Source organism: Salvelinus namaycush, chromosome 3, assembly GCF_016432855.1.
Source record: "Salvelinus namaycush isolate Seneca chromosome 3, SaNama_1.0, whole genome shotgun sequence".
Classification (NCBI taxonomy): domain Eukaryota; kingdom Metazoa; phylum Chordata; class Actinopteri; order Salmoniformes; family Salmonidae; genus Salvelinus; species Salvelinus namaycush.
Window position 1 is genome coordinate 58037992 of NC_052309.1, and position 72089 is coordinate 58110080.

General features: G+C 42.3%; 1 protein-coding gene across 3 annotated transcripts; it reads left to right on the forward strand.

Moving 5' to 3' along the window:
* The first annotated feature begins 28519 nt into the window (after positions 1-28519).
* LOC120033444 (NLR family CARD domain-containing protein 3-like) lies at positions 28520-46989 on the forward strand. 3 transcript variants are annotated; one of them, XM_038979823.1, is made up of 11 exons: positions 28520-28616; positions 28871-29060; positions 29436-29555; positions 32807-33024; positions 34393-36184; positions 36310-36483; positions 36578-36739; positions 37137-37310; positions 38872-39045; positions 41806-41852; positions 46584-46989. In XM_038979823.1, the coding sequence occupies exons 2-11, from the start codon at positions 28906-28908 to the stop codon at positions 46616-46618; spliced, it is 3051 nt and encodes a 1016-aa protein (XP_038835751.1). In that variant the 5' UTR covers positions 28520-28616; positions 28871-28905; the 3' UTR covers positions 46619-46989. The 3 variants fall into 3 exon arrangements, with proteins under 3 accessions (XP_038835751.1, XP_038835735.1, XP_038835742.1); XM_038979807.1 differs by lacking the exon at positions 46584-46989 and adding an exon at positions 41946-42619; XM_038979814.1 differs by lacking the exon at positions 46584-46989 and adding an exon at positions 41946-42619 and having other exon boundaries at positions 32879-33024.
* Positions 46990-72089: the final 25100 nt, after the last annotated feature.

Consider the following 72089-nt stretch of genomic DNA (forward strand, 5'->3'; position numbering starts at 1 on the left):
AGTTTGCTTTTTACCACACTCATCTGGTTGAATACTCTCTCGACTTCAGCATTCGAGTGTGGCAAGGACAACACAGACACAGCAGCCATGGCAAGTTTTTGAAACGGGTGTATATCAGCTGCATCAATTAACTTCCAAATCTCACTCCAGAAGCCCAGTGTGTTTTTTGTCTCATTCCATTTACTAAGATGGATGGCACGCCATTGCTGGACAATCTTGTCTATCTCTGCAGGGGAGTAGCCAATGAGCTTGGCTATTTTTTCTATTTCTCCAGGGCTCTTATTGTGCTTTAGAGTTTCCTCCACATTGAAAACTAACATGTACTGCAATGCTTCGATGTTGTCCGGCAGTCTCACCCTCAACTCATTAGTGAGGGAGATGGTGAAGGCTACACACCGCTTTCGGACATTGTTTTCATCCTCAGGCGCAAAGGTGGAGCTCAGCTGCCTGCCTACGGTTTGGGACTGATGTATCCATCTATTGGCCCTTTGAGTACATCAACATTTGCCAGTGGATTCAGCACCCTGCTGCTCACAGACTTGATCAGGCTAACCAAGCTGTCAAGTAGCTTAAGAGGATCTACTTGCTCTCCCTCAAAAGCCTTTAATGGCCAACTGTACCTCACCCAGCACTGACTTCAAAAAAGTCAGATACAATATGTTTTGAGGATCACTGTACATGGAGTATAAAACCTCAGCCATGTAGCAGTGTTCACTGGACTTGGTGACTGCGAAATGCAGCATTTGCTCTTCCCACTGGTCCAAAATGCGTGAAACCGCGGGTTCAATGGAGAGCCAACGTGTGGCACACATCTTGGTTATCTGTAAAGGTTTCTCCTCACAGTTGATGGTCTCATATATGGCCTTGTAGGCCTCCCTGCGCTTTAGAGACACTGAAAACCAGTTATAAGTCTCTCGTACCAAGTACTCCACACCACAGGGGATGGTGTCATTGGAAGCATGACTTACAGCAAGCTTCAGAGAGTGGCACACACAGTGAATAAGAACCAGATATTCGAGGCCATACTCCTCCTTCAGCACTTCATGGAACCCATTGTTAATCCCCGTCATAACAGAGGCATTGTCAGTCCCTATCCCCAGGATTTTCTCTTTTTTAAGACAACACTTCTCGAGGAAAGCCACAACAGCACGGGCTATAGGTTTGGCATCTCATCCCTCCAACTCAACAAGCCCCAGAAATGTTGATACAATTGTCTGCTTGGTGTCACTAAAGTACCTTATCACAACCCCCAGGTACTTAGAAACACTTACACCGGTGGACTCATCGAGGAGGAGGCTGAAACGCTGGTCTCCCACATCTGTGACCAACTTTTTCAGAAAGTATGGTGCTAGAACACCATTAATAATTTCTGTGCACTTTGTCCTGTGCATTTTGAAGTGGGTTGCAGCAGTGGAGTCTGAGAAAGCAGCTCTACATTCAGCATTGAAGGTCTCCAAGAACACAGTGGCCTCCATCATTCTTAAATTGAAGAAGTTTAGAACCACAAACTCTTCCTTAGAGCTGGCCGCCTGGACAAATTGAGCAATGGGGGGAGAAGGGCCTTGGTCAGGGAGGTGACCAAGAACCCAATGGTCACCCTGACAGAGCTTAAGAGTTCCTTTGTGGAGATGGGAGAACATTCCAGAAGGACAACCATCTCTGCAGCACTCCACTAATCAGGCCTTTATGGTAGAGTGGCCAGACGGAAGCCACTCCTCAGTAAAAGCACACGACAGCCCGCTTGGAGTTTGACAAAAGGCACCTAAAGGACTCAGACCATGAGAAACAAGATTCAAGTTTGAACTCTTTGGCCTGAATGCCAAGTGTCATGTCTGGAGGAAACCTGGCACCATCCCTATGGTGAAGCATGGTGGTGGCAGCATCATGCTGTGGGGATGTTTTTCAGATGCAGGGACTGGGAGACTAGACAAGTCTCTGAATGTCCTTGAGTTGCCCAGTCAGAGCCCGGACATGAACCCGATCGAACATCTCTGCAGACCTGAAAATAGCTGTGCAGTGACGCCAAATATAGGTGTGCCAAGCTTATAGCGTCATACCCAAGAAGACTCAAGGCTGTAATTGCTGCCAAAGGTGCTTCAACAAAGTACTTTGTAACGAGTTCGAATACTTATGTAAATGTGATAGTTCAGTTTTTTCCCCATTATGGGGTATTGTGTGTAGATTGACAAGGGGGAAAAAACAATTGAATCCATTTTAGAATAAGGCTGTAACGTAACAAAATGCAAAAAAGTCAAGGGGTCTGAATACTTCCCGAATGCACTGTATTTGTCATTTAGGCTATTCTTAGGCTATTCTTATTTTTTTGCGTTGTCGCAATTACATGGCTACTGTTTAATAGAGAGGAATCCCAGCTTTCCAACTGTGCAGATTTACACTGAACAAAAATATATACTCCATATGCAACAATTAATGGTTTTACTGAGTTACAGTTCATAAAAGGTAATCAGTCAATTGAAATAAATTCATTAGGCCCTAATCTATGGATTTCACATGACTGGGCAGGGATGCAGCCATGGGTGGGCCTGGGAGGGCATAGGCCCACCCACTTGGGAGCCAGGCCCAGCCAATCAGAATGAGTTTTTCCCCTCAAAAGGGCTTTATTACAGAGAGAAATACTCGTCAGTTTCATCTCCCGTCCGGATGGCTGGTCTCAGAAGATTCCGCAGGTGAAGAAGCCGGATGTGGAGGTCTTGGGCTGGCGTGGTTACAGATGGTCTACGGTTGTGAGGCCAGTTGGACGTAATGCCAAGTTCTCAAAATGACGTTGGAGACGGCTTATGGTAGAGAAATTGACATTCAGTTCTCTGGCAACAGTTCTGGTGATTTTAATAATTTTGACTATTTTTACTTCACTACATTCCTATTGACAATAATGACAATTTTTGCTCCATACATTTTTCCTGACACCCAAAAGTACTCATTACATTTTGAATGCTTAGCAGGACAGGAAAATGTTCAAATTCACGCACTTATCAAAAGAACATCCCTGGTCATCCCTACTGCCTTTGATCTGGTGGACTCACAAAACAAATGCTTCATTTGTAAATTAAGTCTGCTTGTTGGAGTGTGCCCCTGGCTATCTGTAAATAACAAAACCGAAATGTCTGGTTTGCTTAATATAAGCAATTTGAAATTATTTTTACTTTTACTTATGATACTTAAGTATATTTAAAAACAAATACTTTCAGGCTTTTAATTAAGTAGTATTTTACTGGGTGACTTTTACTTTAGTAATTTTATATTAAGGAATTTTTACTTTTACTCAAGTATGACAATTTGGTACTTATTCCACCACTGGTCAGCGGTTGAGAAGTTGATGTACCTCAAGATGATCCATTAGACCTGGAGCAAGGACTAACCGGTCAGCCCAGATACATTGATCCTTAGAGCCAGCTCCAGGAAATGCTAGCCCTGTCTTTGCCAGTAGAAAGCATTGCACAAGTCCTTGGTCTGTCAGAACGCAGTGTTGTCAGACGTATGAAAGAGAATGACCTATCTGTCCGGGGATAATACTCTACAATGTCCGATGAGGAGCTAGACAATGTACTGTAGGGTCGGCTATGAAATCCAGCATGCCCCATGCAGGCTACAGAGCTGTGAAGGGAGCCTTGCTCACCCAGGGCCACCATGTAGAGTGGGCAAGGGTAAAGGCATCAATGCATCGAATCGACACAGCTGGGGTTATCCTTCGGGTTACCCAGATGGGTTGTGTTGTCCGATGGAAAATATTCGGTGGCTGCGCCCCAGACAGTTATGCATATAAACACCAAACACCAACTGATTAGGCAAGTTTTAGAAACAAATCTAACACATTAATGTGGGTCTTTGTTTTAAGTTAACTAAATGTCTAAGTCCTTCATTTAAAGATTCAGAGTTTTTTATTTTATTTATATTTTGAGATCAATTAAAACCAAAAATCCCCATAACAGCATCTACATGGTAAGGTTCAGAGTGTGCAACATTCCCTCTTTAATTTGGCTTAATTTCTCTCTTAAAAATATTTTATGCTGCAAAAATAATGACTAGTGATTAGTATTCAGCCTATTTTGCTTTAAAAAAAATGGTACAATATCATCATATTTGGAGGCATAGATGGATTTTCGAGGAAGGTATTGGTTTCCCTTATTGATTAGTACCGGAATAATGTTTGATATTTGGTTAAATATAGTGCATTTCCTGGCAGATAAGGTGCTCTTATACCATGGTCCTACCAGACTTGGCCAGGGACTGATTAACTGATTGAAGTCATTTTTTTCTTAGATTTTTTTTCAGGACTAAATGCATATCAATATTTATGCTTACACCCCAAAATCACTCTCACATTAAATAATATTATATTAATATTTCATGTTTCCCAGGTAATGTACCTTGGGACTGCCAACAACAACAGAGCAAGGACAAACCCTTGCCTTCTTGGATTCCCATCAAGGTAGGTTCTTAAACTTTTTAATTAAAATGTTTTTGCTTATCAATGTCATCAGATTAAAAATCATACTACATGTTAGTTAAAGATGATAATTAAATTAGATGTTAATTAAAGTCTTATTTCAATTGTTAGGGTCAGGGGCGATCATGGCATTCAAAATGTGGATGTAGCCAGGTTGATGTTCACGGTGCGTGGGACTGACAGCAGGGGCGAAAATCTGATATCAACTTTGGAGGGGACAATTACATGAAGTTTTCTCAAGAGCAATTCCTGAGGGGGACACCAAAAGTAGTTCTGTAACACATAGCCTACGTTGTAATATGTTAAATGTAAAATGTAAATATAGTTAACTGAAGGGTTGTCCCAACTTGTTCAAATGTTTAAATCATTATAATACTACTACTAATAATAGTTATAGCAGTGTTCCTTATCAGTCCAGTATGTATGCAGGTATTTGTACTTACAACCAGCAATACCAAGAAAGGCCAGTAGGTGACAATGGTACTGTACACTGTATGGGTGCAGTTTTCGTAAATACAATGAACATGGTGTGATCTCATCTAAAATAATCTCCATTGAGAACCATCACAAAGTTGGTCTCCGTATTGAATTGACCTTTTAATTTGACTTTTTATGATACATTAATATAGTCATTAAATATGTGCCACTGGCCTGAGTCTACTACAATAGCTTTACAAGAACAAAAAGATACAAATAAGTACAGTTCTAAAAGCAAAATAACTACTTCAATGAATAACCCAAATAAATCAACCAAAATATCCTTCAGTCAGTGTCTCAACTCTTCAAACAGCAGCTACGGACAAGTATGTCACACAAAGTATGCAATTTTAAATAAAATAACATTAAATAAATAATTAGTAAGTGTACTGTCATGTATTAAAAACTGAAAACTACTAAACAAAAGAACTCTCAAACAGGGGTCCATGGACCCCTAGGGGTCCCTGGTGTAATTGCAAGGGGTCCGTGAAATAAGAAAGTGTAATGAACGTTTTCAGTAACACAAGGTTTCCAGTAACTTTACATATAATATAGAGTGGGTGGAGGTCCCTAGGGACCGCTCAAAACCTTGCCTGCCTTGCCTCAAAATATGCAGGGGTTCCAGTACCCCAAAAAAGGTTGAGAACAACTGCTATACACACTACTGAACAAAAGAACCGAACATATGTTTGCGGGTTTCAATGGATCCAACAAATTGATGGCAGATATTTTCCCTCTTGAGACTGTCCAGCCTGTCTTTATGTACATTACAGACAACTACGCCGTTCAGTCTCTCTTGGCCCATGCTAGCCCGTAGCCAAGTCTTTAACCTGTGGAGTGCACTGAAACTCCTCTCAGCCTCACATGAAGACACTGGCACCACAAACAAAATTCTGATCAGCACCTCAACTTGGTCAAACAACCCCCGCACCTCCACTGGAAGCCTCCTGAGGACCTCTGCTGCCTCTCCACTGCTGCTACAGGGGTATTTGTTGTGAAAGAGAGGGATCTGCACTGAAAGAGAATCTATGTTCACCTCTGGGTACTGATCAAGAGACTCATCCTACTCCCCCAAGAGAAACGCTCTTTCCAACTTTTGCAGGACGTTTAGACTGTCCTGGTCAAAACGGTCGCCAAACTGAACCTCCACATCATCCAACACTTTAAAAAAATTCTGCCCTATAGTGATCCACTGCTTTGCCAGCAAATCCTTTTATTGATGGATTATAATGTAGCCAGGGGAAATCGCGAAACCATCTCTCTTGAAACGTCAACACTCTGTTGGCAAGAGTTTGCAGTTTAAGTCACCAGTTTAAGTTGAGAGTGGGGGTATCCATGGCATTTTCCAATTATGTCCCTATTTTACAACTAAAAAAATTGAGAACCTTTCATAATGTTGCCAAACAAAGACTCAACAAACTTACCTGAGACTCTCTGTCTCTGCCAGTCTGTCCCCGCATATCTGTCCCCAACTCTGCTGTCTGTGTGCCATCTGTTGCCTGCTCTGCCTAATGACATCATTGTGAAACATTTCCATTAGCATTTCACTTCTTTCTAATGAACATTTTATCAACTAGTCTTTGAGATATTAGGCTACTTGGGTTCTTACTTTGCGTTTTGGTGTACTGAAAAATACTCTGATGTCCGTCTTTTTTATTTTTTCTGCCATTTTTCTACCTGGCTGGCTGGCTACACACACACATAGTGTAGGTTATTTACAGTAGGATATGGGCTTCTATCATCTTATCTTCTATCATTCTATATGGGCTTCGATCTAAAAGGTAGCTAGCAAATGTGAAACTGATTGCAGTGACAAGAGTTGACAGCTGTATGAGTTCACCATTTACACAACATATGCTGCAACCTTTCGTAATTTTAATATACACTGCTCAAAAAAATAAAGGGAACACTAAAATAACACATCCTAGATCTGAATGAATGAAATATTCTTATTAAATACTTTTTTCTTTACATAGTTGAATGTGCTGACAACAAAATCACACAAAAATTATCAATGGAAATCAAATTTATCAACCCATGGAGGTCTGGATTTGGAGTCACACTCAAAATTAAAGTGGAAAACCACACTACAGGCTGATCCAACTTTGATGTAATGTCCTTAAAACAAGTCAAAATGAGGCTCAGTAGTGTGTGTGGCCTCCACGTGCCTGTATGACCTCCCTACAACGTCTGGGCATGCTCCTGATGAGGTGGCGGATGGTCTCCTGAGGCATCTCCTCCCAGACCTGGACTAAAGCATCCGCCAACTCCTGGACGGTCTGTGGTGCAACGTGGCGTTGGTGGATGGAGCGAGACATGATGTCCCAGATGTGCTCAATTGGATTCAGGTCTGGGGAACGGGCGGGCCAGTCCATAGCATCAATGTCTAGCATTGTCTTGCATTAGGAGGAACCCAGGGCCAACCGCACCAGCATATGGTCTCACAAGGGGTCTGAGGATCTCATCTCGGTACCTAATGGCAGTCAGGCTACCTCTGGCGAGCACATGGAGGGCTGTGCGGCCCCCCAAAGAAATGCCACCCCACACCATGACTGACCCACCGCCAAACCGGTCATGCTGGAGGATGTTGCAGGCAGCAGAACGTTCTCCACGGCGTCTCCAGACTCTGTCACGTCTGTCACGTGCTCAGTGTGAACCTGCTTTCATCTGTGAAGAGCACAGGGCGCCAGTGGCAAATTTGCCAATCTTGGTGTTCTCTGGCAAATGCCAAACGTCCTGCACGGTGTTGGGCTGTAAGCACAACCCCCACCTGTGGACGTCGGGCCCTCATACCACCCTCATGGAGTCTGTTTCTGACCGTTTGAGCAGACACATGCACATTTGTGGCCTGCTGGAGGTCATTTTACAGGGCTCTGGCAGTGCTCCTCCTGCTCAAAGGCGGAGGTAGCGGTCCTGCTGCTGGGTTGTTGCCCTCCTACGGCCTCCTCCACGTCTCCTGATGTACTGGCCTGTCTCCTGGTAGCGCCTCCATGCTCTGGACACTACGCTGACAGACACAGCAAACCTTCTTGCCACAGCTCGCATTGATGTGCCATCCTGGATGAGCTGCACTACCTGAGCCACTTGTGTGGGTTGTAGACTCCGTCTCATGCTACCACTAGTGTGAAAGCACCGCCAGCATTCAAAAGTGACCAAAACATCAGCCAGGAAGCATAGGAACTGAGAAGTGGTCTGTGGTCACCACCTGCAGAACCACTCCTTTATTGGGGGTGTCTTGCTAATTGCCTATAATTTCCACCTGTTGTCTATTTCATTTGCATAACAGCATGTGAAATTTATTGTCAATCAGTGTTGCTTCCTAAGTGGACAGTTTGATTTCACAGAAGTGTGATTGACTTGGAGTTACATTGTGTTGTTTAAGTGTTCCCTTTATTTTTTTGAGCAGTGTAGTTTGTTTCATATTGGCTGGCTTCCAACAATAGCTGAATTTGCAAAGCTAGCGAGCACCAATTCCGTTTCTGTGGTGTTTGATATAATCTTTGCTACCTGGTTAAATAAAGGTGAAATAAAATTAAAATAAAAAAGTTCACTAGTGACAATTTAGCTTTTGCAACGAGACCATTAAATATATTTAAGACAATGGTAGAAGAGAGTGTAGTTCTGTTCAGTTTGGACTTCAGTTTAACGCTAACCTTATCACAGGGACTTTGAAACACTACAGCTGCATGCTGATCTTGGAATAAACTGACGATAGTAAAGATTCCATCTTTGACGACGCCACATAAATGGAATAGGTACTAGCTAGCTTGATGGTTAATGTTTGCTTTAGTTTGCGTGCTAGCTCTGCAAATTCAGCTAGTGTGTGTGTGTGAACCCTGCCAACATAAAAAAAAAACATTGCTATGGCCGATTGACTAGATAAACCTCACGTCAGTTACGTGCATTGAGTGCCTTTCACACAGTAGATACGAACCCTCTTTTACCTTGCCAGCTAAGGAACTGGCAGTGGATCAAACCATTGTGAAGAAAAGGGCGGGGGTCGCAATCTTTTGAAACTTAAAAACGCGCTATTAATTGTCTATAATCAGCATAAGTGCTTTCATTGCGTAGTATTACTATTATTGAAATTACATAGTTATGTTTACAGTGATATATTGGGGGGGGACAAATCATATTTTTCCCAGGATGGGGGGGTCGTGTCCCCCCCGTCCCCCCTGGGATTTCCGCCTATGACACAGAAGGAGCTTCATAGCCGGAAAAAGCATCCACAATCAACGGCATGTCACAAGTCATTGTAGTAATTCATGTGTCAGAGGGGCTAGGTTTTATTAAATAGAAAATGCATTCAGGAATATGATAAAGTAGAAAAAACAGTCTTCGATCTAATGCAAATCGTCTTTTGAAATTTGCTTTGCCCCCTGTTTTCAGTTCCTAAAGTATAGTGATAGCTTGGGAGAAGAGAGGGAGAAGACCAAATAATCTTTATCTTGTCTTGACAGTGTGGAGTGCCTGTTGCATGATGTTTTGTCATCTGTTTCCTGCACCTTCTATGACGTCCTGCACACACTTGAGGAAGATGGCCTACTACGCATCTCCAGCCATGTACACCTCTTCGGTGCACACTGCGTGTTTCTTCCAAGACTGCAAGAGGCCCTGACTGCTTTCTCTGGTGCATGGTGGGACATTCACCTTCTACGTACTGAAGGCAACCTCACTTCCAACCAGATGTGGCTCTTGGGACAAAGACAACATCCCATTCCTGAACCCAATGTAAGAGTGAAATCCATCCATGCCAACCTTGCTTGATGCCAAGAAATATCTTACTTAGCTAACATGTATTATGAGATCCTTTAAAATGTAATTCCTCCATACAGCAGCTGGATGTCCCATAAACTGATTGAGAGAATACAGGAATGTCTATCAAGCCCAATGTCAGAGTTGAAGTTCCAGAGCTGGAGTCTCCCTTGGATGAAGATGAAATGGCAATGTTGAGAGACTCTTTCAACCCCATTAGCCCCTCAGCCTCATTCGGGAGAAATTTTACATTGTTGTTGTCCAGTTTGTTAAAAGCATTATTGCATCAAGGTAGTGGCCCTTCAGTATGGACTTTGTCCTTACTATTAGATATTAATTTGTCAAGAAAAGGACAGCTGTGATTTACAGAACTTTTTTAGTATGTTGAAAGAAATATTGTATCAATGTACTGGTCTTTTTCTTTTGTGTGGACCCGATCCAATGTAGACTTAAAGGATTGTCATTACTATTGGAGATTCATTTGGCAAGAAAGACATGTCATCAATAGACAAAAGTTTAAGGATATCTTGTATTTAACATACACACTTCGGAGGCTTAATATGCAGTGCACTGAATTCTAGCATGCTTAGTCAACAGTCAATTTACTAATACAGTACATAGCAGTCGAGACTTGTATGACTTGTCCAGTTTGAACATATTATTGCATCAAGATAATAGACTTTTTCTTTAGTGTAGACCCGATCCAATGTAGACTTTTAGTACTGTCATTACTACTGGAGATTCATTTGGCAAGAAAAATACAAGTCACCAGTAGATAAGTGTAATATCTTGTACTTAACATATGAAATTCTGAGGCTGAATATGCAGTACACTTAATTATTTCATGCTTTGTTGTTTAACATTTGAAATTAGTCAAGTCAATGTACTGTACTTATACATAGCAGCTGATATTTACATATCTGCCCAGTTTGTGTGAGAGAGAAATTACAAGATTATGTTATAATACTCTTTATGCATCGAATAGCTTTGATGAGTGCTCTCTCATCAGTGTCTATAGGACTGACTTGGGCCTCTGGGGCTTGAGCTGACAGATGACTTGGTGATAAAACTTAAAGACTGCATTCCATAGACAAGATGTGGTGGGTGTAAACGAGGTGGAGATAGCCTGGAGGAGTAGAACAAAACCCTCATTTTCCCTAATCATCCTGGCATTTGGGAAACTAAGCCTGTTTGGGGGTTAAAACAACACCAGGTTTTAGATAACCACAAGATGAACCCGAGGTGGCCTATGATGCCCCCCAATCTGCATGGGAGGGGTGAAACCAGCTATGACTAAGCACTTTTTGATCTACTATATAAGAACTCTGCATTGTCTGTAAGGTTAAGCTCTCGGCAACACACTCAAGAGTGTGGGGACAACATCTTAAAAATTAGTTTGCTAAATTTAACACAACATTTTCATGCCTCAAAACATTTTACTGTATCCTACTGGACTCAATTTACCATTTTAAACATTGTGAAACCCCTGCCCACCATAGCAAATTGCCTGTGTGAAGACATGCTTAAACTCTGCATAGGTTCTCATGTGTAACGTGACAGTTTTCGAGCAAGCACTTACTGTAGGAAAACACAAACTCTGACTAGGGTTGTGCACAAGACAGTTATGATCAAAGAGGACATTGGTGATCAAATCTATTATTTTGTCTTGGTAGTAAGGGCACGTGGGCTTGGCCGCTCAACCACTGCATGACAGATGGGATGGTTACTCGCTCATATTGTTGTTTGCCTTCCATTGGTCCTGAAAGACAAGATTAAATCATTTCTGGCTCATATGCAGGGGTGCAACCTTGGATTTAGAAGTTATAAGGGGCCATAATTTATTTACATAAACGCTCCAAACAGCCTACTCGACCGCTCGGAGGCGTCTGCATGGTCCTAAAGCACTGTGCTTGTTTTGTATCACTTTCCAATGATAAAACTGGGGGGGAACAAAAATGCAATCCACCCCCCGTCCCCAGTGACAGTTGCACCCCTGCTCATACGCAAAGTGTTTACTGTGGTGGGTTGGGCCTGAACGGCAAATATGATCAATTAGATTTCCATTGTAAAATTAATAATTCTCTCAAACAATAATATCACTTGCCAAACGAAGATGTCAGTAAGTACTGTAATGTAGTTGGTCACACCTGTACATTGTTTTCCTGCATCTCATCCTCTGGCTGCATCCCAACAGTTTGACCAAAAAGACAAAATCTTGACATTATTCATTCATATATCTATTGGTAAAGTGACTGCGTCACAGGTCGGATTCTCAGACTGGAGACAAACATCCACGAAAACGCATGGAAAAAACCATGCTTTAAGTAAATATGCCATTTTTTGGACCATGCTTATAAGATCAGTTTTTTTCAATTGAATGTAGGAGAATATAACACAATAGATCTGGTAGAAGAAAATACAAAGAAAAAAAACACGTTTTTTAAATTTGTTTTCTACCACCATCTTTGAAATGCAACAGATAGGTCCTAATTCCAGGCATTACTCTGGTTGTAATTTCAATGGTGTCCACAAGAGGGCAGCAGTGTATGTGCAAAGTTTCAGACTGATAACTTGAAGTATGAGCGAGCTACATGACATGTCATGTGGTCACCCAGATGTCCTTCACGATTTGCCCAAATGTACATTTACATTACATTTATCTGCAAGAATATCGTCAAATCTGTATACTTTGACAGGTTTCCCCTGTAAAGCCCAGCTCATTGGCTATCTAGCTAGCTTTGTTTGACCCCGATTGGTGCTTATTTGACAAAGTTACAGTCAATCAAGTAAAGACCGCCTGTGTCATCGGCGCACCATGACGGCGGCGCTCTCTGACCAAATTTGGTGTCCTATAGGATATACTACACTCCTAATGATATAGTGAAGTCTGGTTACGTTCTAGGATCTCTGAGGAATAAATATGAATGGAATTTGACTGAGTTTAACCTTTTGTCAATAGGGGGGCGCCATTTCGACTTTGTAAAAATTCGTTCCCAAATTAAACTGCCTCTTACTCAATTCTTGCTCGTACAATATGCATATTATTATTACTATTGGATAGAAAACACTCTCTAGTTTCTAAAACCGTTTGAATTATTTCTCTGAGTGAAACAGAACTCATTCTGCAGCACATTTCCTGTCAGGAAGTGAGATTTCTGAAATCGAGGTCCCTGTTCTAGGGTCAGTTTATAAGTCCCCATGTAAGCTATGGGGCTACATGCACTGCATACGCCTTCCTCTAGATGTCAGTAAGCGGTGAGAATTTGAATGGAGTGGATTGCACCATCTGGGGCACTATAAAAGCTCATGGAACGGAAGTACCGTTCTTTTCAACGGGGCGCCTGGCGCAAGAGGGACACCACAATGGCGTCCTGAAAAGCTTTCGTTTTAGCAGTTCTATATCTCCGGTCATGTTTTTATTCGTTATAGGTGTTAAAGACATCATAAGGTAGTTAATTTAAACCGACTTATAACAGTTTATATCAGTTTATTGCGATTTTCTGGGATTTCTTTGTGACGCGCTATCACGAGTTGGACACCTCTCCAGTGGATGGCTAGCGTTAGCTGCTATTTCTACAGGAGAAGAGGACATCTTTCAACCAAAAGACGATTGTTCTGGAGAAAGGACACCTTGCCCAAGATTCTGATGGAAGTTCAGCAAATAGTAAGCAGTCTTTATGCTGTTAATTCGTATTTATGTTGACAAATGTCAAATAATAATTCCGCCATGAATTTCGGTGCGGTCTCGCTTTAGCGCACGCTGTATTGCGCAGTAACGTTAATTTTAAAAATCTAACACAGCGGTTGCATTAAGAACTAATGTATCTTTCATTTGCTGTCCAACCTGTATTTTTTTAGTCAAGTTTATGATTACTTATCGATTAGAATAGGTGCCTCTCCAAGATGGCGCCGGACAGATTGCTTGAAGTTTTGGCCACTAATCACATTGTATAACCACGATTTGTGCCGCTAAATATGCACATTTTCGAACAAACCCTATATGCATTGTGTAATATGATGTTACAGGACTGTCATCTGATGAAGAATATCAAGGTTAGTCAAAAATGATATATCTTTTGCCTGTTTGTTACGATCGCTAACCTTTGCTGCTGGTAAATGGTGTTGTGTTTCTGGCTATTGTGGTAAGTTAATATAATGCTATATTGTGTTTTCGCTGTAAAACACTTAGAAAATCTGAAATATTGGCTGGATTCACAAGATCTGTGTCTTTCATTTGCTGTACGCTGTGTATTTTTAAGAAATGTTTTATGATGAGTAATTAGGTAATACACGATGGTCTCTGTAGTTATTCTAGTTGCTTTGGTGAGAGTTGTGATGGTGGCTGCAATGGTAAACTATGATTTATACCTGAAATATGCACATTTTTCTAACAAAACATATGCTATACAATAAATATGTTATCAGACTGTCATCTGATGAAGTTGTTTCTTGGTTAGTGGCTATTTATATCTTTATTTGGTCGAATTTGTGATAGCTACTGATGCAGTAAAAAAATGGTGGAGTAAAAAAAGTGGTGTCTTTTGCTAACGCGGTTAGCTAATAGATTTATATATTGTGTCTTCCCTGTAAAACATTTTAAAAATCAGAAATGATGGCTGGATTCACAAGATGTGTATCTTTCATCTGGTGTCTTGGACTTGAGATTTAATGATATTTAGATGCTAGTATTTACTTGTGACGCTATGCTAGGCTATGCTAGTCAGCTTTTTTACTGATGGGGGTGCTCCCGGATCCGGGTTTGGGAGGAACTAGAAGTTAAGCAAGATTGAACTCTTTGGCCTGGATGCCAAGTGTCACGTCTGGAGGAAACCTGGCACAATCCCTACGGTGAAGCATGGTGATGGCAGCATCATGCTGTGGGGATGTTTTTCAGTGGCAGGGACTGGGAGACTAGTCAGGATCGAGGGAAAGATGAATGGAGCAAAGTACAGAGAGATCCTTGATGAAAACCTGCTCCAGAGTGCTCAGGACCTCAGATTGGGACGAAGGTTCACTTTCCAACAGGACAACGACCCTAAGCACACAATATAATTTAAAAAAATGTAACCTTTATTTAACTAGGCAAGTCAGTTAAGAACAAATTCTTATTTACAATGACGGCCTAGGAACAGTGGGTTAACTGCCTTGTTCAGGGGCAGAACAACAGATTTTTACCTTGTCAGCTCGGGGTTTTGATCTAGCAACCTTTCGACTACTGGCCCAATGCTTGAACCACTAGGCTACCTGCCGCCCGGTAATACTGTATATTACCCCTCACAAAAACTGTCATGAGCCTCAAAGTTAGCGACGAGATACATTTCCAGACAGATGGGACACGATGTCTGTACCTGTTGGGTAGAGGTCAGAGTGAAATACCCAGCTTTACTTAGCCTGGTAAACCAGACTGACCACTCCACTCACATTTGACTGTGCATAATTTGTCAGTCTGGCCCCTGTGCTTGAAACCATGTTGAGTCTAGGAGCGTTACCAAATGAAATTACAGATGATAGGGCCAGCGTTCATTAAGAACAATGACTCATGAAGTGCACGAGAGCACCCCTGGTCAGCCAGCAGTTAGTCAATCATGCCTAACCCCATAGCATATCAGAGCAGGCTGCTGCTCTGCTGCATACACAGCAGAGCTTATTCCAAACAATTGTGAATAGGTGAGAGGCTAGACGGATCAATTTTTCAACAATGTGAGCTCGCAAGATAAGATTGGTCTACCGGGCTAAGCATTACTCTTGGAAGGAGTTAATAAAGTGACAGCCATGTATTTAAGATACCCCTCTACAATCCATTACATAAGATTCCATCTCTGCAACTCCAGCTATGCTGAGATCCTTGCCTGGCTTCTGTAAGGATCAAATCAATTCAAATTGTATTGGTCACACACACATACTTAGCCAATGTTATTGCGGGTGTAGTGAAATGCTTGTGTTCCTAGCTCCAACAGTGCAGTAGTATCTGACAATTCACAACAATACACATACATCTAAAAGTAAAAGGATGGAATTAAGAAATATATATATATATATTAGGAGGAGCAATGTCGGCGTGTCATTGGCTAAAATACAGTAGAATACAGTATATAGTACATATGAAATTAGTAAAACAGTATGTAAACATTATTAAAGTGACTAGTGTTCCATTTTTAAAGTGACCAGTGATTCCATGTCTGTGTACATAGGGAAACAGCCTCTAAGGTGCAGGGTTGAGTAACCTAGTGGTAGCCAGCTAGTGATGGCTATTTACCAGTCTGATAGCCTTGAGATAGAAACAGTTTTTCAGTCTCTCGGCCCCAGCTTTGTTGCACCTGTACTGGCCTCGCCTTCAGGATGAGAGTGGGGTGAACAGGCCGTGGCTCAGGTGGTTGATTATCTTTTTGGCCTTCCTGTGACATCGGGCGCTGAAGGTGTCTTGAAAGGCAGGCAGTGTACCCCCGGTGATGAATTGGGCAGACCGCACTACCCTCTGGAGAGCCATGCGGTTGCGGGCGGTGCAGTTGCCGTACCAGGCGGTGATACAGCCCGACAGGATGCTCTCAGTTGTGCATCTGTAAAAGTTTCTGAGAGTCTTAGGGGCCAAGACAAATTTCTTCAGATTCCTGAGGTGGAAGAGGCGCTGTTCACCATCCTCCTGGCTCCCGTCGGACCCTGGCCTTTGTACGACAACATTTTTGGTGACCCACCATGGTTCCTGACGTCTCCGCGTCACCGCCTGCACTGTGTTTGCTCAGAATAAGACTCTGTGGCAAGTTCTGGCTGGCCTCCTTCAACCACTGCCTGTTATCATATATCCATGGACTTCGTCACTGGTCTCCCTCCATCAGATGGCAACACCACTATCCTTACGGTGGTGGATAGGTTTTCCAAAGCCGCCCATTTCATTCCCCTTCCCAAGTTACCCTCAGCCCAGCTCATGGTGCAGCACGTCTTCCAGATCCATGGACTTCCGGTGAACATGGTCTCCGATCACGGTCCTCAGTTCTCGTCCCGGTTCTGGAAGGCGTTCTGCAACTTCATTGAGTCGTCGGCCAGCCTGTCTTGCGGTTTTCACCCCCAGTCTAACGGCCAGTCGGAGCGAGCCAATCAGAACCTGGAGACGGCTCTTCATTGCCTCGTCTCTGCCAACCCCACACCCTGGAACCAGCAACTTTTGTGGGTGGAATACGCCCACAACACCCTTCCCTGCTCAGCCACTGGTCTCTCGCCTTTCGAGTGTTCCATGGGATATCGGCCCCTGCTACTTGCTATCGTCTGGGGTAGAGGGTATGGCTGTCCACTCAAGATCTGCCCCTACGGGTGGAGTCCAGTAAACTTTCCCCCCGTTTAATCGGCCCTTTTCCCATCTCTAAGATTCTTAGCCCCTGTGCTGTTCGTCTTCTGTTGCCCCGCACCCTGCGTATACATCCCACCTTTCATGTGTCTAGGATTAAACCTCTGTCTCACAGCCCTTTGTCTCCTGTAGCTGCCTGACTCTGATTTAGATTACGACTCTTTGCCTGCCTTGACCTACCGATTGCCTGCCGTCCTGTACCTGCCTGACTCTGATTTGGATTACGACCATTTGCCGGCCTTGACTTACCTTTTGCCTGCCTCTTGTACTATAATAAACTCTGAGACTCATACTATCCGCCTCCTGTGTCTGCATCTGGGTCATATCACTGACACGGCCTGCTACCAAAACCTGCGGGCTCTCCTTCACTGTAGCCAATGTGAGTAAAACGTTTAAACGTGTTAACCCTCGCAAGGCTGCAGGCCAAGAAGGCATCCCCGGCCGCGGCCTCAGAGCATGCGCAGACCAGCTGGCTGGTGTGTTTACAGACATATTCAATAAATCCTTATCCCAGTCTGCTGTTGCCACATGCTTCAAAAGGGCCACCATTGTTCCTGTTCCCAAGAAAGCTAAGGTAACTGAGCTAAATGACTACCGCCCTGTAGCACTCACTTCCGTCATCATGAAGTGCTTTGAGAGACTAGTCAAGGACCATATCACCTCCACCCTACCTGACACTCGAGACCCACTCCAATTTGCTTACCGCCCCAATAGGTCCACAGACGACGCAATTGCCATCACACTGCCCTAACCCATCTGGACAAGAGGAATACCTATGTAAGAATGCTGTTCATCGATTACAGCTCAGCATTTAACACCATAGTACCCTCCAAACTCGTCATTAAGCTCGAGACCCTGGGTCTCGACCCCGCCCTGTGCAACTGGGTCCTGGACTTCCTGACGGGCCGCCGCCTAGGTGGTGAGTGTAACAACATCTCCACCCTGCTGATCCTCAACACTGGGTCCCCACAAGGGTGCGTTCTCAGCCCTGTTCACCCACGACTGCGTGGCCATGCACGCCTCCTGCTCAATCATCAAGTTTGCAGACGACACTACAGTGGTAGGCTTGATTACCAACAACGACGAGACGGCCTACATGGAGGAGGTGAGGGCCCTTGGAGTGTGGTGTCAGGAAAATAACCTCACACTCAATGTCAACAAAACAAAGGAGATTTTTATTTTTTATTTCACCTTTATTTAACCAGGTAGGCAAGTTGAGAACAAGTTCTCATTTACAATTGCGACCTGGCCAAGATAAAGCAAAGCAGTTCGACACATACAACAACACAGAGTTACACATGGAGTAAAACAAACATAATGAGGCAAATGAGGTGACATAAGGGAGGTAAAGACAAAAAAAAGGCCATGGTGACGAAGTAAATACAATATAGCAAGTAAAACACTGGAATGGTAGATTTGCAGTGGAAGAATGTGCAAAGTAGAGATAGAAATAATGGGGTGCAAAGGAGCAAAATAAATAAATACAGTAGGGGGAGAGGTAGTTGTTTGGGCTAAATTATAGATGGGCTATGTACAGGTGCAGTAATCTGTGAGCTGTTCTGACAGCTGGTGCTTAAAGCTAGTGAGGGAGATAAGTGTTTCCAGTTTCAGAAATATTTGTAGTTCGTTCCAGTCATTGGCAGCAGAGAACTGGAAGGAGAGGCGGCCAAAGGAAGAATTGGTTTTGGGGGTGACCAGAGAGATATACCTGCTGGAGCGCGTGCTACAGGTGGGTGCTGCTATGGTGACCAGCGAGCTGAGATAAGGGGGGACTTTACCTAGCAGGGTCTTGTAGATGACCTGGAGCCAGTGGGTTTGGCGACGAGTATGAAGCGAGGGCCAGCCAACGAGAGCGTACAGGTCACAGTGGTGGGTAGTATATGGGGCTTTGGTGACAAAACGGATGGCATTGTGATAGACTGCATCCAATTTGTTGAGTAGGTTATTGGAGGCTATTTTGTAAATGACATCGCCGAAGTAGAGGATCGGTAGGATGATCAGTTTTACAAGGGTATGTTCGGCAGCATGAGTGGCGGATGCTTTGTTGCGAAATAGGAAGCCAATTCTAGATTTAACTTTGGATTGGAGATGTTTGATGTGAGTCTGGAAGGAGAGTTTACAGTCTAACCAGACACCTAGGTATTTGTAGTTGTCCACATATTCTAAGTCAGAACTGTCCAGAGTAGTGATGTTGGATGGGCGGGCAGGTGCAGGCAGCGATCGGTTGAAGAGCATGCATTTAGTTTTACTTGTATTTGAGAGCAATTGGAGGCCACGGAAGGAGAGTTGTATGGCATTGAAGCTCTTCTGGAGGGTTGTTAACACAGTGTCCAAAGAAGAGCCAGAAGTATACAGGATGGTGTCGTCTGCGTAGAGGTGGATCAGACACTCACCAGCAGCAAGAGCAACATCATTGATGTATACAGAGAAGAGAGTCGGTCCAAGAATTGAACCTTGTGGCACCCCCATAGAGACTGCCAGAGGCCCGGACAACAGGCCCTCCGATTTGACACACTGAACTCTATCAGAGAAGTAGTTGGTGAACCAGGCGAGGCAATCATTTGAGAAACCAAGGCTATCGAGTCTGCCGATGAGGATGTGGTTATTGACAGAGTCGAAAGCCTTGGCCAGGTCAATGAATACGGCTGCACAGTATTGTTTCCTATCGATGGCGGTTAGGATATCGTTTAGGACCTTGAGCGTGGCTGAGGTGCACCCATGAACAGCTCTGAAACCAAATTGCATAGCGGAGAAGGTATGGTGGGATTCGAAATGGTCGGTAATCTGTTTGTTGACTTGGCTTTCGAAGACCTTAGAAAGGCAGGGTAGGATAGATATAGGTCTGTAGCAGTTTTGGTCAAGTGTCCCCCCATTTGAAGAGGTGATCGTGGACTTCAGGAAACAGCAGAGGGAGCAGCCCCCTATCTACATTGACGGGACAGTAGTGGAGAGGGTGGAAAGTTTTAAGTTCCTCTGCGTACACATCACGGACTAACTGTAATGGTCCACCCACACAGATAGCGTGGTGAAGAAGGCGCAGCAGCGCCTCTTCAACCTCAGGAGGCTGAAGAAATTTGGCTTGTCACAAAAAACACTCACAAACTTTTACAGATGCACAATCGAGAGCATCCTGTCGGGCTGTATCACCGCCTGGTACGGCAACTGCTCCGCCCATAACCGTAAAGCTCTCCAGAGGGTAGTGAGGTCTGCACAACGCATCACCGGGTGGAAACTACCTGCACTCCAGGCCACCTACACCCCCCGATGTCACAGGAAGTCCAAAAAGATAATCAAGGACATCAACCACCCGAGCCACTGCCTGTTCACCCCGCTATCATCCAGAAGGCGAGGTCAGTATAGGTGCATCAAAGCGGGGACCGAGAGACTGAAAAACAGCTTCTATCTCAAGGCCATCAGACTGTTAAACAGCCACCACTAACATTGAGTGGTTGCTGCCAACATACTGACTCAACTCCTGCCACTTTAATAATGGAAAAATTGATGTAATCAATTTATCACTAGCCACTTTATACACTGCTCAAAAAAATAAAGGGAACACTTAAACAACACAATGTAACTCCAAGTCAATCACACTTCTGTGAAATCAAACTGTCCACTTAGGAAGCAACACTGATTGACAATAAATTTCACATGCTGTTGTGCAAATGGAATAGACAAAAGGTGGAAATTATAGGCAATTAGCAAGACACCCCCAATAAAGGAGTGGTTCTGCAGGTGGTGACCACAGACCACTTCTCAGTTCCTATGCTTCCTGGCTGATGTTTTGGTCACTTTTGAATGCTGGCGGTGCTTTCACTCTAGTGGTAACATGAGACGGAGTCTACAACCCACACAAGTGGCTCAGGTAGTGCAGCTCATCCAGGATGGCACATCAATGCGAGCTGTGGCAAGAAGGTTTGCTGTGTCTGTCAGCGTAGTGTCCAGAGCATGGAGGCAATACCAGGAGACAGGCCAGTACATCAGGAGACGTGCAGGAGGCCGTAGGAGGGCAACAACCCAGCAGCAGTACCGCTACCTCCGCCTTTGTGCAAGGAGGAGCACTGCCAGAGCCCTGCAAAATGACCTCCAGCAGGCCACAAATGTGCATGTATCAGCATATGGTCTCAAAAGGGGTCTGAGGATCTCATCTCGGTACCTAATGGCAGTCAGGCTACCTCTGGCGAGCACATGGAGGGCTGTGCGGCCCCACAAAGAAATGCCACCCCACACCATGACTGACCCACCGCCAAACCGGTCATGCTGGAGGATGTTGCATGCAGCAGAACGTTCTCCACGGCGTCTCCAGACTCTGTCACGTCTGTCACATGTGCTCATGTGCTCAGTGTGAACCTGCTTTCATCTGTGAAGAGCACAGGGCGCCAGTGGCGAATTTGCCAATCTTGGTGTTCTCTGGCAAATGCCAAACGTCCTGCACGGTGTTCCTCCACAAAGTCCAGGTCAGGTCATCACCCTTGCTCCTGTTGAGCTGATCTCTCGTGATGTCAGCTGCCTTTGTTCAACAAAGAAGGACCTAAACTGTACATGCTTTAACACACAGCACTTCAGTTTCAGGCAGAAGGTCCTGGCTGCTCCAGAAAAGCCAGCCAATGAGGAAATTCCACAACCTGTGGACGAAATCCAGTGGGGAAATCCAGGTCTTCTTGGGCAGTGGTGTGTAGTGGAATATGATGATGACCTTTATCCAGGAATCATCCACGGCACAGATAAAAATGAGTGTACAAGTGAAATGTATGCATCGTGTAGGACCAAACAGATTTTTCTGGCCTTCTTGAGACGACATCCACTGGTATCAGTTTGACGAAGTCCTTGAGATGATTCCACAGCGTGTGACATCCCGCCAAATAGAGGTTGAGAGAGATGTGTGGGCCAGACTCTCAGGAAGAAAACCATAAATTAATGAATATGGTACTCCTGAGAAGAAGGATAGTCATGCTGACACTAGTGCTGTAGTTACAGCTGTTCTACCATTCTAAATGCCCTTGGAAAATTTGCCTAAAGTTTGATGACAGATTGAGCTTTTTTGATGAAAACTGTGGAATGTTATTAAATTACCCTAATCCCTGATGTGTTATTATTTGTTTCGATATTTACTGCAGTTTGGTTAATAAAACCCAGATTATTCTAAATATATCTAATGTCCTTATTACATGGTTGAATACAATGAAATGCAATGTTTTGGGGTAAATCTTGGATGGATTTTGATAGTAAACTAAACTAGTTTTACATGGAAACCGATGTGTCTCTTCAACCCTGTTACAGTATTCAACCCTGCCACCCTAGTCTCAATCATATTCAGACAACTTCCATATTGTCTGTGACTGTCACGTTCCTGACCTGTTTTCTGTTGTTTGGTATGTGTTTATTGGTCAGGGCGTGAGTTTTGGGTGGGCAGTCTATGTTTTCTGTTTCTATGTTGGTTTTGGGGTTGCCTGGTATGGCTCTCAATTAGAGGCAGGTGTTTGACGTTTCCTCTGATTGAGAGTCATATTAAGGTAGGTTGTTCTCACTGTTTGTTTGTGGGTGATTGTCGTCCGTGTCAGTGTTTGTCGCGCCACACGGGACTGTCTCGGTTTATGTAGTCTGTTCCTGTTCGTGAGTTCTGCGTGTATTTTATGTAAGTTCCATGTCCAGGTCTGTCTACTCCGTTTTGTTATTTTGTAAAATCCTTCCAAGTGTTTGTTTTCGTGTTTCATCGTTTGATTTAATAAATCATTATGTATTCACAACCCGCTGCACTTTGGTCAAATCACTACTCCTCCTCTTCGTATGAAGAGGAGGAGGAATGCCGTTACAGTGACGGTGTTGAAGACAACTTCCATATTGTCTGTGACGGGGTTGAAGATAAATGGTGTCCATATCAGACAAATATGGACAATAATAAAAGGGCTTTAATGCCTGAGGTGGGAAAATATATTTTCTTTAAGGTTTAATATGTACTTAACGTTGTGGGGTGTTCAGAAAATGCATTTATTCTATTACAAAAAATAAGTTCATTTTTTAAAAATATTACTGCAGCCCAAGAATTACCCAGCTAATGTTAACCGTTAGCTAGAGTTAGCTAGCTTGCTAACGTTAGCTAGTGTCACGCTCGTCGATAAGGACGGACCAAGGCGCAGCGTGAGTTGAGTTCCACATATTTTAATACAAAGTGAAACTACAAAAATAACAAACAACGAACGTGAAAGCCGTGGTGTAACATGCACACACAAAACAATATCCCACAAAGCAGGTGGGAAAAAATTACAACTTAAGTATGATCCCCAATTAGAGACAGCGATAATCAGCTGCCTCTAATTGGGAACCATACACAAAAACAAACATAGAAATACAAATACTAGAAAACCCCCCTAGTCACGCCCTGACCTAAAACACCATAGAGAACCCCGAGGGCTCTCTGTGGTCAGGGCGTGACAGCTAGCTAGTTAAGAGCTAGCTAACGTTAGAGTTTACAGACTCACTAGTCCAAATCAAGCACAAATAATCTACAGAGTAACAGACTGCCCAAAATGTTTTGTTAAATTGGTGGTTAGCTAATAATACCCTACTCAACTCACCGGAGCCCTCACATTCACACTCCAAGTTGCTGTGCCTTTGTCCATGGCTTGCAGTAACAGGTGTGTTCTCATGCAACACAATATACATTTGAAATGCTTGTATAATGTAACTAATTGGCAACTAAACATTGAAGGCTAAATAAGTAAGTAACACTTAAATAGTTAATCACAAATGTTCTAACCAAAACATTATTGGTAATATTGGCATTATGTATTGAAAGGTTTGTCTTCCAGTTCCTACCACAATGATTTTAATATTTATTTTTGCATTCAGTGTCTTTCTTCAGTCTTTCGGTTATGTCACCCGTTTCTTTACATTCAGTCTTTTCAGTCCTTTTATGTATAATACTGTACAGTATATCATGAACCCACATCACCATATTAACTACATCAATTCCCTCACACAACAAAACTTAATTGGCATGACCTTGGTGTCCTGCTGGATAAAAGCCCCAGTTACCAATAGGTATCGGTATAAAGGATATTCTGATTGTCCCTCTCTGTTTCCACATAGATTATCACTGGCATTCAGTCTGTTCCTTCAGCTCATGGGCATGCAAGCAGCAACTTTACTTTTACTTTTATTTAAACAAATTTACTTTACCTCTTGATCAAGTGGGATATATGCAGAAAGATCAGGATCACTGCAGTCGCCTCGCAAGTATGGGTGTGCTTTAAGCGTGACAATCTCAATCTTATGAGCCATACACCTTGCTGGTGAAATAAGTGAGGTAGCAGTAAACTGTGTGTCGAAGCCTCTCCTGGGAGAGGGGACACAATGCTGCTTGTGCAGCAGTTCAGTTGAATACAAGTAGACATCTTCACCTCTACCCTGAAATCTCATCACCCTCTAGGGTTCTCCATGGCACATCTTGGTTTTACATGTTAAACTAGCTGCTCAACAAGACACTGTGGCAGCTCACCTCCAGATGAGGCCTGCTCACAGTGAAGAGGAGTGATTAGGCATCTGAATCGAGATCACCGTAAAGTTTGTGTGGCCTTTGATGGGTCAGATCCCTGTTTTTTTTATAGGACTCCCAATAAAAAGAGACCCTAGTTCACAGGCCTCTAAATATAGCCTCTAAATAAATTGTAAACAAAATATTTATGCACGTGCAGTGGCTGATAGGGAAAACAGATCTGGCAATAAGAATAGGCTACATATGGGCTTGACCATTTGGGACCCCTTGGCTATTTCGCTCAGGACAGGTTATAGCCAAGACTTCAATATTTTGATTTGTCTCGTTTATTGATATGGATATAGCCTCTGATGGGATTGTGCAACGCAAATGGCTATAACAAGCCTCCATACAGAGTGGAATTCACTAATACAACAGTCAAAATGCCTAATATAAGGCCTACAGTCTGTGCTCCCAAACACTGGAAAAAGTGTGATTCATTACGTTACATGATCACCACAGTAGCCCCACGCGGCTATAAAAATAAAATAAGCAATTATATGGCCATTAAATAGCACACAACAGCATGGCATGTTTAGATAGCACAATAGGCCTGAATCATATTCACTTTCTATTTTGCAGCTCAGGCAGTTATTTTAAAAGGCTCTTGTGTCTTTATCATTCTCACACAAGTCATTTGCCTATAGCCTATACTACGCCATCTACTGGTATAACGTTGTCATCAAAGGCAGTTCTAAAACAAGTTCTAGACTTCTATTTTGGAAATGAAACCGGAAGCTGCAAAGCAATTCTTACGTCTGGGCTAGAGTTGTTTAATTGACTAGCTAACTTCGACTAGGTACATTCAGTTCATGTCCTTTGCAGATGCCACATTATTGACAAAAGTTTGTACGTATAAAAAAGATCTGTAACCAAGGGAGACGTAAAGTAAATATTGAACGTGTAAATGTTCATTCATAGTTGTAAAATAGTGTTTGTACGTTTACAGATCTAATTTAACGTTTACGTTTCATGTTTCATGCATGGCTTTTCTTATGATCCTAACAGTTAACGTATGGATTTTCTTACGATCCTAATGATACGTTTGTTCAAGCTTTGGCAGCTATTTTGCTCCATATTTTTTGCCTAGGTTTGTGAATCTGGACCCATGTCACATTTTCCTCGGTGTGTGAATCTGGGCCGGGAATAGGCTACTTTGTCACAGTTTCTAAAACCAGAGGTGCAATCAATCAATCAAATGTGTTTATAAAGCCCTTCTTACATCAGCTGATGTCACAAAGTGCTGTACAGAAACCCAGCCTAAAACCCCAAAGCAAGCAATGCAGGTGTAGAACCATGGTGGCTAGGAAAAACTCCCTAGAAAGGCCAGAATCTAGGAAAAAAAAAAAAAAAAAAAACAGGCTATGAGGGATGGCCAGTCCTCTTCTGGCTGTGCCGGGTGGGGGTGCAACATCGGGAGACTTCCCGGAACGTGAGAAGTGAAAAATTCTTCCTTAGTTGTTAATTTTCTCGAAATCTAAAGGCACAACCTAGATTCGAGCGATTGTCTTAAGTAGTTCAACATGTTATTACTCCAACCTCTTTGAAGTGACAAACTGACACATTTTAATTATTGTGAAAAACTACTTTATATCGAAGGAGTGCCTTTGATTTGACGGTCACATGCGCAGTTCGGTGCGAGACCAACATTAGGCCCAATGACGTGATTCTACGCATGATATTTGTCAGCCAACGTCGCCATGACAATCGCATACAAGTGTGATCGAGGATTTCTATTGGAGAGGCAGTTTCTGCCTATCTTCATACTTGTAACAGCATTCAGATGAAGAAGGTGAGGACCAAGTGATACGTGTTCATATTATTTATTCCAAACTGAACACTAAATACAAAATAACAAAAGGAATAACCGAAACAGTTCTGACAGGTGATACAAACACTAAACAGAAAATAACCACTCACAACTAACAGTGGGAAAACAGGCTACCTAAGTATGGTTCTCAATCAGAGACAACGATAGACAGCTGCCTCTGATTGGGAACCATACCAGGCCAAAACATAGAAATACAAAACCTAGACATACAAACATAGAATGCCCACCCACATCACACCCTGACCCAACAAAAAATAGAAACATACAAAGCAATCTACGGTCAGGGCGTGACAATACTGTACTTTCTTTGACTTTGTTTTTATAGAGGAGCCAGTACCCAATTCCCCAAAATGTGAAGTGCTTGTATAGCGCTCTAGACAGCTCTGGCTCAAGTCAAGCACTGGTTTCAGAATATGTTGTGTCCAATAGAAATGATTTTGGAGTCACTTTTGTAAAGAAGAATAGACTGTTTCTGAACACTTCTACATAAATGTTGAAGCTACCATGATTACGGATAATCATGAATGAATCATGAGCAATGATGAGTGAGAAAGTTACAGATGTATAAATACCCCCCCCCCAACATGTTTTTCTTTTTACCTCCCCTGTTATTGGTAATGGTGAGCATGTTTTGTGGGTATGATCTTTTTGCCTCTGTGGATATAAGGACTTACTAGTTTATTCTTCATTGTCCTCTTTATATTGTTTTTTATCCGGCATAGCAAATATAGGTGAAAATCACTCCCTAGGCTGTACCTAGAAACATCTACATTAAATGTATGAATAAGTGAAAAGTGAAGTAACATTCTGATGTGAATAATGATGATTTATAATATACTATGTACTGGTCTCCCCAATTAGATGCCTGTGAGCTCACACTGGACTCAAACACAGCACCCAGGCCTCTCTCTGAGGCGAACAGAAAGGTGACACTTAGGAGAGAGGAGCAGCCGTATCCTCATCACACAAAGAGAGATTTGAGGTTATGTACAGGTTCTGTGTAGAGAGGGTGTGTCTGGGCATTGTTACTGGGAGGCAGAACTGAGTGGGTGAGGGATTGATAGGAGTGGGATATAAAGGAATCAGCACGAGAGGAGGGCTTAATATCTGTGAACTTGGACACAATGACAAGTCTTGAAGTGTCTGTACTGTGAGGATGACAGTTACTCTGCCTGGCACAGAAATAAGAGAACTGACATACAGTACCTGTCCTCTCCTCCGGCTGCCACAAAGTAGGAGTGCATCTGGATTAGCCGGCCAGCACTCTGTCCTTCTACAGTGTGTTCCCGACTTGCACACATTCCACACCACATTCACTCAATAGATCTATCCAGGTTTTAGGTTTTGGGATTGCTCCTCCTCAGTTTCCCTGTGATAGGTGGTTCTTGTGTCAAATCAACATTATGTTTCACTATAATTCTAGTCATGTTCAGCAGTGTACACCGTAGCAAGAATCAATACTCACTATTTAGTCATGAGTAAACACATGATTATTATCTACATTTTCATGATATTTACCTTATCTAGCCCCGTCCACGTGTGTCAATGTGCTGGAAGTTGCACCTTTTTTTTCAGGCTGCATAACGTGGATACACTACTGAAGTTGACAGACCTTGTAAACTAGTTATTCATTACTAGAATGAATCACCACACTCTGTTCTAAAAACATTTTATTCATAAATCATAGACCTTGTTGTTATTGCTTTTCCTTGGTGTTTGTAAATATTGTTGTCTGTCGAATATTTACTTGTCAAATTGTTGACACAACAATCCTGCTTGTGTGTGAACGCATTATAACAACATACTGTATGAATGAATAACTACAATATGCCAAGTAAAGTGTTACTGTAGCAGACATGATTTGGCTCATGGTCTCGGGATGAGGTAGCCCTGTTTGCGACCTCAAAATCCTTGTCAACCTCGAGCCAAGGGAGAATTTCCTATTCAGCTATTCGTTAAGACGTTGGTTTCTCCCATGGGAGACCTGGGTCCAGAGCCCACCTGTGACATTACCATACAATGTGTGTAAAAAGACCCGGAAATAATGGGAGAATTTGATGTCCTTGTTTCTGTCTGTCTAACCACAGTTGTTAATGATTAATCCTTATGGTGTGGAGAAAGCGTAGTTGAAACAGAAAGTAAATTTGTTCATGTCCAGGATCCATTTTGAGATGACAGAACAGGATAGCCTGTAAACTCTAAAGAAAGTAAAGTAAGTATTTTAGAACAATAATCTAAATGACTGAGCAGAAAAAGTTAATCCCGAATTATGGGACAACTTCTTTTATCATTTGATGGGTGTTTGATCGACTTATCATGTGCCATTCTGTGTAGTGTTGCAAATCTTTATGAAGCCTATTAGACACTAGTAAGTATACGTTTGATCAAGGAAGTGTGTGTCATCCAAGTGGTGTGTTTGGGTGTGTGTGCGTGTGTGTATGCCGGTGCATGTGTGTGCGACTATAGAACTTTAATCCTGGAAGTAGCAAGATACCCCTTAAATGAGTGTCTCTTGGGAAAGAGAGGAGGGGGGCACTGCCAGCCCCCACACCCAGAGATCAGAGTCTCCAGTACCTAGCTGTTTGTCTATGAAGAGTGATCGCTCTATGGACAATCCTCCGAATTTTATCAGTGGACCAATGCCCTTGGACTCAAAGTAAGGTTACTGCTATACATGATATCACTTGTAAAAGGAGGAATTCCACAATGTTTTTTTGTCATAGTATTAAATATCTACCTATCATTTCTGTATGGAATACTATAGGATTTAATAACCACAAACGCATAGTGGAAATATACTTAATAATTCCAGAGGCTTCAGACAGCAAGGTAATCAATCCAAGGTGGGATGATATAGTCAAAGGATGATGATGATGTTGGGGATGATTATTATGCTATAAAGGATGATGTCATATTATTTCATAGATGTTTGTTGTTTCCCATTATGTATCAGCATTAATAAATGTTTGCTGTCATTGATAAAAGCTTTGATAACTGGCATTTTATTGTGTAAACTTGCTAATAATTCCAGAGGCTCCAACCAGAACAAGAGAGCAGGGTCTCCAGTACCCAGCTGCCTGTCCATGAAGAGTGATTGGTCTATGGATCATCCAGCATCTTTCAAAAGAGGATCAACACCCTTTGACCAAAGGTTTGTTGGAATGAGACAGTACTTTCAACTCACAGTATGGTAAATACTACAACATTGCTAAGTTTGGTTATCCTTTCAGTCGGCCACTCGATGTAACATACTACGGGAGTCAACAACCAATCGTATTCACCTGAAAACTGAAATCACGCCCAACAAGTCAATGAATGCGGGCCCCGCCCTCGGAAGCCTTGCCTTCCTGGCTATAATACCGGGGCTCGCATTCATTTCCTAAATTCTTCGCTCTTCAGCTCGCCTGAAGGAAGAACGTCACCCAATCTACAAACTTTTCAAGCACACGAAGACTATGAGATTTGTCTCTGACTTAGGTGTCTGTGAGTGGGGAGAGAGTACTCACCCCCTAGATGTTGCAAGTTTTGGGTCGGTTTTTGTGTCAGCTAAAAGTGAACTACTTTCTGCTCTGCTTTTGTGTAGCTAATGCTTCCTTGCGTGGGTAAGATTTGTGTTGGCTAAAAACCCACTACTTTCTGTTCTACTTGTGTAGCCAGTGCTTCCTTGCTTGACTAAGATAGACAGTGGTAAGAGTACGTTCAGAAAGGCTAACCAGCCAAGTTTGAACCTCTGACCGTACACTAGGGCATGTGGTTTCACAATGAAAATGAAAGATTCTATCCCGTTTGCTTGAGGTGGAAACACGCTAATGTCACGTATACTCCCTCTCCGGCACTCGAGGTTGTCAGGCTGCTCATTATTACACACACCTGTCACCATTGTTAAGCACATCAGCGCCTCATCGGACTCAATCACCTGCCTGATTACCTTCCCTATATACTGTATGTCCGGTTTCTCTGACAGTGTTCAGAGTCTGGATATCCCTGGTTTGTTCTGGAAGATTTTAAGAGTGTGAATCGTATCACATCAGTCCGAGGGAGAGTGAACCATTGGTGGTTAATACGCCTTTGATGGAGCTGGGTCATAGGGCGGCAGATCACCTGGGTGTGGATTGGCTGTCTTCTCCCTGGCAGCAGAGTTCCTCCAGCATTTTTGGGAAGGTATTTACTTCCGGTCCCTGCAGTGGTGATGCGTCGCTTATCCCTCATTCAGCCAGGCTGTAGAGTATATGGAGGAGGTGGGGCTTGTTTGCACACCGCCGATGGATGGAACGCTGGCGAGTTACTTAGCTCCAGAGGCTAACAAGGGGGCTAATCCTAGTATGGTGCTTCCAAATAAACAGTGTCGTTTCTCGGCAGATCAGCTGGACAAAGTGTTACCAGGCTGAGGGTGTGGCAGCCCGATCATTGAATGTGGTCACAATGCTGCAGATGTATAATATCGATTTGCTACAGGAGCTGAATAAGACCGTGAAGGCGGGGAATTTGGTTTCAGAGATTCTCATCAAAATCCGTTCTACGCTTGATTTTGTACTAGGTCTGTCCAGCTGTACTATCCTGGCTGTGGGGATGGATATGGGGTGACTGTGGTGTCTCTGGTTGACATGGTCCTGGATTCCTGAGAGGTACAGACGGATATATTTGGATGAGCCAGTTTTGCCAACAAAGTTGTTTGGCTCGGCTATGGAGTCCTTACAGGCCTGTTTTGAGGAGAAACAAAAACAGAGCAGGTCCTTATCCCATGAAAATCCTTCATGGGGGCGACTCTGATGTTCCCGAGGCGTGAAGAACAGGGCCAGAGGTGGGTTGCCCTAGGTAAGGGGACGGCTTCTAGGTCAGTTTTTGACCGTCTAGTTGCTTCTGGGCAGAGGTGGACGTCTTGTCACAGACATATGTTGCGTTGAAGGAGAGCGGGTTCAAAGAAGATTCTTCCGCGATGCGGGGAAAGAGGCAGACCTCACAACCCTAGCTAGAGACCGGGAAAGGTGCCGTGTTTTCGGGGCCCTGCTCCCCAAGCATTTTACTGTGTCAACAGTGCTCCCAAGTGGCTCGGTCAATGGGGGCAAGTCACTGGTTGTCAAAGTCCCCGAAGCCAGTATGGGCCGTGTATCAGAATAGCGGTCCCACAAAAAAACGTTGTTTCTACCCAAGGTTCCTTTGAGTTCAGGGGTATCGAGAGTCTGGTATCGTCCAGGTGTGAGTATAATAAAAACAGTTCCTTCCCCACATTCAGACACACGGTTGTCGAGGCGTGGATATGAAAACAAGCATGACAAAAAAATACTAATTATCCCATTCCATTCCCATCCACTGCAGGAGATAATGTATGGGAGACTGGCAGCAGGCTCCGTCCAGTGGCGGGCATGCGTAGTTTCACCATGAGTGATAAGGACAATGACAAAGGGGTACGGTCGGCAGTTTGCTAAGCGTCCTCTTCCTTTCGTGGCATCATTACGTCAATGGTCCTAGTACCTGGCTTGAGAGAGGAGATTTCCTCTCTCCTTCAAAATCAGGCTATTCTCTTCGGGAGAATGAGTGGTTATGGGTCTGAATAAATAACTGCTATAGCCTACCGCCATCGCACATTCTCTTCTTTCAAACTCCCCATGAGTTCTCTTGGCTGCTGTATTTAACATTCAGCAAACAAGAGCTTGCATCCCTCTTCGAATAGCCTATTAGTATAAGAAATGCTTTAAAAAATGTCCAGCAAGCTATTCTAGTCTAGCTTTTTCTGTGACAGCAAGAGCAAAGGGGTGTTTTTTTAAGGAGAGAGGCCAGCGGAGCGCAGGTGCGTATTGCGCAAGAGACAGAGGCTATAAGTTAGAAGCTTATGCAATACCCATCATTTGTTAGCTAATTATAAGGCTATTACTTCATTGAATGTGTTACCTGAAAGAGGTAGGCTAGGACAGAGTTTTAAAACAGCCTATTACTTCAACATCGTTGCTTGAAAGGTTACAGAGGCATAAATATCATACACTCCAAAAATGCTAACCTCTCCTGTTATTGTAATGGTGAGAGGTTAGCATGTCTTGGTATTGTCCACATGTAGCTTGTTTTTGGTCACAGGTTCCGGAATGGCTCAAGTATTGCAACATTTACCTGGAGCTAACTCTGCAAATAGCACAACTGGGTGATTTGAAAAGTCAATCGATCAATAATATAATAATAATCTTAGCAAAAATGTTTATCTTAAATGCACAATATTTAGAAATTGGAAATTATGCAGACAATTACATTGATGGAAGCCACAATCTATCTGCAATATTAAAGCTGATCTACCCCCTAATTTTCTTTAAAAAAATATATTTTTTTTAAATGGTGAGAGGTTAGCATGTCTTGGGGTTATGATATTTGTGCGTCGGTAACATTCTCACTCATCATTATTCACGATTCATTCAGGACTATCTGTAATCATGGTGTGCAGTGTGTGAGGGGGTCAAGGGATCAATTCTCTATCAACTGTGGACACAGGTTCTGCAGACAGTGCATCACCAGATACCAGGAGCAGACTGGTTCTTCTGGAGACTATGGCTGTCCTCAGTGTAGAAAGAGATCCAGAACATGTCCAGTACTACAGCAACTAAATGAACCCAGTGATGCAAGAGGCTCTGAAAAGAGTAAGACAATTTGTTTCATTGTTCAAACCATGCTTATGTTTTCTGTATATCACATTTTTAGTTGGAGCTTTTCATTTAGTTAGCATGTGTTAAGAAAATACAGTGGGAAGAAAAAGTATTGTATGTGAACCCTTTAGAATTTCCTGGATTTCTGCATAAATTGATAGATTTAAAAAAATCTTCTCTTCATCTAAGTCACAACAATAGACAAACGCTTCAACTAATAACACACAAACAATTATAATTTTCCTTGTCTTACTGAACACACCGTGTTCAGACAATTACATTCACAGTGCAGTTTGAAAAAAATATTTGAACCCTTGGATTTAATAATAACAGGTAGACCCACCTTTGGCAGCAATAAACTCAACCAAACATTTTCTGTAGTTGCGGATCAGACCTGCACAACGGTCAGGAGGAATTTTGGACCAATTCCTCTTTACAAAACTGTTTCAGTTCCACAATATTCTTGAGATGTCTGGTGTGAACCGCTCTCTTGAGGTCATGCCACAGCATCTCAATCGGGTTGAGGTCAGGACTGACTGGGCCACTCCAGAAGGCGCATTTTCTTCTGTTCAAGCCATTCTGTTGTTGATTTACTATTTTCGGTTGTTGTCCTGTTGCATCGCCTAACTTCTGTTGAGCTTCAATTGGCGGACAGATAGCCTTACATTCTCCTGCAAAATGTCTTGGGAATTAATTTTCCTGTCGATGATAGCAAGCTGTCCAGGCCGGAGGCAGCAAAGCAGCCCCAAACCATGATGCTCCCTCCACCATACTTTACAGTTGGGATGAGGTTTTGATGTTGGTCTTTGTCTTACCATGGATTGACTTTTAGAGGTACTTTTGTTACCCTTTCCAGCCTTATGCATGTCAACAATTCTTAAACTTAGGTCTTCTGAGATATTTTTTGTTCGAAGCATGGTTCACATCAGGCAATGCTTCTTGTGAATAGCAAACTCATATTTTTTGAGTGTTTTTATGGGGCAGGGCAGCTGTAACCAAAATCTCCAATCTCGTCTCATTGATTAGACTCCAGGTTATTTGACTCCTGACTCCAATTAGCTTTTGGAGAAGTCATTAGCCTAGGAGTTCACATACTTTTCCCAACCTACACTGTGAATGTTTAAATGATGTATTCAATATAGACAAGAAAAATACAATAATTTGTGTGTTATTAGTTTAAGCACACTCTTTAAGCCTATTGTTATGACTTAGATGAAGATCAGATCAAATTTTATGTAAAATTTATGCAGAAATCCAGGTAATTCCAAAGGGTTCACATACTTTTTCTTGCCACTGTACAGAAAATAACAATAACGTGAATGTATTTATTTGATACACATCCTTTTCATTCTTCCCTTGTAGTGGATGACAGCCTGCAGAGAGCTTTAAAGATTCATAAAACCAATCTGAAAGGGAGGTATGGATGTGTGATAGAAGGCATCGTAAAAGCAGGGATTCAAACTCCCCTGAACAGAATTTACACAGAGCTCTACATCACAGAAGGAGAGAGTGAAGAGGTTAACAATGAACATGAGGTGTGGCAGCTAGAGACAACATCCAGAATGCCAACCTCACAGGACACAGCAATCCACTGCAATGACATCTTCAAACCCTTACCTGGCCAAGGCAGACCCATCAGAACTGTGCTGACGATGGGCATCGCTGGCATTGGAAAAACTGTCTCTGTGCAGAAGTTCATCCTAGACTGGGCTGAAGGGAAGGCAAACCAAGATGTGGATATCATATTTGTGCTTCCTTTCCGGGAGATAAACTTGATTAAAGATGAACAGTACAGTATACTCAGACTTCTAAACAGCTTCCACACAGATCTAGACATAGATGATGTGAAGAAACTTGCTGGATGTAAAGCTATGTTCATCTTTGATGGTCTGGATGAAAGCAGACTTCCATTGTTTTTCCAGCACAATGAAATGGTGTCTGATGTAACACAGACATCGTCTGTAGATGTGCTGCTGGCAAACCTCATCAAAGGGAATCTGCTTCCCTCTGCTCTTCTCTGGATAACTTCAAGACCAGCAGCAACCCATCAGATCCCCCCTGAGTATGTTGACCAGGTGACAGAGGTACGAGGGTTCAAGGACCCACAGAAGGAGGAGTACTTCAGGAAGAGATTCAGTGATGAGAACCTGGCCAGCAGAATCATCTCACACATAAAGACATCAAGGAGCCTCTACATCATGTGCCACATGCCAGTCTTCTGCTGGATTTCTGCAATAGTCCTTGAGTACATGTTAAGTACAGACAAGAGAAAAGAGATGCCAAAGACACTGACTGAGATGTTCATACACTTCCTTCTCATTCAGACCAATCTGAAGAACCAGAAGTATCATGGAAGTGATGAGATGGATCAAGAGGAGCTCATGGAGTCGGACAAGGAAGTTCTTCTGAAGCTGGGGAAACTGGCATTTGAACATCTGGAGAAGGGCAATCTCATGTTCTATGAAGAAGACCTTAAAGAGTGTGGTATTGATGTCAAAGAGGCCTCAGTGTACTCAGGAGTGTGCACAGAAATCTTTAAAGAAGAGTCTGTGTTGTCTCAGAGAATGGTGTACTGCTTTGTCCATCTGAGCATTCAGGAGTTTTTCTCTGCTGTCTATGTATATCATTGTTACACAACCAATAACATGAATGCACTGAAGTCCTTCTGGACTGGAGTTGTTTCTAATGAGCAATCCTTGGAAGAGCTTCTGAAGAGTGCTGTTAATAAAGCCTTGGAGAGCAAGAATGGACACCTGGATCTTTTTGTCCGCTTCCTTCATGGCCTCTCTCTGGAATCAAATCAGAAACTCCTACGAGGTCTGGTAAGACAGACAGAGAGCAGTCCAGAGAGCGTCCAGAAAACCATCCAATCCCTTAAGGTGATGCAGAAGAAGAACATCTCCCCTGAAAGGTGCATCAATCTTTTCCACTGTTTGATAGAGATGAAAGACCATTCAGTACAGGATGAAATCCAAGAGTTCTTGAGGTCAGAGAAGAGATCCCAAAACCTCTCACTTGCACACTGTTCAGCGCTGGTCTACATACTGCAAATGTCAGAGGACGTTCTCGATGAGTTTAAACTGAAGACGTACACCACGTCACAAGAGGGACGTAGGAGACTGCTCCCAGCTGTGAGGTGCTGCAGAAAAGCTCTGTACGTACTCATATGACTATAGCCCAGACCAAATGTATAGTATTTCATTGGCCAACTTGCATTATAATCAAACCAAAAATATATTTCTCCAGTTTGTTTGTGAAACCACAACAATATTTCTGCAGGTTGTCAGGCTGTGGAGTCACAGAGGAAGGCTATGCTTCTTTGGTCTCAGCTCTGAGGTCAAAACCGTCACACTTGAGAGAGCTGGATCTGAGCTACAATTGTCTAGGAGACTCCGGAGTGAAACTACTCACTGTTGGTCTGAAGGATCCACATTGTAGACTGGAGACAATGAGGTGAATAATATTTGTGTGTTCACACTGATATTTTAATTAAACCCAAAATATGTTTTTGTAGTTTGTTTGTGAAATCATGATACATTCTCTGCAGGCTGTCAGGCTGTTGGATCACAGAGGAAGGCTGTGCTTCTCTGGCCTCAGCTCTGAGTTCAAACCCCTCACACCTGAGAGAGGTTAATCTGAGTGACAATGACCTGAAGGATTCAGGAGTGAATCTGCTTTCTGGTATACTGGGGAATCTGGAGACACTGAGGTCAGTCAAATGAATTTGTGTGCACACATTTTGTGAAATCTATTACCAATCCGTTTGAAATTCCCACTGTAAACTGTATACTTTGAGGCCAGTGCAGTTAGTTTTTGTACACCAGTGGAGGCTGCTGAGGAGAGGACTGCTCATAATAATGGATTGAATTGAGTGCATTTGCTGGAATGGAGTGAATGGAATGGAAAACCATGTGTTTGATACAATTCCATTCACTTAATTTCAGCAAATAAAATGAGCCGTCTTCCCCTCAGCAGCCTCAACTGGTGTACATACTTTTTGACATTGTGTTGGTTTTTAGGAAACATTATTTGGGATTATAGTTTATTGGTTTTATGAATAAAAAGTTAAAATGTTCAAATGTTTATGATCTTTTTTATTTACGTAGACTAAAACAATGCAGATTAACAAAGACATGCTGTGCAATGCTGGTATCAGCTCTCAGCTCAAACTCTTCACACCTGAGAGAGCTGGACCTGTGTGACAATGACCTTCAGGATTCAGGAGTGAAATTACTCTCTTCTGGACTGGGAAATCCTCACTGTAAACTGGAGACTCTGAGGTCAGTATTCCTGTATTTATTCAACTTATGGCTGCAGGGGCAGTATTGAGTAGCTTGGATGAAAGGGGCACAGAGATGCCCATAGTAAACTGCCTGCTCCTCAGTCCCAGTTGCTAATATATGCATATTATTAGTCACATTGGATAGAAAACACTCGGAAGTTTCTAAAACTGTTTGAATGATGTCTGTGAGTATAACATAACTCATATGGCAGGCAAAAACCTGAGAAAAAATCCAAACAGGAAGTGGGAATTCTGAGGCTGGTCGATTTTCAACCAAGATCCTATTGAATTCACAGCGAGATATGGATGAGTTTGCACTTCCTACGGCTTCCACTAGATGTCAACAGTCTGTAGAACCTGGTCTGATGCCTCTACTGTGAAGGGGGGCCGAATGAGAGGGGAATTAGTCAGGTCTGCCATGACCTGACCATGCTCTAACCATGCGCGTTCACATGAGAGGGAGCTCTGTTCCATCGCTCATCTGAAGTCAATGTAATTCTCCGGTTGGAACGTTATTCAAGAGTTATGTTAAAAACATTCTAAAGATTGATTCAATACATCGTTTGACATGTTTCTACTGACTGTTACGGAACATGGACATTTGGACATTTCGTCAGCTTATAGTGATCGCGCTTCCTGACGTTGGATTTGTTTACCAAACACGCTAACAAAAATAACTATTTGGACATAAATGATGGACATTACCGAACAAAACTATAATTTCTTGTGGAAGTGGGAGTCCTGGGAGTGCATTCCGACGAAGATCAGCAAAGGTAAGTGAAGATTTATAATGCTTTTTATGAGTTTTGTTAACTGCACAATTTGGCGGGTAACTGTATGGCTTGCTTATGTGGCTGAACGCTGTTTTCAGATTATTGAATATTGTGTTTTGCCGTAAAGCTTTTTGAAATCTGACACAGCGGTTGCATTAAGAACAAGTGTATTTTTAATTATATGTAAAACATGTATCTTTCATCAAAGTTTATGATGAGTATTTATGTTATTTGACGTGGCTCTCTGCAATTTCTCCGGATATTTTGGAGGCATTTCTGAACATGGCGCCAATGTAAACTGAGGTTTCTGGATATAAATATTAACTTTATCGAACAAAACATATATGTATTGTGTAACATGAAGTCCTATGAGTGTCATCTGATGAAGATCATCAAAGGTTAGTGATTCATTTTATCTCTATTTCTGCTTTTTGTGACTTCAGTCTTTGGCTGGAAAAATTACTGTGTTTGTCTGTGATTTTGCGGTGACCTAACATAATCGTTTGTGGTGCTTTCGCTGAAAAGCCTATTTGAAATCGGACACTTTGGTGGGATTAACAACAAGATTACCTTTAAAATTGTATAAGATACATGTATGTTTGAGGAATTTTAATTATGAGATTTCTGTTGTTTGAATTTGGCACCCTGCACTTTCACTGGCTGTTGTCATATTGATCCCGTTAACGGGATTGCAGCCATAAGAAGTTTTTAAGATGTAGCTGCCAATCTCTCTTTCCACAATAAGGTAGCAGCAATGTTGTTAAAATAACAATCATCTATTTTCAGGCTGTCAGGCTGTCTGATCACAGTGGAAGGCTGTGGTTTTCTGGCATCAGCTCTGAAGTCAAACCCCTCACACCTAAGAGAGCTGGATCTTCGGTACAATCACCCAGAAGACTTGGGAGTGCGACTGCTCTCTGCTGGACTTGAGGATCCGCACTGGAAACTGGAGAAACTCAAGTATGTAGCCAGCAGGCAACTGTTGACAATAATGTCATTTAACATTGTTTATGACATCAGATCCATGTTATTATAGACACGATGATATCCTTCGTCATTTCTCCGTCAATACTCCATGTTACTTAACTAAATTTGGCACACTGGTTGAGAACTCAATTCCCTAACTAGTCAGCAGATGACACAGCGATCCGCTCACTAGAAGGATGGATAGAAATGTAACGTTCTCACATAGGGATTCTCTAAGAAGACATTTAAGAAGGCTGTGATGTCGTTCTGCTGTATTGACTACTTGGCCCTGTTGGCAACCAGTAGCTAGCTTAAAATTTGTATATTTCTGTTAGCTTACGTTGTAGCTAGCTAACAAACAAACCATTAGCGACTAACAAGTATAGCTATAATGTTACCTTTCCAACCGGTGATGGCCAAAGATGAGGAATGATCTGCTGTCAGGGGCAGGGACTGCTAGCCGAGATTGAGGAGGCTGCATGCCTCCTCGTCAACCCCAGCTTTGGCCTCCACACAAATTTGTAAACTAATTTTTTTAGAAAATGGCCATTGAATGTGTTAGTACACATAATGGAGAGCTTTGTCTACACCCATTAAGAATTGTTCACACCCTCTTAAACCTTAGCCCCACCAATCTCTAAGGATTCACATGTGAGGCCATGTGCTAAACATAGTAAGATAGTGTATTTTTTGCTACTTCTTTCAGTCTTAATCGTTGGTTGTTTACTATACTATCTACTCCTTGGCCTATATCCTAATCTGACTTTGGTGCAGGTCATGTGTTTCTTCACATTACCGTCTCTGATAAACACACACTATATCAAATAAAGGTGTATTTGTCACATGCACAGGATACAGAAGGAGTAAACGGTATAGTGAATTTGGTTACTTGCATAGTAATATCAAATTGGAAGTGTCTAGAAATATTGTATAATTATTAGATTACCCTAAATTGATGGGTTATGTGAAAGCTATAACCACCTCCCAGCCACATATAGCTAAGTGAATGGGTCACTATTGTTGAGCTTCAATTGGTGGACAGAGCCTTACATTCTCTGGAAAATGTATTGATTAACTTGAATACATTTTCCCTTCGATTATAGCAGGCCGTCCAGGCCATGATGTTCCCTCCACCATACTTTACAGTTGGGATGAGGTTTTGATGTTGGCTTGATGTGCCTTTTTTTTCTCCACACATAGTGTTGTGTGTTCCTTCCAAACAACATCTGTCTACAGAGTATTTTGCCAGTAGCGCTGTGGAACATCCAGGTGCTCTTTTGCGAACTTCAGACATGCAGCAATGTTTTTTTTGGACAGCAGTGGCTTCTTCTGTGGTGTCCTCCCATGAACACCATTCCTGTTTAGTGTTTTAGGTATCATAGACTCGTCAACAGAGATGTTAGCATGTTCCAGAAATTTCTGTAAGCCTTTAGCTGACACTCTAGGATTCTTCTTAACCTCATTGAGCATTCTGCACTGTGCTCTTGCAGTCACCTTTGCAGGACGGCCACTCCTAGGGAGAGTAGCAACAGTTGAACTCCATTTATAGACAATTTGTCTTACTGTTGACTGATAAACATCAAGGCCTTTAGAGATACTTTTGTAACCCTTTCCAGCTTTATGCTAGTCAACAAGTCTTAATCTTAGGTCTTCTGAGATCTCTTTTGTTCGAGGCATGGTTCACATCAGGCAATGCTTGTGAGTAGCAAACTCAAATTTTGTGAGTTTTTTTATAGGGCAGGCAGCTCTAACCAACATCTCCAATCTCGTCTCATTGATTGGACTCCAGGTTAGCTGACTCCTGACTCTATTAGCCTAGGTGTTCACATACTTTTTCCAACCTACACTGAATGTTTAAATGATGTATTCCCTATAAATGTCACTCCCTTTGGTTCCTTTCCCAGGCGTCATTGTTTCGGTTTCAGTTTCATGTCTGTGTGCTGTTAGTGTTTCTTGTTTTGTATTATGTTCAGTTTATTGTATTACAACACTCTCTGAACTTGCTTCCTGACTCTCAGTGCACATTGTTACACATTCAGAAGCTAAACAGTGTTTGTTTACAATTTGGTTCTGGTGGGGTACAATTGGACTAAGCTCATGAGGCATTTATGTAAGTTATATTCTTCAAGAATCAATGGGTGTGTGTAAGTCAAACAATTGTTTTAGCAGTCTCAGATTGATCCTTTAAATAATATGAATTATAAATGTCTCAAGCATAGCGTACCTGTCTTACTCCATTGTTTATAACAGGAAAATAAACCAAGTATTGCTTCAAAATATGTTCAAAAGCTGTCAACTACGCTACCTCGTCCATTTCCCATCTGAGTAGGCCTATGTATTAGGCTAGGTCACATGTAGGGTTAAGGAGCAGTTTCACAGACTAAACCTAGTTCTGGACTAGAAGGATATTGGCTGGAGATTTTCCATTAATCTCACTTTATATTCCAGGACTAGGCTTAATCTGTGTCTGGGAAAACCTCTCGATAATGTTTAAATGAGTGGAACGGGAGGATGTATTACATGAAAAAACGAATTTAAATTACAAAGTACATTAATGGGATAAACCTATAAACCTTGTATTAGGTTGTTTGAGAGAAGGACTGAATCCTAATCAAGCCATCCTATGTGAGTATCTGTTGAAGTACAATAGATCAATACATTTACAGTACTCTAGCAGGTGTCGACGTGTGTAGGATGATGTCACCCAGTTTGTGTATCACTCAACACCTGTCTGATGTTTTGCTTTTCCTACAGTGTGGACCATGGTAAAGGGGGTTGGTTGAAATCAGGGCTGAAAAAATGTGAGTACTGACCGAAATCCCCCCCCCCCCCACACACACACACTCTGTATTGATTACTAACACGGTATATTGTGTCTTGGTCTCCCCCATCAGATGCCTGTGTAATCACACTGGACCCAAACACAGCATTCAAAAAACTATCTCTGTCCGAGGAGAACAGAAAGGTGACATATGGGGGAGAGAAGCAACCGTATCCTGATCACCCAGATAGATTTAATTACTGGGCACAGGTGCTGTGTAGAGAGGGTCTGTCTGGGCGCTGTTACTGGGAGGCAGAGTGGAGTGGTAGTGAGGCTGTTATAGGACTGACATATAGAGGAATCTGCAGGAATGGAGAGATTACTGACTTTAGGCTTGGACGCAATGACAAGTCCTGGAGTCTGGAATGCTCTAGTACCAGTTACTCTGCCAGACACAATAGTGAGAGCACTACTGCCATATCTGTCCCTTCCTCCAGCACTCACAAAGTAGGAGTGTATCTGGACTGGCTGGCCGGCACTCTGGCCTTCTACAGTGTCTCTTCTGACACACTGACCCACCTGCATACCTTTCATGCCACTTTCACTGAGCCCCTCTATCCAGGGTTTAAGCTTTGGGGTTCTGACTCCACAGTGTCCCTGTGCCAGATAAAATAGAGTATCCTGAGTCTTCAGCAAAGTCACACTCCTGCTCAAACACAGCTGGGTGACACACACACACACACACACACACACACACACACACACACACACACACACACACACACACACACACACACACACACACACACACACACACACACACACACACACACACACACACACACACACACACACACACACACACACACAACCTATGATTATGTAAATCGTTTTTTAGTTCATTAGGGTTCACAGGTATTATACCGGAGTAGTTTTCTAAATAAAGTGAATCACAACACTAGCAGTTGGAAAGCAGATCTTGCTATTATTTTTCATTGTTGTATTATAGTCCTGAAAATTGATTTGTCAAATTGCTTTGACTGCTTCTGTAAAGGAATTGTTTTTGATGATTAAACAGTGATTTTATTGTAAACATGGCCTTTCCTTTAAACTGGTTTAACTGGTTTTATGATTACACTTTTATGGTGTCAATGTAACCAGACTTTAACAAGATGTTATTGTATTCAAAGCTAATCAGTCACTAGAATGATACAGAGCCACTTACATCACATTACCATACTTACTTTGTTCTGGTAGTGAATTCAGGCTACAACGTAAAGATCTCAGGGATTATTTCAAAGCGTGTACACAGAGTGAAAAATACACACGAAGAGGCATATTAACAAATTGGTGGATGTTTTTTATATGCGAAAATGGGGTGCACTTCCTCAAAAAGGACCCTCAACACAAAGAGAAGACAGAGGAAGGGGTCACTGGCTCTAGGGAACATGACATTGAGGTTAAAGTTAAGAGGTAATAATAATATAAATAATATTGACAATGATAAAAAAAAACATATTTTATGTAATGCTTTAAGGAGACTTTATTATAGAGAACAAAAAAAACATATACAATAAAGTAATTCAAATAAGAACATAATCCTCATTAGGCAGAATATTAGAGAGACTGAAAGGTCTAGCTGTATCTGTTGTGTTGAAGCCCAATCCAACAGGAGAGACAAGACCAACCTGTACCCAGCAGTGTGTCCAGGAAGAGTGACCAGTCTATGAAACAGCCAACACATGTAAAAGACAAAAACATTTATACAGAACAAAGGTGATGATAATTATGTGAATGACAGTGTTTGTTTTTATCGGATGTACTCTTCAGCTGTCTACTGCAGCCTATTGTACAGTAAATAGGTAGACCTGTGCAGAGCTGTAGTGTAGTGATAACAACACCCTACACAACTTTCCATTGGAGACCACGGTTCATTCCATGCGTCCACCCTTCCCACTCTTTCTCACACCTTTTAAATGGTTAAATCTGTAGATGTGACTTTATCACCTGTATAGTCTAAGTTCACGTGCACTCTCTCTCTCCAGTCACTCAATGGAGAGTGCAGGAGCAAACAAGAGCTTAAAACAAGTGAATGTTGACTGCTGTGAATTCTGTTATTAATGAGTCTTAATTCAAAGTCAAAAACCACGTCAAACAGCTCCTATTCTACATAATTAGAAGTCAGGGGCAAAGTGTCTTGTGTGCTTTTTATTGAACCTTTATTTAACTAGGCAAGTCGATTAAGAACAAATTCTTATTTACAATGACGGCGTACCAAGAGGCAAAAGGCCTCCTTTGGGGACGGGGGCTGTGAGGTACTCCCTTGGTGATATGCAGTGGCAGAGACAGCATTGCACTCTTTGAGAGAGGTAGTTAGCATACCAGGCCAAAGACCCCCAGAGACACCAATACTCCTTAGCCGACCCACAAGAATGGAATGGTCTACCTTATCAAAAGCTTTGGCCAAGTCAATAAAAATAGCAACACAACATTGCTAAGAGTCAATGAAGGGCAGTGGTGACATCATTTAGGACATTTAAGGTTGCAGTGATTCATCCATAACCTGAGTGGAAACCAGATTGCGTACCAGAGAGAATACTATTGACAAGTTTTTCCAACACTTTGATAAACAGGGCAAGATAGAAATTGGCCTATAACAGTTAGGATCAGCTTGATCTCCCTTTTAAATAAAGGACGCTCCGTGGCTGCCTTTCAAGCACTGGGGACCTCCCCAGAGAGGTTTAAAAGGTGAGCAAAGATAGGGGCTGCAACCGTAAAGAAGAAAGGATCTAAACCATCTGACCCAGATGTTTTTAGGGTCAAATTTATGGAGTTCCTTTAGCACCTAAGACTCAGTGACCGCCTGCAGGGAGAAGCTGTGTAGCGGGGCATTGGAAAAAGTGTGAGGAGCATCAGGGTTAGTCGCATTAGAAGGGCTGGGAGACGAAGAACTGTTGGACGTGCAAGGAGGCGTGGCTGAGTCAAATAGGAATAATGACTTAAGGAAGTGGTGATTAAAGAGCTCAGCCATATGCTCCTTGTCAGTAACAACCACATCATCAACATTAAGGGACATGGGCAGCTGTGAGGAGGAGGGTTTATTCTCCAGGTCTTTTACCGTTTTCCAGAATTTCTTGGGGTTAGACCCACAGAGAGAGAACCGCTCCTTAAAGTAACTAACTTTTGCCTTCTGAATAGCCTATTTCTCATTTGCCTGAACGACATACAGTCAGCCTGAGCATTTGTGTGCTGAGCCTATGGTGTTCTTGAGGTGGAGTAACTCTGACAGATTACGGTTGAACCAGGGGCTAAACCTGTTTTTAATTCTAATTTTCATTATGTGAGCGTGCTTGTTAACAATACCACTGAAAACATTTAAAAAAATAAGGTCCAAGCATTTGACAGAGGCGATCAAGATGATTCTATACTAATTTACAGAGACCAGGTCATAAAGGAAGGCTTGCTCATTAAAGTTTTTCAGCAAGCGCCTATGACAAATCAGAACAGGTTGTTTAACTGAGCAGCCATTACGAATACAGACCATAAAACAGGTGGTTTAAGCATGTCCCAGTTTAGGTCACCTAGCAGGACAAATTCAGACTCAGTGTAAGGGGCCATGAGAGAGCTTAGGGCAGGTAGGGTACAGGCTGGTGCTGATGGTGGACGATGGTGGACGATACCACCAACAGTTAACAAAGAGCAATTTGAAAGCTTAGTGCTTAAAAACAGCAAATCAAATTGTTTGGGGACAGACTTGGTGGAGACAACCGAGTACCAAAGGTGTTCCTTGTTAAAGATTGCCACTCCACCACCTTTGGAAGATCTGTCATGCCATATGTCATCAGCTCTATAGTGGGCTGCTTGATGAACCTCCTGTATCCAAAAAAGTGATATGCTACATTCATAAATTCAATAAATAAATAACCTTTATAAACGTGGAATAATGATAAGATAGTTAATGTTCTATTTGTGCTGAATGAATAGAGTGAATCTCACAACCATTGTTATTTTTGATCTCTTATATTGCTGTCTGAAGAATGTTAATTTAAATGGTTGACACAACACTCCTGCTACAAATGACATGATAACAGATTTTGCCAAACCTTAACATTCAATAAACATCATGTCAACATGAGCATATCTATTAGGTGTTCTGAAATGCCACAATATTAGGATACTTTGTTGTCAAGGCAAGTTTACAGGCACATTATTAAAATACTAAATACAATACTTATACACATTACTTATTTACAATTATAGCTCATTCATCTTCATATAATGCAGTCGTCTTGGTTGGACGCAGTGGCGATTTTAGCAAGTAAATCTTGGTGGGGCAAACTCCCCCCCAAAATTTGGGATGCGTGCTAGCAAAACCACCACACAACACAAAACACCAAACAATACGTTAATTGCACAAAAACGATGGGGGTGAAAATTATTAGGGTGAGGCACATGGGCTAACAGCTTACTACACAACATACACTTAGCATTACTTTCTTGGCTACAGTATACATATCTCTCTGGCATATTACGTAATTTATGCAGCAGCATTCAATACATTGTTGGACTCACTTTGTTGTGCTGTGCTCACTTGAAGGAAGGTGGTGTGACAGTCCTTCTTGTGGGCTCTAGAATGAGGCCCAAAATCCCGACTTGGAATTCCGAGTTGGATGACAGTTCAAAATTATTTTCTGTATTTTCACAGACGGAGCTTGTTCCCAGTTGTCTTGAACTCACTGTTGTCTGATATTTCCCATTTCCGAGTTTCCAGTTGTTTTGAACGCGGCAGAGGTCATGCTGGATTGACAGCATGGCCAATGATTCAAACTTGACCTGACGACCAAGATCAGCTTGTAGGAGCCCAGCCCGCCTCAAGGAGTTGCTAGAACACGATGAGACAAGGACATCCCGGGCCAACCAAACCCTCCCTAACACGGAAGACACTGGGCCAATTGTGCGCCGCCTCGTGGGTCTTCCGGTCACAGTCAGCTGTGACACAGCCTGGGATCAAACCCAAGGCTGCAGTGGAGCCTTAGCACTCATTGTTGAATTTGCTATTTCCAGCTTGCTGTGTAGTGTTTATGTCTAATGGCCGATGAGCACCGATACGTTTTATCTATAATTTCTCTTCATATGACAAAGATTGAAAAGGATTTGCCAGTAGATTGACAACTTGATTCATGATGATGACTGCTAGCTTGCTAGCTAAGATTTTGAATGTATGACGTTGACAGTCCAATCAAAGCTACTGTAGATATAACGTGATTTGACATCATTTTATCTGTGGCAAATGACATTGAGCCTTCTTGGATGGGCACTTCTAATGTAAGTCTATGGCAGAACCCAAGGGGCTTGAATTTGTAAGCATTTGTAAGAATTTGTAAGCATTTCACTGTGTATGTAAACTTCTGACCCACTGGGAATGTGATGAAAGAAATAAAAGCTGAAATAAAATCATTCTCTCTACTATTATTCTGACATTTCACATTCTTAAAATAAATTGGTAAACCTAACTGACAGGGAATTTTTACTATGATTAAATGGCCGGAATTGTGAAAAACTGAGTTTAAATGTATTTGGCTAAGGTGTATGTAAACTTTCGACTTCAACTATATGACCCACCTGCCCTGAATGACGCGTTGCCAATGGTTGGACGTTTTGATGTTTAGAAACTTATTATTTTATTTTACTTCTTTGCTTGTTTGTAAGAATTGCAAAGAAGGCTGCATTGGACATTGAGGGAGTTCTATTCACCCGAGCCGCAATTAAATATTTAAGCATTGAACCTCTAACTAAAGGCTTCAGCCATACAAAAGTTGTACTAAAATCCAAACTGGTTTTCCAGCAGATTAGTAAGAAAGGCTCACACGTATTCAAAAATGGCCTTTTTCTCTTTATTCAACCTGTCACTTTCGGCTATTTGAAAATGAAATAATCTCCAGTATATCACTATTTAAAAAAAAATAAGCCATAGAAAGCTGGTTGCAACTTCAGTTTAACCCACCAGAAAAGACAGAACAAATATTACAACAAATATTATGGTTAAACTCAAATATACTAATTAATTAAACAATAATTAAGAACGGTATAATATTTGTTAATGACATCATAAATAGGACTGGTGGAGTTATGTTACACTTGCAGCTAAGAAAAATATATGGAAATGTCTGCTCTATCCTAAATTACAACCAACTGATAGCAGCATTACCACAAAAATGGTGGATGCTAGTGGAACCGGAGAAGGTAAGGAACTTGTCTGTCGGCCCTACATTAAAGACCTGAATTGGTTAAAGAAAATTGTGATGAATAAAAAAGTATACCAGTTTAATTTAAGGACCCAAAAATGGACAGCTGCGCCATAAGGTTGCAAAATATATAGTTGGGAAAACATTTTCGATGTGCCGATTCCATGGCACATGGTTCATGAACCCAAAACAACGGCAGATTAAAAATGTAGAGTTTTTCAATTATAATTACTATACAAAATTCTTGCAATCAATAGAATGTTATGTATATGGGGGATACAACCATCCCAGCTCGACAGATTCTGCTGTGATGAGACAGAATCCTAAAATAGACTTGTTTTGGTACTGCCTTGGTTGCAGGTTCAGGAATGGCTGAATAATTGCATTATTTACCTGTAGCTAACTCTACGAATAGCACTGCTAAAGCCAGAGTCAATTGACCAATAATATAATAATACTCTTGGTAAAAATGAAAATTTTCTGTAGGATTTTCTTCCTTCCCACCTCGTATCTTTAGTCAAAGTTCTAGGGCCACTTTTACATGCCCAGCTGCAGACTGGCAATGTTATTAAGGTCTAGTCTTCATCATCTACGCCTTGTGTGGAGATTCAAACTACTAACCATTTTCAGCCGTGTAGCCACAGCTCCACGTTTTCTGGTCTTAGAGTTTCAACCATTTGTAACGTTTAGCTCACGCTGCTGTCTGCTGCTGTCTGCTGGCCTGGTATGTTAATTCTTAGCGAGTCCTTTTTAGCACTCTGGTCAAAAAGGGCGATTCCATCACACTGACACGCTCTTCTGACCTCATTTGGGGCGTGGCTTAGTTAATGTGCAAAGGACATGAAAACTAGGATCTCGTTAGAAAATTTAAATCACATTCATGTCTTAACAAAAATAGTTTCATCATTATTCATACTGTATAAACATCATATTGGAAGGAAACTTAACAGCCGAAGGGTGTATTTGGTTCATACAGTATTTGGTTCATGCAGTTGTTAATAACTTCACAAAATGAAAAGCAATATGACATTATTATTCTTTAGATCCCCACTGACCATTTGTAACATTCCTATCTTATAAATATTCTTCCAAAGTTCACTCTTTGGACATTATAGTTTTTGGGTGGCAAAATGTCTGTAACAAAGACATTCCAATCTTGATACTAAAGAGCAAGAGAGGGTTCTCTGCTGCATAAGGTTTATGATTGGCGTGAGGTGTCATAAACCGGCCATGCCCCCCTCTCCTTTCATGTGGGAGAGAGGGGGGTCTGGCTATTTGTCAGCCATTTTCCAAGCTGATCTGAGGCCTTGGATCCTCTACCAGGAGAGTCATGACAGAAGTTTTGAGGTATTGTTCGCCTGAGGCAGAATACCTCATGATAAGCTGTAGACCACACTATCCACCAAGAGAGTTTTCATCTATATTATTCGTAGTCGTCTATTTACCACCACAAACCAATGCTGACACAAAGACCGCACTCAACGAGCTGTGTAATGCCATAAGCAAACAAGAAAATGCTCATTCAGAAGTGGCGCTCCTCGTGGCAGTGGACTTTATTGCAGGCAAACTTAAACCTGTTTTACCTCATTTCTACCAGCTTGTCACATGTGCAACCAGAGGGAAAAAAAACCTCTAGACCACCATTACTCCGCACACAGAGATGCAAACAAAGCTCTCTCTCGCCCTCCATTTGGCAAATGATCATAATTCCATCCTCCTGATTCCTGCTGACCCTTGGTCACCGGCTTCAGCAGTAAGTGCATTGACGACGTCCTCCCCACAGTGACCATACGTACATTTCCCAACCAGAAGCCATGGATTACAGGCAACATCCGCACTGAGATAAAAGCTAGAGCTGGCAATTTCAAGGAGGGGGACACTAATCCGGACGCTTATGAGAAATCCCGCTATGCTTTCAGACGAACCACCAAACAGGAAAAGAGTTAATACAGGACAAAGATTTTAATTCTACTACTCTAACACTCGTCGGATGTGGCAGGGCTTGAAAAATATTACTGATTACTAAGGAAAACCCAGCCGCAAGCTGCCCAGTGACGTGAGCCTACCAGATGAGCTAAATGCCTTTTATGCTCTCTTCGACGCAAGCAACACTGAAGCATGCATGAGAGCACCAGCTGTTCCAGATGACTGTGTGATCACGCTCTCCATAGCCAATGTGAGCAAGACCTTTAAACAGATCAACATTACCAGGACGTGTACTCAAAGCATGCGCGGACCAACTGGCCAGTGTCTTCACTGACATTTTCAACCTGTCCCTGACCGAGTCTGTAATACCTAAATGTTTCAAACAGACAACCATAGTCCCTGTGCCCAAGAAAGTGAAGGTAACCTGCCTAAATGATTACCGCCCCGTAGCACTCACGTCGGTAGCCATGAAGTGCTTTGAAAACCCTAGACCCACTCCAATTCGCATACTGCCACGAGAGAGCCACAGATGACACAATCTCAATCGCACTCCATACTGCCCTGTCCCACCTGGAAAAAGGAACACCTATGTGAGAAGGCTGTTAATTGACAACAGCTCAGCGTTCAACACCATAGTGCCTAAAAAGCTCATCACTAAGCTAAGGACCCTGGGACTAAACACCTCCCTCTGCAACTGGATCCTGGACCTCCTGACGGGCCAACCCCAGGTGGTAAGGGTTGGCAACAACACATCTGCCACGCTGATCCTCAACACTGGGTCCCCTCAGGGGTGCGTGCTTAGTCCCCTCCTGTACTCCCTGTTCACCAAGCACAACTCCAACACCATCATTAAGTTTGCTGACGACAAAACCGTGGTAGGCCTGATCACCGACAATGATGAGATAGCCTATATGGAGGAGGTCAGAGACCTGGCAGTGTGGTGTCAGGACAACAACCTCTCCCTCAATGTGAACAAGAGAAAGGAGCTGATCGTGGACTATAGGAAAAGGAGGGCCCAACTGGCCCCCATTAACATCGACGGGGCTGAAGTGGAGTGAGTCAAGAGTTTCAAGTTCCTTGGTGTCCATATCATCAACAAACTGTCATGTTCCAAACACACCAACACAGTTGTGAAGAGGGCACGACAGCACCTTTTCCCCGTCAGGAGACTGAAAAGATTTGTCATGGGTCCCCAGATCCTCAAAAAGTTATACAGCTGCACCATCAGCATCCTGACCGGTTGCATCGCCGCCTGGTATGGCAACTGCTCGACATCTGACCATATGGCGCTACAGAGGGTAGTGTGTACAGCCCAGTACATCACTGTGGCCAAGCTTCCTGACATCCAGGACCTATATACTAGGCGGTGTCAAAGGAAGGCCCAAAAAAGAGGCGACTCCGGGATGCTGGCCTTCTAGGCGGAGTTCTTTTGTCCAGTGTCTGTGTTCTTTTTGCCATCTTAATCATTTGTTTTTATTGGCCAGTCTGAGATATGGCTTTTTCTTTGCAACTCTGCCTAGAAGGCCAGCATCCCTATTAGACTATTCTTTAGTAAAGGTTGAATAGTCTATTGTTCAGCATGGTTGTCTAGCAATGATCAACAACCAAATTCACAGAGCTTGAAGAAATCTGGACAGAAAAATTGGCAAATGTTGCACAATCCAGGTATGGAAAGCTCTGAGAGACTCACAGCTGTAATCACTGCCAAAGGTGCTTCTACAAAATATTGACTCAGGGGTGAAAAGTTTTATAAATGAGAATTTGCTAAGATGCATAAAAGCATGTTTTCACTTTGTCATTGTGGGGTATTGTGTGTAGATGGGTGAGATAAAAAAATTGTAATCCATAACACAACACAGTATGTGGAATAAGTCAAGGGGTATGAATACTTTCAGAAGGCACTGTAAGTGTTTGTTTCTTGGGCTTCAAGAATGTGACTGATCAAAGTGCCTCAGGCCTTGAAAAATACATAATTTAACTGATTGAAACTAAGGGGATATCAGTAAACAAATGCCGCGGTCAAGGCTACGATGGTGCTAGTGAAATGAGGTCTCCCGAGTGGAGCAGGGGTCTAAGGCACTGCATCTCAGTGCAAGAGACGTCACTACAGACACCCTGGTTAGAATCCAGGCTGTATCGCGCACAATTGGCCCAGCGTCGTCCGGGTTTGGCCGGTGTAGGCCGTCATTGTAAATAAGAATTTGTTCTTATCTGACTTGCCAAATTAAATATAGATTAAAAACATTTTTTAAATAAAATAATTTGTGGATCTTATTCAGGTGTTCAAAAGCGCATATCAGACCGAGAGTCTATGCTACTTAGGTAGTTCTTTATTAGTTTTGGTTTAGAAAACAAACTCTCTGCAGAAGGGACAGTTACAGGGAAGCTTAAACAGCTTGATTGCCATAGCAACATCAGGGAAATTGGGCAGAGGGGAGGGGTGCTTCAAATAAGCAGTTCTACATCTTTAATTGAGCTGCTCATTCTCCTTAATAGCTGGCCTCAACACGTTACGGAAAGAGATTAACTGTATAGGATGGTCTGGGGACAGGTCCTCTGGATACTGGACAGCCAATAAATTGGCAGATGCAAACAGATTATCATCTTTAGCGGACAACAGTTCTCAAGAGTAAAAAATAAATAAATGAAATTTCGTTCATACTGGTGAACCGGCGTTTGAGTTGTGTGATTGCAATATCAACAGTCCCTTATCTCTGGTAGGCTATATCTTGGCATGCATCATTCAATACTAAGTTAAATTGTGTGCAGTGCAATGGACATACACTACATGACCAAAATTATGTGGACACCTGCTTGTCGAACATCTCATTCCAAAATCATGGGCATTAATATGGAGCTGGTCCCCTCTTTGCTGCTATAACAGCCTCCACTCTTCTGGGAAGGCTTTCCACTAATGTTGGAACATTGCTGCGGGGACTTGCTTCCATTCAGCCACAAGAGCATTAGTGAGGTCGGGCACTGATGTTGGGTGATTAGTCCTGGCTCGCAGTCAGGCAGGTAGCGTCCTCCTGGCATCCACCAAACCCAGATTCCTCTGTCGGATTGCCAGATGGTGAAGCGTGATTCATCACTCCAGAGAATGCGTTTCCACTGCTCCAGAGTCCAATGATGGTGAGCTTTACACCACTCTAGCTGATGCTTGGCATTGCACATGGTGATCTTAGGCTTGTGTGCGGCTGCTCGGACATTGAAACCCATTTCATGAAGCTCCCAACGAACAGTTCTTGTGCTGACGTTGCTTGCAGAAGCAGTTTGGAACTCGGGAGTGAGTGTTGCAACCAAGGACAGACAATTTTTACGCACTACGTGCTTCAGCAATTGGAGATCCTGTACTGTGAGCTTGTGTGGCCTACCGCTTCCCGCTGAGCTGTTGTTGCTCCTAGTCGTTTGCACTTAATAATAACAACACTTACAGTTGACCAGGGCAGCTCTAGCAGGGCAGAAATTTGTCAAACTGACTTGTTGGATAGGTGGTATCCTATGACGGAGCCATGTTGAAAGACACTAAACTCTTAAGCACAGACACATAAAGGTTTTTCTAAGAGAAAGAAAGAGAACAAGAGACAGACACAGAGAGATGCAGCAAGGAATACTTCAGGAGAATTGTTAGGCTATTTTATGTGTCATTTTTATTAAAAGTTTATAAATACCAGCTAAATAGCAGCTTAATACTGTATAGAGTGGTCCCTACTTTAAAAGTTCTGTTATACTGCGGCACACCTTGCATGCTGCCTCAGAATTCTGTGGCACATCATTTCATTCTCAGCCATTTTTTCTGTTAATGCAAGTTATTGCTAGTTTGACCACCAGAAACATCCTGGAATGAGTAGGTGTGTCCAAACTTTTGACTGGTACTTGCTTAATTAATTAGATTAATATTATGGTGTTTCTATTCCATGGAAAACGCAAAACCCTCTGGGTAAATTCAGACCGTTTCACTCTCAGAGCATACACTGGACGTTCGGGCCGAGGCAGTCAAGCACCCAAGCTAACGTTGGCTAGCTTACTAGATACTTCCAGACACAAATGAGACCACTCTGACCATTTTACTCGCCCTAGCAGAGCTGGTTAGGCAGTTTTCGTGTTAACCAGAGCGTTGGTGACTGTAACTGTGCTGCGGGAAACAATTTAATTACGCTTTTTTTGCCGACGTTTACTGACACCGGCCATATTCAATGGGTGTTGAGCGCTCGTAAATTCATTATTCCGCGCTCTGGTTCACTCCGACGAGAGTGCTCTGAAATCGGAGTAGATAGCCAGAGCGAATTTACGAAAGCACCCTAATGTCCATTGAGAACGCACACCAACTATACCATTTAGCTAAGCTAAGAATGATGGGAATAATGTAAGAAATTGTAATAGATACTGGAAACTTGTTATAACAACTTCTCAACATAAGCTATACTTTGCACAACATGCACCCACCCCCCGCTTTTCTCTCAGACACATTCTGCTCTCATCAGATAACAACCACAGACACCCACACCAAGATCAGGCCCCTGCTAAAACAACACGCACACACATCCTTTTCAAGGTTGGGTCTCGAAGACAAAGAACGATGTTAAGAGCCAATGGAACGTCGACACCAGGTCCGAACAGGACTACCCACGACCCAGATCGACCAATCAGAAGGCCAGACTACCAGATTCAACCTACGTCATTTACTGCATAAATGATCTGCACAATATGTTTCGGGCCTCTCTTCCGACGGTTCCATACGAGCTAGACGAACGGGGCCGTGCAGCACGATTTGCCAGATATCTTTACCTTTGAATAAACTGCCTTTATTATACCATATCCACCTCGTCCAATGTCTCAACTTGGCCTCCTGTCTCCAATAACGTTTTATCAACAAAATGGTAGCAGAGGATGGTTTGTTAAAACCTTTGAATTCGGTCCATAGAAAGTTGATAAGAGAAGAGGCAAGTTGGAGACAGATTCCAGACGGAGGGGTGACCTGTAATCAGGAGCCATCAGGGATTCAACTCGCCTCAGGAAACTGATCAAAGAGCTCAACAAAAAGGTAAGCAGAGCCTGTTAAATCAAAATCTGCATATTATATTATAGTCAATACCCAAATTAAGATCAGTGATACTGAGCGTGAGTATGAATTACTGTTAAATTTTATGTGAAAACTGTCCGTAACCTAAGGCATTGTGTAAAGATATCTGTGAAGTATAAGATCAAGTCGAATTAGTAATCTGGAACTAGTTGATGTGTTGATCAACTAGGAGTATCAGTGAGAAATCTAAGCTTGATGAAGTGTTGAAATGCAATGTAATGTGTTCAAGTCGTATTAGTAATCTGGGGCTAGTGGAAATGGCACCCCACTAGGAGCATCGGTGAGAAATCTAAGCTTGACATTTCGGGATTCAAGTCGCATTAGTAATCTGGGACTAGTCGAACTATTCTTCGACTAGGAGCATCGGTGAGAAATCTAAGCTTGAGCTAGGAGTAATGGTATTAAACCTGAACTCTCCAAATCAATGTGAGTGATTGAACGTTCCACGAGAGTGATTGTTACTAATTACTGATATTCTAAATTGAGGCTGTGTTGAAAGTGACCGCCGAGTCAAAAAGTTTAGGCCGTTTTGCAGCCGCCGGGCTGGGTGATGACTTGATTTTTCCCTCTTGTGGTGTTGGTAATTCCTTAAGGGCTAGAATTAATTTGATAATTATTTTAGAAGCGCTAGAGTATACTAATATATTGTCCCAAAAACCCATTTCTGAAATATTTTGGCAAAATATTTAATTAATCGAATAAGTGAAAAACAATAATAACTTTTTGGAAAAAGTTCCTAAAATTATTATTCCAATTATTTTAGGAGCGCTTGAATATACTAATATATTGTCCCAAAAGCACATTTCTGAAATATTTTGGCAAAATATTTAATTAATTGAATAAGTGAAAAACAATAATAACTTTTGGAAAATAGTTCCTAAAATTATTATTATAATTATTTTAGGAGCGCTTGAATTTACTAATATATTGTCCCAAAAGGTCTCCGCTTGAATAAATTCGGAAAATAATAAATTTAATCGATAAATAGAAGACAATAAAAATTCTTTGTGTACGAGGGTGGGGCACCAGAGATACATTGCTGGTTTCAGCCAGTGACGGGCTAAGTGCACCAAGATAGTAAAACCCCAGATATAACCTAACTGATAAAATGGCCACCACCACCATCACAAAACTTAAGTTTAATGAATTTTTAGACCAAAGAATCATGGGTTGGGGCAGTACCAACGGCGGGGGAAGATGCTAAATCAGTCATTAAGTGGCTACAAACAGAACTCATACCTAGGTATGGTATCCCACGACAAATCCGATCTCAAGGCCTCGTGGAACGCGCCAATCAAACTTTGAAGGCTAAGATAGCCAAGGTATGTGCAGGTTCGAAGTTGACATGGGTTGAAGCCCTGCCTCTGGCGTTGATGGCCATGAGAGCCTCTCCAGGGGCAGGCACCCATCTCTCTCCTCATGAGATAATGACTGGAAGAGTCATGCCTGGTCCACCAAGAGAGGGAGGTCATATGCCCGCTCTTGATGTAAATATGTGAAAAAACTGACGGAACTTTCTGCAGCTCTCTCCACACAGATTCGCAAGGTCCAAGAGGGGGAGCTGACGAGAGATACGCCACCACGGAATGTAAAAGTTGGTGACTGGGTGAGGGTTAAGTCCACAAGAGAAAGTGGCTGGAACCCAGGTGGACTGAACTGTACGAAGTGAAGGAGGTTACTTCACACTCAGTTCAGGTCAAAGGTAAAATCAGGCGCACCTTGGCACCACCTCACACATTGCACTCCAGCTCCAATTCCTTCCAGAACACTGACAGAAGTCAGAGCTGATTTGAGCGGCCTAAATTCGATTCCAAATGAAGACACTCCTGACTCAGGTGATGCGGCATCAAACTCCGCCTCCCCTGAAAAAGGAACCTCGCCCAGTTAGAGGGACATTTCTCCCTCCCTGGGCAAGGCTAGGGATATCTGGCCCCTTATTTGTGATATTCCTCCACACACTCATAACTCTTAGAATAGTCTGGGGGTGGAGAGCTGTGCAGAGAATGGACAGAAGATGGCAGTATTGCAGCACTCAACGGTCTCCCAGCAAACGGGGAGCCTGTTTGAATGCTGGTGACAGAGAAAAAAAACTTAAAACCAATTCGGAGTAGAGAGAATACATTTAATAACTTATTTAGGTTAAATTTACAGACTAATGATATTATTGTTATGGATTGGCTGACATGCGATATAAATTTAGCGAAGTATATGGTAAGTTTACACTTTGGAATGGAGAAAGTTGAGAAGTTGATTTTACTTATACGATAGTTTTGCTGCTAAACTCAGTTGGAGTAACTAGATATTTTGCCTAGAGGCATGAATAAGACAGTCATTTTTGGTATTGTATTGGCTAGTTGCTGCGTTCTGAACACAGGTTGAGCGCTAGTAAACGCATATCTTTATTTGAACTATACTAATCTATTTGATAAAATTACTAAACCTGTATATTTAACATTTGATAATGATTGGCAAATCCATATATTTAACCACAACTTTGAATTTAGCATTGGGTATTATAGGAGGAACGGGATACAATTTGTACTTTCCCCACCGGGTGTGGCCGTATTAAATTATGCTAGAGAAAATTGGTTGTGTCATATAGAGGGAAAATGTGTGTATTATAGATTTGAGTTACTTTTCAAAAGTTGCTAAAAGTTATTGGTTTTTGTTTAGGTAACACCAGAGAATTCGAACAATAAGTAAACGTATTCTAAACGTGATCTGTTTTCATTATGGGGAACAATGACCGGCCCGCAGAGTGGAATGGCGGCCTGGGAGTTTTTAAAGGGACAGTACACGTTTATCACAGTTGTATGATTAGTTCATGAAACATCGGGGAAATTTAAAACGAATGATTTGAGGGCATTTTCATAATTATTAGGTTTTGTTTTTGTGGTAAACGTTTTGGGTTAAGGGGTTTTCCGTGTTCCCAGAGACAAGATATCTTAAAGGAGTACACTCATATTGGAATAGGAGTTTTACTTTCTGAGTTTATTTAGACAAGGGACTTTGTTAAGATAAAGGGTTCTTTTGGTATGTCTAGATATGGCATGGAACACGAATGTAGGAGTAACCTTTTGACCTGTTTTCATTGCATTTTCCTGTGACTTGATCACTCACGGGGGGATGTAGTGAGAATAATGAATTTGTGGTCATTTGGGATACTAGTTTTGAGGTAAATGGATTATAATAGAGTTTATAACTCTTGACCATAATTGTAGTTTTAACCAAAGAGGAGTCAGGATTCTGTTTTTAAACATTGGCTATGACGGTTTTGAATGGGCTGTTATTGATTTGGTATTATAGAAAAAATCCCATTTGTCATCAATAATAAATGGGGGAAGATATGATACATTGAGGTTTGAACAGGAGATATTTTAAGCCTATAGGGCATGAAAATAAAAGTGATAGAGAGCTTATTAGTAAAGAAAGGAATTTATATGGTTAGCATTTGTTTTGGCCATTAGAAGATAGAGATAGGTTTATTAAGGTTATGTAAGGACTTTAGAGATTGACACTATAAGACATGTTGTTATTTTTAAATCCATGATTTCAGATAAAGTCAAAACAGTGAGACACTTAGTTAATATTGCAAAGGAACACATAGTTGTCATTGACTAGAGCCAGGTATCAAACGGGGGAGGGGTACATTGTGGTCTAGGATAGGATGGGGCCTATTGGATAATAAACTAATTTAAAATTAAAAATTTCTAGCTAAAAAATAGGCATAGAAGTTAAATATATAATCAGATAGAACAAATGAGAAACTGTTTGTTAACCAAACCTGTATGTCCAAGATTTTATGCATTGCAGGTGAATTAAAGGAGAAGGTGATTCACCCGACCTGGGGGCATATCGCACTTGGAGGGTGAGACACACTGACACTGCCGAATGATCACAGAGTTAAGGAGAAGAACCGTTGCTAATAGAGCTCGGGGATCAACTCCTTAATGAAGAATCCCTGACCCCGACCTTTCATCACTGTGTACGTTCATAGAAGTGAAAGTGTTGCTTGATCTCTGGCTGATGCTGTGTTCTATGGGAGAGGATGGGGCTTTACAGGACTGCTTGTAGTCCTGAGCTGTCTGATTAGGATACGATGGAGATGTTACCATCACAGTACTGCCAGAAGCACCACCAGTTCCAACGGACCAGGGTTCAGCCGGCCTCCTCCACCACTTCAAGACCAAGTCCCACGCCATCACCTAAGCTCTACAATCTGGTATAGGTAATAAATGTAAAAGACATCTCAGATAGTGACCAATTGGGGACTGAAACTGGTTGTGAGGGAAGGGAGAATATGTGGTTGGCCTACAAAACACTTAATAGAAGGGACTGTGTCGTATGTGGACATGCCAGACCTATTCTGGCTGCTCACCCATTTGCCCTAAGTAATGGGGAAGGTTGGATGTGCATATTGGAAAGTTTAAGCCAAATTCAACCCTGTGTAAAACTCTGAGTCTTGTGTTCCCAGAAGTCCCTCCCCAGAAGGCACCGTGGTGAGTTAAGGCTTATGGGGGATATTACAGCTGTATCACTGGTACAGGTAGAGGTATAGACTATGGGGGGTTCCCTACTACTGCCTGCATCACTAATGTCACTATTAAATAGAGGTGTTGCTGATGTATGGTGGATGTGTGGACCTGCCAGGCGGTTGACCCTCATTTTGAAAGGAGACTAGCAGGGCACATGTGCTTTGGCCAGTCTGATAAACACCATTGCCTATTTTTGAGGTTACAGCTAACCAACTTCTGGGAGCTGCACATGACACAGAGGCTCGGGACCAACCCAGGAGGCGGCAGAAACGTGACGCTCCTTGGTCCGAGGGTACAGATAACATCCACACCAACCTGTTGGGGGTCCCAATAGGGGTCCCCCACGAATTCCAGACATTAAACAGGAATGATGGCCTGTGGCATCTGATGCCCAGCTATTGTTGATGCTAAACAAAATGCCTGGATCAATTATATCTACTATAATTAATAATGATTTGTTAAATACACCCACACAGCACTTACGGGGATGGCTGAACAATTGGATGCTACCTCTCAAACCAGTAGACAAAATAGACTAACACTGGACCTGATTCTGGCCAACCAGGGAGGTGTATGTAAAATGTTTGGAGAACAGTGTTGCACGTTTGTCCCTAACAATACTAGTCCGGATGGGAGCATTTCTAAAGCTCTGAGTGGGTTGGCAAGGTTATCGGTGGAGATGAAGGGTCTTGGAGGTGTGGAGGAGAGTGGACTGTTCCCCTGGCTGGGTGGTTGGTTTGGTAAGTACACTGAAATGATGATTACTGGATTTCTGACCCTAGTTGTTGTTTTAGGGTATGCTCATGTGCTGTGCTGCCTGTATCATACCTTGTTTGAAGAAGTCTGTTACAGATGTGGCAAGGGCCTCTGGTATGATGCCGCTGCTTGATGCTCCAGTTGGAGAGGCTGATACGGAATCAAGCTCTCGCAGGAGAGTGTGCCTGACAGAGGAGGACCCTTGGTTTGCTGTAGTTGATGTTGTCGAATGAATAAAAAGTGATGTTTGTCCTCCCTGTTGTGAAGGTTTGAAGTTCCCGGGTGGCGACGAGCCCACCTGGTACAGGTTGTATAGAGGGATGGACCTGAGGGTTTAACATGATCTCGTTTTTTGGTTACTAATGTGTGATTGGCCACTCCAGGTGTAGCACTTGGAGTGGTCTCCTTTTTGTCCTTGCTCATTTACCCATACTTGAGGGGGCTTATTGTTTTCATTATATCCTTATTTTTTCTTTGCTTGCGGCAGACGAACCAGATCTAGCTTTTATTGTCACGTCTCTAGTGAGACGTGAAGAGGGGGAATTAAAAATTTGTCTTCTGACAAATTTTCCCCTGTTTTGCTTTACTATTGTCACGTCTCTTGTGAGACGTGAAGAGGGGGAATCAAAAATTTGTCTTCTGACAAATTTTACCCATTTGCCTTTTTACTTTTATGTCACGTCTCTTGTGAGACGTGAAGAGGGGGAATTAAAAATTTGTCTTCTGACAAATTTTATCTAGTTTATTCACGTCTATAAGACGTGAAGAGGGGGATTTGTAAGAAATTGTAATAGATACTGGAAACTTGTTATAACAACTTCTCAACATAAGCTATACTTTGCACAACATGCACCCACCCCCCGCTTTTCTCTCAGACACATTCTGCTCTCATCAGATAACAACCACAGACACCCACACCAAGATCAGGCCCCTGCTAAAACAACACGCACACACATCCTTTTCAAGGTTGGGTCTCGAAGACAAAGAACGATGTTAAGAGCCAATGGAACGTCGACACCAGGTCCGAACAGGACTACCCACGACCCAGATCGACCAATCAGAAGGCCAGACTACCAGATTCAACCTACGTCATTTACTGCATAAATGATCTGCACAATATGTTTCGGGCCTCTCTTCCGACGGTTCCATACGAGCTAGACGAACGGGGCCGTGCAGCACGATTTGCCAGATATCTTTACCTTTGAATAAACTGCCTTTATTATACCATATCCACCTCGTCCAATGTCTCAACTTGGCCTCCTGTCTCCAATAACGTTTTATCAACAATAATCAAGTCAATAAACGTTGGGTAGTTAGATAGCCTATAGTTAATATACTGTCAAGTTTGATGTATAACTATTAACGTTAGGTAGATAGCTAACATACTGGTACATACTGCTGTAATGATATGATATGTGGTTCGTAAGGACAGCGCAGCTAACAAATTGTCAGCCAACATAACGTGTAAGGTAACTTATTTGAAAAGTCATTACTTTATTACATTGAGTAGCAAGCTACCGCGAGGACGCGCTCTATCGACTCTTTTGAGGACGCTTTTGGTGCACTGTCGATAGCGCGCTGGACTTCGGGCAAGAAGATTGAGAATTCGAAACCTGCTACCTGCTTGTTTCATTTGAAGTCCTGCACAATTATCAGTTAATTGTTTGGTTTATATTGCCCATTCATTGTCAGTTAGAGACAGTAGTGCATTGGAACCCAAAAGCATAAAAGCATAATCAAATCAGTGCTCTAACTCCCCCTTGGTCGTTAATGCAAATCTGGTCTGTAATAGGACGGGGTTTTTTCACAGCTAGCTCGGCTATTAGACTATACTTTAGTAAAGGTTGAATAGTCTATTGTTCAGCTATTAGCCCCCCTCCCCAACTTGCAACAAATGGATGTCTTTTTGTCAAGAGCAAAAGTCAAAAATAATCGTTCTGAAAGCAACTTTTTTATTTTCAATCCAAAATAATTGTTCTGAAAGCCAAAACGAGGCTCTAAAGTAAAAAAAAAATGTTTTGCAATCAAATATTTTGTAATAGAACGCAAAACTTTATGCATTTTATTCCCCAAAAATATTTTGACAACAAAAAAATGTATTTGAAAACAAAACTAACAACCACCCTCCATTTTGACCATTTTTTGAGTGTCAGTTTGGCTACAACCAATACTGTTCAGCCTTTCTTTCCGACACAAAGGAAGTCATTGCGGACACCTATGAAGAAGGACTGTGTGATGATGGCATCTCAGGTAAGCAGCACTGGGCATTCTTCCAACCAACTTTTACATAGCTAGTAGTTAGCTCCTACCATTCAGTGTCTGATCATAACATTGCATTATATATTACATAGATACATACCGTAGAATGATAAATCATGCAATTATTATTCTCAAGCTAACCAAAAGCATTTAGCAACGAATGCCTTTTCTCGCCTTTTTCAGTTGAATTAATCTAACTTTCTTTCATGGCATCTCATAAGCAGGCCATGTCGTGTTTGTTTCATAGTCGATATATAATCATATTTCATGACAGTGTAACGGTTAACTTTGTTTACAGAAGGATGAAAGAGCACAATATGCCTGTTAGGGAATGCTATTCTGATAACTCTCCAGATGAAGAGTTAGACCAGAAAGTCAGCACCATTAAGGCAAGGCTGGTCAAAGGAAGTCTCAGAGCAATGGGCCATCGTGTACAATGGCGAAGAGTCTTTGCAGCGTGTAGATGGTGAAGGTATCATTGCCAGAATGATCCAGCTGCGTTGCATTGCTCGGCAAAAATACTCTGTTTCTCCACCTGTCAAGACTTCCGCCGAAGTCGGTCCCTCTCCTTGTTCGGGCGGCGTTCGGCGGTCGACGTCACCGACCTTCTAGCCATCGCCGATCCACTTTTCATTTTCCATTTGTTTTGTCTTTGTTTTACACACCTGGTTTCAATCCCCCAATTACATGTTCATTATTTAGCCCTCTGTTTTCCCCATGGTTTTTGTGCGTGTTTGTTTTATGTATTTCGGTCCTTTTGTGTGGGCTTGGTATTACTACATGTATTTGGTAATTTTGAGTAAAGTTACTTTTATTACTCATCTCTGCTGTCCTGCGCCTGACTCCTCTGCACCAGCTACACCCAGACCTTTACACCACCCCTGTCTCTCGTCCACATTGATACAAATCATAAATTGATAAGGTACTAAGATGTATAATGTCTCCATCAAATCTAAGAAGTTATTTTAACTTTTTTATTCTTACTTGTTCCTATACAAATGTTCAATGATGTATGAAATTGGAGTTGTTCTTCATCAACGGCAGGTTAATATGTTAAACATTTCACTTTTAATTCCAATGCTTTTTTTCAAGATACAACAGGTAAGTATATTATTTTGTATACATATTGCATATTTCCCATCACCTAATGAACAACCACAATACCAGTCTGGTGTTAAGCTTTCTGTGCTGTATTGACGTATACTGAAAATGACATCTGCTGCTTTAGATTGAACGGTCATATCTAAGTTATTGTTGTCATATCTACAAAAAATAAGCTATTTTCTTTACTTTTAGAGTGCGAGCTGATCAAGGGGTCGAAAATGTAGATATTGCCAGATGTTCACTGTCTGAGGAACAGGCCATGGAAGCTTAATTTCTGGCAAAAGTGTCCATAACCAGAGGTAATTAAACTGTTCTGTGTTCTCTTTCTCTCTTCCTCTCTGCCTGTCTTGTTGTACATGGAACCTGTCTCACATGCACAGTTTGGAGGAAGAAGGATAACTTGACCTGTCGAATTCTATCTACCTCTTCTGTGTGGGATATGTGTTCCTGTCTTGTCTGCGGGCAGATCTGCAGCATTTCACAGAGAGTTGGAATAATCACCCTTTAAGTGCAGAGGCGAACCTGACCCCTCACCAACTGTGGCATATCGGAATGCTCCAAACACCTGTGCACATTTTTGTTCTTGCTTTAGCACTACACAGCTGATTCAAATGGTCAAGTCATCATCAAGCTTCAAGTGGTATTTGTGTCTAATAATGACATTATCTTCTATTGTTTGTCCTCATGTGTCTGTTTTTCATCAGAAAGTACTCTTTGGCCACTTAGTGTGGACACCAGGTGAGACCATACACACACAATAACAGTCTCTCTCCTTCACTTCATCCCTCCCCCCTTCTCCCTAAATCCTCTAGGTTAGATCAGCTGTGTCGGTGAACCCCTCCCACATTTGATCTGGCTGACACAGAGGGCACAGCATGATCACAGGTGAGAGGTTGGGTCAACAGGAAGTATTATTAAAGAGATGCTTTACATTGAAAAACAGATAGAGCTGTTGTAGTAGTCCCAGAGTTAATGATCCAAGGTCAGTTTTGCTTTTCACCTCCTGATGATTATGATGACTGGCCGTGTTAGAATAAAAAAAACAAGGCTTAATCATGCTTTCTCTCTATCCATCTGTCTCTCGTCTGCAGGTATGTTTTCATGTGAGAAAGGAAGCCAGTCCCGTCATCGCCACCTCACCCGCTCTTAAGATAACCTTCGAGCCAACTGGGGGCCCAAGGCTTGTTAGGAGACACCGCTAGAGACACTGTAATTGTGATGAACTGAGAGAATATTAGGGTAGCACTGTAATTCATTAATCATTTGCTGTCTGCCTCTGTTCTTACCTCTTTCCCTTTCTGTCTTCTACACCTCTCTCCCCACCTCGTCTTTCTTCCTCGTTTTATAATGCACACCATATGTGCATTGAAGTACAGATTGAACTTGTATTTATAATATAGTATTACAATTATCATAATTATAATGCATGTATTATGTATTTATAACACCTGGATAATGAACTTCTTTCAATAAAGCTGTCACGTTCTGACCATAGTTCTTTTGTATTTTCTTTGTTTTAGTGTGGTCAGGGCGTGAGTTGGGTGGGTATGATCTATGTTTTCTGTTTCTATGTGGGGTTTCTCATTTGGCCTGATATGGTTCTCAATCAGAGGCAGGTGTTAGTCATTGTCTCTGATTGGGAACCATATTTAGGTAGCCTGTGTTCTATTGTGTTTTGTGGGTGGTTGTCTTCAGTCTTTGTGTGTCTGCACCAGATAGAACTGTTTCGGTTTTCACTTTTGTTGTTTTGTATTTTGAAGTGTTCTGTTTTTTGATTTTTATTAAATTAAGATGAACACTAACCACGCTGCACTTTGGTCCTCTCCTTCCACCGACGAAAGCCGTTACAAAAGCATTTCACATTCTCCACTGGTTGAAATTAAGTATCTCATTGAAATACTATCCTGTGTCCTCAGATTAATGCAGATGAAGGGAGTTAGATTTGCATAGGTTTTTTTCTTTCTGTATACATGAATTACAAATCACCCTTTAAATAATGTTTCTAGTCTATTGCATAGTTACAATGTGTAATCATTGATGTCTCAGGAGCAGGAGTGGTAAACACTGTTGAAGTGTATAATTGCAATACATACATGCAGACACAGCATCATTCAAAGAATGGAGTTTGATACACCTGGTATTGGATATGACTGAAAAAGAATGTCTCAGAGATTCATACCTGAACCACACCTTTATTTGCCAAGGAAGAGTACATGATCAGTGAATATATTCAATGTACAGGCTACAATGTGTGGATCTCATGCGTGGTAATAACTACAGTACATAGGACTTGCATCCCTGGCACAATAAAGTTATTATATTCTACTCAATCCATAGGCTTCATTAATAATGCAATTCAGACTTGAAGTTGATACAACAAATATGATAGCTGAGGTTCATAGATTGGTCTGAAAATTAGTTCAGAACCTAACGTTTTGGGGTCCATACACAGATCGACTACATACTGTAGCTAGCTACACATCCATAGGCATAGTTATTTTTATCCTCCACTCCACAAGAAGCAAGTAAATAGTTAGCTAACATTAGCTATGTTACTTCAGCTGCATTGCACAGCAAAGCAAGCTTACACAATTGTACATTCAATTTGCAGTAAATGCTTTAGCTAGCTAGATTCTTTACATCCACTGTTTCCCAAGACGACAGCCTGGTTTGCTTTTTTTCTCTCAGGAGTCCCTAAAACATTAAACAACACGAATTACAATGTCATACTGTACTCATGTCATAACACCAGCTAGCTGGCTAAATTAAATTAACTTTATGACAAAAAAATATGCACAATCGTTTGTCTCTACATTAACTAACATATTCCTCTCAATTGTACATTTTTAGCTTGACTCGTTATGATGTTATAACTACTTACATCTGCTTCCACCGTAATGTTTTGTCAGTCTTCTTCGTTGAAGAAAGTCACCAGGGACGGGTGGCTCACATCAAATTCGTCACTGGAACCGCTCAATATGATTGGTCATATAAAAACCTTGGGACCCAAATGCATAATGAGTGCTCTAACTCCCCCCTGTGGTGGTCTGGAGCAATGAAGCCGTGACGCTGGGTACCTCTAAGTCCCGCGGTGGAAGCAACTTTTAAAGGAGGAACCACTGTATATATACGGTAGCTATAGATAGTAACCTACAGTGCATAATGAAACAATCCCTAGTAAGCTAGTGTTGTGAGGAGGGACTGACTGTATTATTTGGCATTAATAGACTGGTTTTACGCACCACAACTTTCTATCCAAGCTGGGACATGCAGATTCAGGTAGGCTATACAGGACAGTTGTATATACACTGCTCAAAAAAATAAAGGGAACACTAAAATAACACATCCTAGATCTGAATGAAAGAAATATTCTTATTAAATACTTTTTTCTTTACATAGTTGAATGTGCTGACAACAAAATCACACAAAAATTATCAATGGAAATCAAATTTATCAACCCATGGAGGTCTGGATTTGGAGTCACACTCAAAATTAAAGTGGAAAACAACACTACAGGCTGATCCAACTTTGATGTAATGTCCTTAAAACAAGTCAAAATGAGGCTCAGTAGTGTGTGTGGCCTCCACGTGCCTGTATGACCTCCCTACAACACCTGGGCATGCTCCTGATGAGGTGGCGGATGGTCTCCTGAGGGATCTCCTCCCAGACCTGGACTAAAGCATCCGCCAACTCCTGGACAGTCTGTGGTGCAACGTGGCGTTGGTGGATGGAGCGAGACATGATGTCCCAGATGTGCTCAATTGGATTCAGGTCTGAGGAACGGGCGGGCCAGTCCATAGCATCAATGCCTTCCTCTTGCAGGAACTGCTGACACACTCCAGCCACATGAGGTCTAGCATTGTCTTGCATTAGGAGGAACCCAGGGCCAACGGCACCAGCATATGGACTCACAAGGGGTCTGAGGATCTCATCTCGGTACCTAATGGCAGTCAGGCTACCTCTGGCGAGCACATGGAGGGCTGTGCGGCCCCCCAAAGAAATGCCACCCCACACCATGACTGACCCACCGCCAAACCGGTCATGCTGGAGGATGTTGCAGGCAGCAGAACGTTCTCCACGGCGTCTCCAGACTCTGTCACGTCTGTCACATGTGCTCAGTGTGAACCTGCTTTCATCTGTGAAGAGCACAGGGCGCCAGTGGCGAATTTGCCAATCTTGGTGTTCTCTGGCAAATGCCAAACGTCCTGCACGGTGTTGGGCTGTAAGCACAACCACCACCTGTGGACGTCGGGCCCTCATACCACCCTCATGGAGTCTGTTTCTGACCGTTTGAGCAGACACATGCACATTTGTGGCCTGCTGGAGGTCATTTTGCAGGGCTCTGGCAGTGCTCCTCCTGCTCCTCCTTGCACAAAGGCGGAGGTAGCGGTCCTGCTGCTGGGTTGTTGCCCTCCTACGGCCTCCTCCACGTCTCCTGATGTACTGGCCTGTCTCCTGGTAGCGCCTCCATGCTCTGGACACTACGCTGACAGACACAGCAAACCTTCTTGCCACAGCTCGCATTGATGTGCCATCCTGGATGAGCTGCACTACCTGAGCCACTTGTGTGGGTTGTAGACTCCGTCTCATGCTACCACTAGAGTGAAAGCACCGCCAGCATTCAAAAGTGACCAAAACATCAGCCAGGAAGCATAGGAACTGAGAAGTGATCTGTGGTCACCACCTGCAGAACCATTCCTTTATTGGGGGTGTCTTGCTAATTGCCTATAATTTCCACCTGTTGTCTATTCCATTTGCACAACAGCATGTGAAATTTATTGTCAATCAGTGTTGCTTCCTAAGTGGACAGTTTGATTTCACAGAAGTGTGATTGACTTGGAGTTACATTGTGTTGTTTAAGTGTTCCCTTTATTTTTTTGAGCAGTGTATATAAAAAAAATGAATTGGTAGCTTATTAGTATGCTGTTGAATCGAACATTTATTTTACAATCTACATTGTTTGAATTCCTAACTTTAATTAGCCTACTGAACAATTAAAACTTCTTAGGGCTAGGGTCCTTTTTTCTCAATTTTCTCCTGACTGTAAACTGCCTGTTGCTCAGGCCCTGAAGCCAAGATATGCATATAATTGGTACCATTGGAAAGAAAACACTTTGACGTTTGTAGAAATGTTAAAATAATGTAGGAGACTATAACACAATAGATATGGTAGGAGAAAATCCAAAGAAAAACCAACCAGAATTTTCTTTTTGAGAGACCATGCTCTTACAATGGAAAGTATAAGGGCATTCTGAATTCTAGCTCCCAGGATGCAATTCCTATGGATTCCACAGGGTGTCAGCAGTCTATGTTCAAGGTTTCAGGCTTGTAACTTTAAAAACGAATAAGAATAAGGAGTTTTAGTACCGGGACACAGTCTTGGAAATTCGTGATTGGGCGAGCTAAAATCGGTTTCCTATTGAACATACTTCTTTCTGTAAGAAATATTATAGATTGATTACATTTTAGAGTATCTGAGGAGTCAATAGAAACGTATTTTGACTTTTAACTTCATTAGCATACTGGTTATTGTTCGGAATTTTGGATGACTGATGTGCCCAAAGTAAACTGCCTGTTGCTCAGGCCCAGAAGCTAGGATATGCATATACTTGGTAGCATTGGATAGAACACACTTCTAAAACTGTTAAAATAATGTCTGTGAGTATAACAGAACTGATATGGCAGGCAAAAACCTGAGGAAAATACATCCAGAATTTTTTTTGAGGTCACAGGCCATTTCAACGCTAACCTATGGGAAATACAAATAGATAGGACCCATATTGCAGTTCCTATGGCTTCCACTAGATTGTAGGTGTCTCTCATTAGAAATGTAGTCTTGTTGGCGTGTAAATGAGGTGCGCACTCTTCATTATTTATCTTCCCTATTGAACATACTATTCTCCATCTAAAATATTATTGTTTATTTAGATATTAGAATAACTGAGGATTCATTAGAAACATCATTTGACTTGTTTGGACAAACTTTACAGGTAACTTTTTGGATTTGTTCGTATGCATGTTGAACGAGTGGATTACTGAATCAAGCGCCAACTAAACAGACATGTTTGGGATATAAAGAAGGACTTTATCGAACAAAACAACCATTCATTGTGTAGCTGGGACCCTTGGAATTGCAAACAGAGGAAGATCTTCAAAGGTAAGTGATTTATTTAAATCGCTATTTGTGATTTTTTGATGCCTGTGCTGGTTGAAAAAGTATTTTGATGTAGGGCGCTGTCCTCAGATAATCGCATGGTATGCTTTCGCCGTGAAGCTTTTTTGAAATCTGACAACGCGGTTGGTTGGATTAATAAGAAGTTAAGCTTTTAAATGATGTATGACACTTGTATTTTCATGAATGTTTAATATTACGATTTTTATATTTTGAACTTCTCTTTGCAATTTCACCGGATGTTGTCGTAGGTGTCCCGCTAGCGGTTCATGCGCTTTAACAAAGTTTAGCGGTAGATTTTGGATTCCTTTCTCTGCATGTTGAAAGAGTGGATCACTCAAATCGATGGCACCAACTTAACTAGCCTTTTGGGATATAAGGAAGGATTTTATCTAACAAAACGACACTACATGTTATAGCTGGGACCCTTTGGATGACAAATCAGAGGAAGATTTTCAAAAAGTAGGTGAATATTTAGTAGCTTATTGCGAATTTATGAATCCTGTGCCAGTGGAAAAATATTTTGATATGGGGCGACGTCTTCAAACAATCGCATGGCTTTCGCTGTAATGGCTACTGTAAATCGGACAGTGCACTCAGATTAACAAGAATTTAAGCTTTCAACCGATGAGACACTTGTATGTACCTAAATGTTTAATATCCATAATTTTTATGATTATTTATTTGAATTACGTGCCCTCCAGTTTCACCGGAAGTTGTCCCGCTAGCGGAACGCCTAGCCCTATTAATTACATTGCCGCCAACCAGCAGTCTACATGTCAGCATTGTGAGACCATGTATAGCTGCCTGAAATGTTAGGCTTAACATGAGAAAATGACAACCAAATAGGCCTACCAATGAACATGTATCCATTAGCTAAAGCAAAGCTATAGGCTACATGCCCTGACACCACAAAAAGTCTATCATCCATTTGATAGGCAGCCACATAGACATGGGTTAACAGCCTTGTTCAGGAGCAGAACGACAGATTTTTACCTCCTCAGCTCAACAGATTTTACCTCATCAGCTCGGGGATTCGATCAGCAATCTTTCGGTTACTGGCCCAATGCTCTAACCACAAGGCTACCTACAAAAAGCCATTTACTTTCCTATCACATCAAAACAATTTCACAAATGCAAAATATACACTTACTGTTTTAACTGGCTTTATCACAGTTTCAGCCGACAGTATTTTTCAGTTACAACACGTTTCTGTCAGCCTTCTTCCATTACACACAGACGTTCAGAGCATGCTAGATAGCTAATAAACACAGGTGGTCCCTCTGTCTTCCGTTAACACGCGCAGTAACATGGAGATATGGCCATGTGGGAACACTAACCATAACCTTCAATTTAACCTTTTGTTTTTTGAAGATAATGTCCTTTTACTTCCAAAACCGTACCTCAAGCCATGCGTGTTAATGTTCAGACCAAGCGCCAGGGCTTTTAACAAAACTCCCCCGTACAGAAGATGCCTTTCGTCCAATGCCACTTGTGTAATGTAATGGAACTGAGAGTAATGATCAAGAGCAACAATAAGTGTATATTTTTTATTTGAAAGATAAGGGGCATATGTTTCGGAAACCAGTTTGAAAGCGATGATTATTGATTTTTTTTCTTCCCTTTTTCTCCCCAATTTCGTGGTATCCAATTGGTAGTGTCTACTGTCTTGTCTCATCGCTGCAACTCTCGTACAGACTCGGGAGAGGCGAAGGTCGAGAGCTATGCGCACTCCGAAACACAACCCAACCAAGCTGCACTGCTTCTTGACACAACGCACATCCAACCTGGAAGCCAGCCGCACCAATGTGTTCGGAGGAAACACTGTACACCTAGCAACCTGGTCAGCGTGCACTGCGCCCGGCCCGCCACAGGAGTTGCTAGTGCGCAATGAGACAAGGATATCCCTGCCGGCCAAACCCTCCCTAACCCGGACGACGCTGGGCCAATTGTGCGCCAAATGTGCGCCGCCCCATGGGCCTCCCGGTCGCGGCCGGATGCGGCAGAGCCTGCTCGAACCCAGAATCTCTGGTGGCTCAGCCTTAGACCACTGCGCCACCCGGGAGGCCCCGATTATTTACTTTTCTAAACATTAAAACACAGCGTCAGATTTTGGTTCACATGGAGCCATATGTGAGCGAATGTAACCGCTGAAAACCTTGCATATGGAGAAGGGTTTTGGAGAGCTACAAAACAA

Excerpts from the sequence above, each read along its gene's own strand:
- LOC120033444 (XM_038979807.1), top strand. The coding sequence starts at position 28,906 with ATGAGTGTCTCTTGGGAAAGAGAGGAGGGGGGCACTGCCAGCCCCCAC. Across the intron at positions 29,061-29,435 it reads CCAATGCCCTTGGACTCAAA|AGGCTCCAACCAGAACAAGA; the intron begins GTAAGGTTACTG and ends TAATAATTCCAG. Across the intron at positions 36,740-37,136 it reads GGGAATCTGGAGACACTGAG|ACTAAAACAATGCAGATTAA; the intron begins GTCAGTCAAATG and ends TTATTTACGTAG.